The sequence below is a fragment of the Amborella trichopoda genome, chromosome 3 (assembly GCF_054954075.1).
Source record: "Amborella trichopoda isolate Santa Cruz 75 chromosome 3, AtrichopodaSantaCruz75HAP2 v2.0, whole genome shotgun sequence".
Lineage (NCBI taxonomy): Eukaryota > Viridiplantae > Streptophyta > Magnoliopsida > Amborellales > Amborellaceae > Amborella > Amborella trichopoda.
In genome coordinates this window covers 1,988,543-2,060,631 of record NC_142338.1, presented here as the reverse complement: position 1 = coordinate 2,060,631, position 72,089 = coordinate 1,988,543, and the positions used below count along the sequence as shown (strand labels likewise).

Sequence of the window (72,089 nt, the reverse complement as noted above, 5' to 3'; positions counted from 1 at the left end):
TCATGACTATGAATAAATAAATAAATTTTGAAAGCAATAAATAATAATTATATTAAGAAAATATTTGGACAGTAAGTTACAATTGTTTTTAGATGGACCACCTATTTGCATCTATCTTTGAGATGAATACTCTATTCCTCTGGATTGCATATTGTAGAAATATGATCCAGCCTGCATGAAACAATTGTTCATATATATATATATATATATATATATATATATATATATATATAAGATACTACTGTTAGCCCAAGGGCTAACAGGAAGATATGAGCCCAACGGCCCAGATTGAATCGAGGCCGATCTGACGGTCACTGCTTCATTTCGTGTTTGAATTTTAATTTTTTTTTACAAATCCAAATCACTTGAAATTTTAGGCATGTATTCTTCTCATCAAGCTGCACCTAATAAAAATATAAAAACAATAATCCGTAAACACAAAATTGATCAAAATACCCCCGAAACTTTATAGGGGCATTTTGATCTATTTTTTTCATGTAAAATATTTTTTTCATATTTTTTTAAGATTCACCTATTTTTTATGAACATACGCCTAAAACTTTAAGTGATTTGGATTTATAAAAAAACTATTAAAATTCAAATACTATTAGGCATCCGTGATCATCAGATCGGCCCAGATTCAATCTGGACCGTTGGGCTCATATCTTCCTGTTAGCCCTTAGGCTAATCGAAAGACTTTCCTATATATATATATATAAGGAGATAGAGGGTTTAATGAATAGGATGTGTTGGTGAAAGTTATGGGACTTACTCAGTTGTGTACTCAAAGTTAGGATAGCGCCTCTTAATTATCTCAGCCATTTCCCTGAATTTCAAAGAATATGCAACCCAAATGTATCTTCCAGCTGCTTTAGGGTTTTCATAAACCAGCAAAAGTGCCTCAGCTACATCCCGTACATCAACCAGAGCATGTATTTTCCCCTCGAGGCGGGGATAATCTCCTGTTTGAATATTGTCATTTTCCACATATCAATAATAACTTAAAGGGAATCATCATGTGTATTAAAGATTGTATAAAACTTTTGCTGCTCTTTCTTTTAAAAAAATTCCTCGTGTTTAGCGAAGAAAAGAACATATGAGCAAGCAAAATTAAATATCCATCGTAATTTAAATAAAATATCCATTAAAATTATAAACTCTAAATGATATTTTCCCTAGAAACTATTGGAAATGTTTTTTAGCTAATTGAATAAGAAAACAAAGCTTCTTTGAAGAGGACAATTAACCTAGAATTGGATAATTGAGCATTTGTTTTGAAACTTTGTGTCTATTGAATGACACTCTTATAATCATCCATTTTGAAATTTAAAGGATAAGAATGATTGTGACCTCCATATACAAAAGAATGATTGTGACATTCATGTACAAAAAATAAATGGTCGCTTTATAGACAATCCCTCCTTTTTAACTAGGGAATAATTGGCTTTGTCTTCCTATATACAAGTCTTCATCGGTTCATGGAAATATACCTTTCAAAAGACTAATGAGAAAATTACTACTGATGTTTACTGTAGTTTGTAGCATTGGCCCTGCTACTAAGGTTGAGAAAATTACTACTAATGTTTACTGTAGTTTGTAGCATTGGCCCTGCTACTAAGGTTGGACAAACTGATGTGAGGTTGACTCCCGTTTTGTTGGCGTACTCGTAAGCCTCTCTTTCCGACCTTATTTTAGATAAAAAATATCAATCCTGAAAATATATATATATATATATATATATATATATATATATATATATATATATATAATGAAAAATTCATTACAATAGCAACTAAGGAAATTTAAATAGATGTTTTTACTTAGTAGGGCTGCCAACAGGCTGGGCTAGATTTGGCCAGATATTTTATTGTTTGGGCCCAAGTTCAAGCCTAAATTGGGCTTGGTTGGACCCAAGCTCAAGCCAAGCCCAATTTAGCCTTGAGCTTGTCTTTGGTGTTATAAATGTATATCTTAAATAGCTGTTACATGTGTGTGTATTGTTTAAATTTTAGTCCAGTGAGCAAGCCCTAGCCCGACCCAAAATTAGGGTCCAACATTTCTTGTCCATGCAATAAGGCCAAATCCTGCCCAAAACCAGAGCTAGAGCCAGAGTGGAGGCCCATAGGCTGTGCTGACCCGGTTGGCAGCCGTAGTTCTTAGCGAAAACTAGAAAAAGCTAGGGACATGCCAACAAAATTATATGCTTCTGGTGAGTACTTAAAAAAATCATATGCTCCTAGAAAAATCTAACTATTCTCAAAATCCAGCTTTTTATTGAATCAAACTGGTTTAAGGTTAAGTTGGTAGTCTAACCTTTTGGACCAGTTTAACTTGGCTCTGATAACACTGGCCCATATACCTAACCATAGGTGAATCCTTTAATGTGACAGTTTTGTGATTTAAAACACAACCACTACGTGAAAATATTTCCATTTTTATTGTAAATATTCTGTTACAAAATAGTTTAACACCCCTGATTTCAAGTAGAAATAGATCCTTACTGAAAAGTTCAAACAGAACGCATTTTTTTCAAACGTTTCCACATCTTTTTCTCCCTTTTCACCATTTCTCCCCTTTCACTTTCTTCCTTTTTTTTAGGGCAAAACATAGTTTTTGCTCTATAGCAGCCAATGCCACTATAAAGCAAAAACAAATTCACTCCGTTACGTCCGTTATACCCATTTTTTGAACCTCAGTTCCGAAAGAGAAATATTTTTCTTTTCTCTAAATTAGTTCGTCACCTCGGCTGTTTTGCAAGATGGCATCTCGGACCAGCAAGTCTCATCCATATGTATATCCTTGGGCCACTTCGGATTGTTTACTACAGCGGCCATTGAAGACACAAGCACAACTCTTTTGATTCCTGCCTCATGAGATGCTTTTAGCACATTCAGTGCTCCCTTTACTGGTGGATCCACCAATTCTTTCTGCCATGGCCGAAACAAAGGTGTTTGAGATTCTATAAAAAATTTTATACTCATGTAAACACAAACACACCAGCACGCATGCGCATGCGCACAAACACGGAGAGAGAGAGAAAGAGAGAGAGATTTTCATCTAAAATTTGAATGATGTTGCACAATTGCCATATCGAAGGGCTGTAAATTTGTGAATTGTATTTCTCTTTATTATTGTTTAATAAAAACGGTAGGGACCTTCTTTCCCACTGACTCACCACAAAAAAAAAAAAAAAAATTTGATAGATCTTCTTTCAAATAAAGAGACCTAGGAGGCATGAATTTCAAATTTGTTACATGCTGTAAGAATCTACAGCTATTGAATCCTACCCAAGTTTGAGAAGCAAGTGTGCTTGTTTATTGGAAGGTACGGCTGCCAGAAGTCATGGCTTCCATCACAATTGCACTTCCTACATTAAGCTTGCAAATCAATATCAAAGAGACAGTGTTTGGAGAAGTCGCAGCTTCCAAAGTGCATAGGAGAGGAAGCTTTGGAATGCCTCTTTTCCATGAATCAGACGCCCCAAAAGGTACTTGCCGTTGTAGATACAGAATTATACGTCACTAGACTTTTTCCTTTTTTCAGGCAAGGTCACAACCACTCTTAACCCCATGACGTGAAATTAAGGGACAAGGGTAAATCACAAAGTTCAAAAAAAAATTATCGAACTCAGAAGAAATCAATAGCACACCTAACCACTAGATTTCACGAGTGCTCAGAATTTACCTTATTTGAATCTGAAATCCAAATTTCGAACCCTATGTGTATGTCATAATACTTTTTCTTTTTCACACCAGGTCACAACCATTCTTGCCCTAAATGTAAAATTAAGTGTCCAATGGTAAATCACAAAGTTCAAGAAAAATTTATTAAACTCAGAAGACATCAATAGGACACCCCTAACCATTAGATTTCACTAGAGGGTAGAATTTTCCTGATCTGAATCCGAAACCCAAAACCCAAATTTCACTCTTAACTGGATCCATGTATGGATCAAAGATTTGGATCCGACAGTTCAGATTCATATCCAAAATTTATGTCTGAATAGAAATTTGGATTGGATCCGAGTACAGGTGGATCCGATCTAAATCCGGCTAAGCTATTAAAATATTATATATATATATTATAGGATGCGGTTTGCATAGAGCCTAGGCTCTAAATAATCAAATGAGAGCCTACCATCAAATGGTGTCGAGAAATATGGTTTCATAGCGTTGAAACAAATTTTCATCATTATTTCAAAAGTTTAAAGCTTCAAAAATAGTGTAGATCGGCATATTTATGAAAACTTGAAAATTGACGGTCCAAAAATGCGTTACAAAATACACTATTTTCAAAACTTGAAATACATTTTTTTCTCATGTCCATATATCTTGATGTCGAGTTAAATTTGTGTGGTAGGCTCCAACTTCATTGTTTAGAGCCTCGGCTCTATATAAACTTTTCCCAATATAGTACTTTTGTTATACTTTATTTTATATTATTTATAAATATAAAGTAATACATAAGATTATTTTTTTATCCAATCGGGTTCAGATCCTGATTTGGATCCAGATCTCATGTATACTTTTAAGAGAATCTAGATCCCCATGGATCCAGACCCTATCCGACCCATTCTTAGCCCTAGATTTCACATCTAACCGTTGTACAAGAGGAAAACGGTCTTATTGCATAGGTTTCCTTAGTTACTCGTGCCACAATTTGAAGATGGGTAGTCATCGGACGGCCGTGAACGCTTATGATACCAAGACTCATGAAATATTTTTTGGAATTAATAGGAACTAATTACCTTAGTTTTATACCGTTTTTTTTTTTTTTTTTTTTTTTTTGGGTGACTATGTTCTTAAGGTAGTAGGCGTGCCTGGAAATCTGTAAGTTGACCAGATGGGACTGGACTTGCTGCATGAAATACTCCCTCACATCCTGAGATGGCTCTAGAGAGAGAATCATAGTCCATGACATCTGCATGGAAGAGCTGAAGATTTGATGAATTTTCCATTTTCTTTAAATGCCCATTCTTCTTTTCATCATCTATAAAGAAATCCATAACATGGACATAATAATGAATTAAACAAAAAATAACAAAAAAAAAATGTTGAGAAATGGAATGTAAAATTGGGTAAAATTAAGAAACAAATGATGTTACAATCTCTCTTATCCTAGACAAGATATATCATTTTTTCAAGACAATATTTACCCATTTTTTATAATAATTAAATATGTAGTCTTTCTTCATATAATCAGCGTGCATGGTTAAATAAACCTCATTTCCATTAGAAATTTAAGAAAATTTTAGAAGAATTTTGCAAATAAATAAAAAGGTTAGAAAGAAGAAGAAAAGAACCTTGCTAATTTCTACTTCTTTAGAGTATCTCTTTCAAAATGTTTGACCCTCTTACCGTATTTCTCTTTTCACTCTTCACTTAATAAAAAATAAAACAATATGCTCAAACTTAGCAAACACTCGAGTCTATAATATAAACAGGGAATCACAACAGTGAATTACCCGATTCATGTCAAATGAACACAATTCTCTAATCCTGGAGTAGCAAGAACCGGTACCCTCCGATTTCGGCCGCACTTAGTTAATTCCAAATTGGATCGGCAATTTTTTAATCACTAATGCATCAAGAACTAGAGATCCCCAGTTCTAATCTCACTCTGCTGATAAATTTTTTAAATCACTAGTTTATATATACCTGGATCTCGAACGGTTTCGTGTACGGTGTATCCCTTCGAGAGAAGAAGCTTCACCACCCAAGAAGCACAATACCCGCCTGCACCTGTAACACAGACTCTTCCCTTCTCACCCTTCTCTCTCTCTCTGTTCTATTTAGAGTGCAAATCCGAATGAACTCTCTACATAGGCTCCATGTACATTGTCCAAAACTTTCTCTATCAAAACTTGAGGAAGTTATACAGTATGATACATGTACAATAAATACTATGTAACAAGTACCCTCAATGACCATTGTGGACAAGGACGGTCAAGATGAACCCGTGAAATGAGAATACTAGTTTATCACAACTGTCCTATCCTCTGTTTTGAACGGATGGTTGAAAATGCATGTCGCATATGCTATATATATTTGCTGCACCTTCCAAAACTTTTTGATGGACTGAGGAATGGATGGTCCGGATTTTCCCAGACAACTTTGCATGTCCCTCACTGCCATTGGTTGAAAAGCTGAAAAATAAAATAAGAAAAGAAAAAACAAAAGCTAAAGCTGCATTTTGGTATGATACACTAGTAGTTTTGTAATGTAAACAGGCAGAATCTCAACCATTAGATTTCGGTATGATACACTTCTAGTTTTGTAATGTAAAACATCACCTTTTATAGAATTTTTAAAAAATTACATTGAAAATCATATATTAATCACCATTCTCTAAGAGCATATCTAAAACATATAACTTCTATTTTAAGACTAAAAGATTCCATAAATGCATGTACATCCATAAGCCGCATGCCTGCAAGAATATAAATATATGAGAACCAAAAGAACGTTAGACCATTGTTCTCTCTGTAGATGCCCCAGCGCTAAACCTTTTTCACACTACATGGCATCTTTATAGGATCATGACAAAAATATCATAAACCTTGGTTCCTCACACTAGATGGCATCACAATAGGATCAAAACAAAAATCTCATTGGAACTAACTCGCTCTCTCTCTCTCTCATCCACCTAGAATGAGTCGGATCAGATCTAGATCTGGATCTAAAAAGTATACATGGGATCTAGATTTGGATTCAGATCCGATCATATCCAGAATATTTGGATTTGGATCCACATCCAAAAAGTATACATGGGATCCAGATCCATATTCAATCAGATTCAAAAAATTATTTTCTATATTATTTTATATTTATAAAATAATATATAACAAAATTACTAAAAAAAATGTATAATATTTGAATAATTGGATCAGATATGAATCTGAATTAGATTCCAGATTGGATCCACCTATATTGGGATCCTATCTGAATTACTATCATATGCACTTTTTGGATGTAGATCCAATCCGTGGGATCCAAAAATTAAATCCATACCAGCTCATAATAAGATTCAAAATTTGAGTATAGGATCCAAACCAGGTAAATTCTCAACCCTACTCATCCATAAATAAGCATCTAAACATATCACCAAAAAAAGAACCACATAACTAAGCATATAAACAAATCACCAAGAAAAGAACCACAAGACATTATTCTCTCTCCATGGATGACATGGTCCTAAACCTTGATTTCTCACATTAGGTGATATCATTATAGGATCAAACTAGGTTTCTTAGCTGGCCCAAGAATTAGCAGCAAGAGGACATATATCTTGCATTCTTCCATCTGTAGGAGTAAGATGATACAAGGTACTTCACCTCCTTCCTTTCATTGTCAATGAAAAATGGGGAAATATTTAGTAGGGTTGCCTCCTTATTGAGTCGCACATCAAGGGTATTTTTGGATGTACCCATTACAAATCACTGTATCAATAAAGGGTGCAGTTGGCATACAGATGCATCCGTAGCTATAGAGGTAAGGTGCACCTTCAAATTTTATCATGGTATATAATTTTGATGTAAAATGTTCTTAGAACTATCTCAAAATCTATTTTTATATCCAATTATAAAATTTTAAATTTCAAAAATGGTTAAAAACAAGTAGATCTATAAACATATAAAAATCTTGAAAATGGACGGTGTAGATAATATGTTGTAAAATGCACTATTTCTGAGATTTAAAATACTTTTATTTTTCATGGTCATACATCTCGATATCAAGATAATCAATCAAAGGGTTTTTCAACATTAAAACTACCTTTTCGATGGATTTTTTAGGTGCACTCGTAGTTCTACATTATAAGGTTGCATCCTTATATAAACTTTTTCCATCAATAAAACTAATGGTGATAATGAATATCTCATATTCAGAAGTGTCCATTATAAAGTTATACAAGAGAAACTTACCTACAGTTTTACATATAAGTTTATCTTTTTGAAAAACTTATTATACTTTATTCAAAGTAATTTGTAGAAAATTATATGTTTTAGCAAAAAATAGTTGAAAATCTTTTAAAAAGTTATTAAACAGCTTACAAAATAATATTTCCTAAGTCATTAATTTCACATGAAGTAGAATATTTCAGATAAAATTAATTGACATCCAAACGGCCCCAAACTTACTCGAAAGTCCAACTTTGGCACTAGAAAAGTTGTAAATAGATCATTCCATCTTGGAATCCATGGATCTGAATAGAAAATTAAACCTCAAGCCTAAAGCGTTATGTGTTGAATCATATTTTCTGGACCATCTTCACAAATCCACAATATTTGCATCATTTTAGAGATTTTTGGAGATTCAAGCTAAACAATCAGGGGAGAAAATAGTTTTGTGCATTTAGTCTCATCACAGGGGTTTCTAGAATCAAAACATCATTTTCTATAGGGGTTTTGAGGAATGGCTTTTACTAAACACAAAATATCGTATGGGCCACCAATTTCTAAACTTATTTTACATTAACCCCTCTTAAATTTTCCCATTCCAACGGCATTAAATTTTCGCTAAAACTACCCTATCATCCCTCTATCCCTTATTTTCCTACTTTTTAACTTGAAATTTGGCATCAACAATTACTCTTATAGCACGTGAGGTAAAATTGAGATGGGAGGAAGATGTCCTTCCGTGGTATGAGATAAATTGTTGATGTCAATGCATGTAAAAAGGTGAGAAAATGGGGAGGGAGGGGATGCGGGTGTACATTGAAAGGTTTTAAATAAATATATTGTCTAAATTTGAAAAATGAGGGTCTATACAATATTTTCCCTTTGCTAAATTTTGTAAAACCACAGCACAACAAACACAGCCCTGAGTCACATTGCATCCGTGTTTCAATCCTCAAGCCCGGTTTACTTGGATGGTAGGTTTACTATTTATTTTTGGTGCGAGGAGGTCACAATTTTTTTTAACCATTGAATATAAAATTCAATAGATGAAAGTGTATCACAACATCTGAAAAATTTTGTTTTAACTTTGTGCCTAAACATTGATACATCCTCAACGACCGGATTTCAAATCTAACAGCCAATGATGATTGTAAGTGGTCTCATTGTATACATTTCCTTATCTATAACCGTCCAAGCCATTGATTGGGCGTTGATGGCCCTCATGACCACGTATCTCCTACATCAAGAGGATTAAGATATAATGTTTTCCTACTTTTCCTTAAATTAGAAATGTGATTTTCATGCATAAATGTAATTTTAGTGGTCATTACTTGAATTCTAATCAATAGGTTGAAGAGTAAGAAAGTAACAACATTTACATATGGCCCTAATGGTTGAATAGTCATGGAGAAAACTCATGCTGAGACACCTTTAAAAAAGCTAACTTCCTAATACACAAGAAAAAAATGGGTAGGGCAATGTCTTCCTCACCGAATTACCAAAAAAAAAAAAAACTCCCGGGTTCAACAATATCAAACGAGTGCGAACATTACTCGAACGAGTTCACCTCATAACATTTTTAGGATACCCCTAATAATCAACGAATGGCAAGTGCTTTTCTTTATGTAGATTCTATTTCAATGGGAATTTGTTCGATATGCCTATCCTTTGGTTGTTTGATCTATAGGAAATGATGACTTTGGGTTGTGCCAAGTCTAAAACTAAAGTTGTTTTTTTTTTTTTGACCCATAGAGATAGATAGGTATTTGCCCATAGCCAAGACCAAATAACTCAGGCGAGTCTTAGTCGCTAGACCAAGTCATGAAACACTGAAAGAAACTAAAATACAATCTAAAGGAAAAAGTTACTATAAGGGTGAAGCTCTATACAATCAAGTTAAGGCGCACCACAAAAAATACTACAAGAGGTTGTTTCGATGCTCAAAAATCATCAAATCAACCATCTCGACCTCAAAATGTATGGACATGAGAAAATAGTGCATCTAGTAATACGTTTTCCAGACCGTCAATTTTCAAATATCTATAAATCTGCTCTATCTGCACTATTTTTTAAGCTTTAAATTTTATAATTATAAATAAAATAAATTTTAAGGCCGTCACGAAGATTTCTAGTACTGAAACATCTTTCAATAGCATCTGAAGGTTCGCCTTAATTTCATTGTTTATGCCCTCATACTTTTGGTTACTGGAAAATGGCCCCACAGAGAGAGAGAGAGAGAGAGAGTATTGTTAGATAAGTTCTTAAAGGGTGCACAAGCACACCCTTCAATGGCCCAAACGATGCCCAGTGTGATCCAATTGATAAGCAACGGCAGTTTCATATTTTATTTTTTATTTAAAATAATATTTATATTAAATTATATTTTTATTTTGTGAATTAAATAAATAAATAAAAATATTTTAAACAAACACATTAACTTTGATGCCCCTAAAATAATCTAAAGATATTTTGATCAATTTATATGTTCAAAATATTTTTAAATTATTTTTATTTAGTGTACTATATAAAAATTCATCTATAAACTAAATTTCAAATAGATAATATTTTTAAATAAAATAAGGAGCTCTATTTTAGTGATTGGATGTGATTATATTTAATTTGAACCACTGTCATGATTTGGACGGGAGAGTTGCCCTTTTGCTTAATTGACTTGTTCTTTCTTGGCTTGCTACAAGAAATGGAAACAAATATTTTTTTTATTTTTATGGATTGTTGCAAAGATTCTAGTGTTTTTACTGGGTTTAAAACACAAAAAAAAAATACATATGATTGACCCCTTGGAAGGGGCATTTGGAAGAAGAATTTAAGATAATGGAAATGAAGTTTCCAGTTGGGGATTCATGTCATTTTCCTGACCTCATCATAAGTTCTGATGAAATTTGAAGAGTGCTTGTATTATGCTCCAATGGGAACATAGTGTACATTTATTCCCTCAGTCCGAAGACCTACTTGAGATTTTTTTCATTCTACACTTTTTTTAGCTACCTAAGAATGAATAGATTATTATTTTAAAAGAAACTTTTTAAAATTTTTTAGTTTTCTAACACTTAAATCTCGCCCCTGAAATTAATCTCTATTTAATCTTGAGACATTATTTTTTCAAGTATATAGAAGGTGCAACTAGGAAAATTATCTTTGTTTGAAGTTGATCAATGGTTTCTAGAGGTTATTTCCCCAAAATTTAGGGTCCTAAAATTGATTCTAGGCAGGATTTACCTATGGGACTAATTGCACAGTATAGTACTGTGGGAGTATAAAATCTTTTTGGCAAATTCGAATAGAAATGCACCGCCAAAAATATCCGATAACGACTACGATAACATTAACTACTTATTTTGACTACAAATTTTTGCACGCGTTGGATTTCAGGGGTGTGGATTGTATAAGGTTGCAATATTAAACAATTAAATTAAGGCGCACATTCAAACTTCATTATAAATATTATTTAGGTTTAAAAAATTCTTAGGATGGCTTCAGATTATGTTTTATCTCTAATTATGAAATCTTAAGTTCCAAAAATGGCTCAAATCAAGTAGATCTATAAACATTTGAAAATCTTAAAAATGAACGGTCCAAAAAATGTGTTACAAGATACATTATTTTTAGGACTCGAAATATTTTGTCTTTTTATATTCATACATCTCGATGTTGAGATGATCAATTAGAGGTTTTCCAACATCAAAATTGTGAAGAGTCTCAAATTTATCTGAAGAGACTCAATGTCTATTAATCGTATCAATGTATAAATTTGTCTTTTATAGATAAATTATAGATAACAAAATAGTAATAAATCACAAACACTTAAACTATACGCAGACTTATCATAAAACACAGGATATTGTACCTACCCTTCCCATATATAATGATTACAATATATAACTTCCATATTAGCCTGGTACACAATATATAATTTCTTTTCACAGTCCCCCTTAAACTCAAGATTTTATGAAAGAGAGCAATTGCGGTTTGAACACCAAGTTGCGGTAACGAGCAGTTGGATCTTCAGGTGCATATCTTGACCAGTAAAAGCAGTGGGGCAGGTGCATATCTTAACCCATTTTACATTTTCCAATGGCTATTTTTAAAATTTTTAAAATTTTAAAAAAGATGGAAAAATATAAAATTGAGTATTAATGACCAAAACAATGTTTAATCTTTACCATAATGTTAAGAATATTTAAAAATATATTACAAATTAAATTTCTTATTTTTGAAAAATTATATACATTTTTTAAAATTTTTATTTTTAAAAATACCGATTGATCACCCTAACCGCTCAAAACGGGAACCCGCCACGGGCCAGTTCCGATCTAACCGGGTGGTTAGCGGTTAGATCAGGCGATTTTGCGTACAATAATTTCATCACATGACCTCAATTTGAGTCAGTGTTTAAAAACCTAGATCGGTTGGGTGAACCGGCCATTCATACAATTATTTGGATATGTGAATTGCCCATCGACCGATTCTCCCATGTGAGAATCATTTGAAAAAATAAGAAAAAGAAAATATATAAGGTGTGAGAACCAATTCCGCCCTTTTAAGATCACCAGATACACTGACAAACTCACCCAATTCACTAACAAAACCGCGCGAATACATAATAGCCAAATCAATTTCCAATTCCAAAACTAGATCGTTCCGGACCGACTCCCAGTCCGATTAGCGATTCCCAATTCGACCTCCAGTTTTTTAAACATTAGCGATTACTTCCTGGAATGTGATTTTTCCATGCATAATACCATGTTCAGTTTGAATAGCTTTTGGTTATGTGGGCAGAAAAAATATGTTTAAGGGATTATTTTTACTTCAAATTTTTTGAAATCATCATTTATTTATGGATGATTTTAAATACAAATATTTTCAATTTTTTTAAAGCCTGAAATATCATCATCCTCCAAATGGATGGTTCACAGTTCATCAAGGAATTTGGCTTTGGAGCAGCTTTGAAGCACCAAATCTCACTTTTTGTCTATCTTTTCTAAGTTGATTTCTAGAAATAAATACAAACAAAATGGGAGTATTGGCATCAAATAAAATAAAAAAAAGTTAAAAGCGTCAACCTTTTATTATGAAAGTTAAGCACGGTCTCAAATTAATCGTCTCAAACTCAACATGTGCGGATTTGAAAACAAAATTCGTTTCAAATCACGAAAATAGTGCATTTGATAACGTATTATATAAACTATTTAATTTCAAGATTTCCAAGTATCTATAGATCTACTTAATCTACCACTTTTTAGAGCTTTAAATTTCAGGGTACAAATTTAGTTTGAGGGTCGAAGCCGCATCTTTTGATTGTGTAAAGTTGGCGCCTTATATACGCCGCACCTTCAGATAGATTCCCTTGTCTTTGTCTTTTTACCCGTAGCATGTACATTTTGGTACCGCTGGACCATAAAATTTTCCCCATCCATTCTTAAACACACTATCTCTAGATTGTTTCCATATTTTGATGGGTTTTTGTCCCTTGTTATGGCGTGTACGTATGTGTTTGAGTTATATTTATTTTTTTAAGTTGATTAATTTTCACAGAAAATTACTTTTTACTAATGCTCGAGAGTAAACCATATAGTAAACTCTAGATTTTGCTTTTAATACCCAAAATTCATGACTTGATCAAAGGAGGTGGCCTATGGTTTTAATTTGAATATCTAATTGACATATGTCACTTTCAGCTAGATATAAAATTATAGGGTGGCTAACGACGTCTCTTAAGAGTGTTGCTAATCTTTCCTTATTACGGAATTGTAAGATTATTATATCGAGCCAAAAGATCATAGGTTCATGCACATGTCCATGTTCCATTTCCTCAATCCACTCCCTCGATTGAAAAAAGTATAGTTTTCAATATGTGATTAAACCACCCATTCTATTTGGCTGGATTGTCAACAGGTGCCTCAGTCGATCTGATCCAATGAAAAAATAGAGTTCATCAAAAATTGGTCAAAACCAATGTTTCACTGCTTTGAGCTGTGTTCGACCAACATGTTTTGACTGGTCAAACCGGTTAAATAAAATTGGGCACTCTTTTTTATAGTAGTATTTCATGTTTTTAAACTATTATTCTGATTTTTTATTTATGTTTTAAAAACTGGGTCCGATGAATTTAACCAATGATCGAACCAACTTTAACTTGATTAGACCCCTCATGGATTCGATAGTCAGTCCATTCCTAATAACATTGATTAAGAGTATTTTTTACTTCAAATTTTGGGATGTATCCTCTTCAACGACCTAGCTCAAAAAGATTACATGGAGAATGAAGAATATGATCTACATTCTATATGTGTTTGAAAATCATAATGTCTAAGATTAAAGTGATTGCCTAATTTTTAGATGATCAAATCTAAGTGATTAGGAGTTCAATATCCAAACTTCTTTTCTTTTTTTTTTCTTTTAATATCGTGAGGACTATGAATGGTGTTTGGGATCAACCCAAAAGGTTCCTCCTAATAAGTGTCTTTGCCGGAAGGAGTATTGTACAATGTGTACTTGTGGGAGTACGATGTGTCCTTCGTTCTAGAGATTTATATTCTTGGACTTTTTATTTTGGAAAAGGTTTATATAGAGTCTCTCTAAACAATCAAATTAGAGCTTATCTCAAAATTTTCATTAGAAGAGATTGTTTTGATGCTCAAATATCTTCAAATTGATCATTTCGATATCAAGATGCATGGGCATGAGAAAAAAAGAGATTTCAAGTTTTGGAAATAGGGCATCTTGTAACTCATTTTTGGACCGTTTCATAGATCTGCTCGAACTACATTATTTGTTAAGCTTTAAATTTCATAATTAAAGATGAAAATATATTTTAAGGCCCTGACAAAGATTTCTAATATTAAAACCATATTTCTCGACACTATTTGAAGGCAGGCTGTACTTTGATTGGTTACAGCCTCGGCTCTATACAAACCGCGCCTTTTTATTTTTAGTACAACATGGTCTCTACTACCCAAAGACACCAAATGTAAAATTATGCTCATGTGGATGTCTTATATATATATATATATATATATATATATATATATATAAATAAAGGTTCTCAAACTTCATGCGTCCCAAACCGTCTTATTTCACATCTAAAAGTTCTTGAAAAACAAGTCATCATATCATATGATATACATCGCATAAAATAATGCTTAAAGCTTTATATGTGTCACCGTATTTTTAATAATAAAATAAGAGTTCAGTTTTCATAGGGCTGCGGCTTTATGATACTCGGTAAAGCCACACCTCAAAATATAACCTTCAATTTTATTTTTGTAGACTTTGAAGCCCTCAAATTTATTTAAATCTATCAAACCTAAAAATGATTGCAAGATGATTTTTAGAGTTAAATTTTATTTCCTTTCATACAGGTGTAATATTCTCGTTGATAGGAACTTAAAGAGAGCAAGTCTCTCTATGGTGGGCTCTCTCTTTACGTTGGCATGATGTATGACATGCGGTAGTCCTGGTGGACTATTTTATTATTAATGAAGGAACCTTTGGATATGTTCATTCTTGAGCTTACATATTATGCTCCTGCAAGAGCTTACATGCATAAGGATGGTCTATAAAGAGATTATTTATTTTTTATAAATGGATGTCATAATCATTTTTACTCGTTAAATGTTAAATTGGATAAGTTGAGATGAGTCACCAAGTTTGAGAATTTTTTTTTTGAAACTTTGTGTCGATTGAACACTCCTACAACCACCCATTTTGAAAATTAAGGGACAAAAATGATTGTGACCTCTATATACATAAGATAGATTGTCTTTTTGTAGACAGGCCCCACTGCATTTGTATAATGGGATTGTATACAATGAGACCCAAAATTATTTAAATCTGATAGCTTTGGTGCATTACAAAATTCAAGAAATTTTTTTTTGAAGTTTGAGCTCGGTCAATGGAATAAATGCAACCACTCAATTTCGCATCTAATAGTCAAGATTAATTGTGTCTACCTTATACTAAAGGTAAATGATCTTATTATATAGTTTCTATATGTAATCCATGTAGAAGACCTACTTGGTAGAGTTTTTTTCAATATGAAATTTTGATAACCCCTTAAGAATCACTAGATAATTATTCTATTAAAAAATATATATAATTTTTAATTTCTTAACACTTCAATCTCATTCCTTAAAAACTAGGCCATCGCTATTTAATCTTGGCACATTATCTTTTTCAAGTGCATAGAGGGTTAATTAGGAAATTTTGTCTTGATATTAATCTAGGGGTGGTCCAAGAGGTTACATCCCCATAAATTTAGGGCCCTAAAATTAATACTAGAAGGTTTTTACCATAAATAGATAGTATGCTCTCATGGGAGTATAATAGCTTTATAGACATGATTTCTATGCGGCCAGCCCGTATATTATCAAAATGTGGGCTTGATAATAAATATATATTTTAAATATATTTTAATCTTAATTTTTAGAGAATATATAATCTTTACCATGAAAATCATAAATATAGAGAAAAATAAAAATTAAAAACTAAAAATAATAATTATATTAAAAAAACATTTATACCGTTAATTACATTTATTTTTTGATGAATCATCTATTTACATACATCTGTAAGATGGATGCTTTATACCTTTGGACCGCATAGTATAGAAATGCGGTCCAACCCACATGAAACAATTGTCCCAACTTTATTTACTCTTTTGATAATATAATTATATAACTAATAAGATAGAGTTATCCACATAGTCAAAGAAGAATAGGAGTTTTTCATGTAGACTTAAGACTCATATCCATTAATGTATCAGACTTCCAAGCCCAGCTCTCTCTCTCTCTCATTCCTCTTGGCCTATCTTCAGTTTCTTTGCTCTCTCTCATACACACAGAGATTGTACTGTTACTGTGACAATCTCTCTCACACACATATCATACTCTAACCCCTCTCTCTCTCTCTCTCTCTCTCTCTCTCTCTCTCAAATGGATGGAGTTGTAAAGGCTGGCAAGACACGGCCTCGAAGATCATTCAAGTGCCTCTTCTGCGGCCGTAGATTCATCACAGCTCAGGCCTTAGGCGGCCACATGAACCTTCACCGTCGAGACCGAGCCCGACTCTGTAACTCTGTCGGCCGACAATTTTCCGGAGGCCCATCTACCTTCCTGCACCAAGTTCCTTCCATCAGTAGGAAATTCACATTCATGAATCCAATTTCTGGCCAAAATTCCTGCAACTCTATTCCATATCAAAAGCCGATAACGTTCACTTCTGATGTTGATATTGGATTGACGGATACAAGTTTGGGAATTGAAGCTGCAATCACAGAAGATTCGACCGTTGAAGAACTTGATCTCGAGCTCAGATTAGGGTGAAGGGCTTTTAATTTTAAGGGATTGTATACAAAGAAACCATTTACCTTTCATGCACGTAAGTCAGAATTATTTATAACCATCCGATATGAAATCTAATGGCTTTGGTACGTTATATAGTTTGAAAAAATTTCTTTTGAAATTTGAACTTTGTCAATAAAATAAATGCAGCCACTCAATTTCACGATTCAATGGTCAAGATTAATTGTGGCCACTGCATATCTAAAGTAAATGGTGCCATTGTATACATTTTCCGATTTTAAGTCTATCGAAATTGTTTTAGTGTTGATTTTGTGGTTGTGGTTGTATTTGTAAGTTTTTTTTTTGTATATATATAATATATCAGGTCAGATCATGTAGTTTCTTGTGGACATAAATCTGGATTGGTGTGGAACGTAGCGAGCACGTGGTTTGAAAATCGGAAGAGTTTTAAGTGCAGGGACCTGACCGTCAAGGTCATGAAGTTGAAAATAGGGCCGGCAACTGACCAAGCCTGGTCTGGCCTGGCTTACTCTCTTAAGGGTCAGTTCAGGCTTTGACCCTGCTTGGACTGGACGGCCAAGATTGGCCCAAGTTGAATAAAGTAAAAATAAATAACGAAATGCGGGCCGAGCCTTGCTTCGTGTCATATTTTGTGGCCCAGATCCTAGTCGCTCTGAGCAGGCCACCTGGCTCAATTCCACCCTTGCTTGATGCTTGACAAATAGATGCATTTGAAAGGGGAGATAGAGATAGAGATAGAGATAGAGAGAGATGCAACCTTGTGAACATCACCATTAAAATATAGCATTGCCCTAAAGAGCGAAGGGGTTAAAATGTTAATTAGTTAGGAGTAAACAAAATAACCACTATAGAATACATGCCAAAAACTTCCCAAATCAATTTCATAAAACACTTGATCCAGTGAACCATCGTAGCATGCTTGTATACAATGGAGGCACACGCATCTACCATTGATGGTGTGTTGGCCTCTAGTTGAGTTCAATTGTCATATAGGTGCATCTACCATTGATGGCGTGTTCGCCTCTAGTTGAGTTCAATAGTCATATAGGTGTACCATCCTGATATACACCACATCATTGTATATAGTCCATTATTTTAATTATGGGGAGGTCGCCATCAATTTTAGCCATTGGATGTGAAATATAACATATTGAAATGTGTCACAATTTTTATTAAAAAAAAAAAAGAAGTGTGTTACGGTATTATTGTCAAAAAAAAGTGATAATATTCGAAAATTTTTATTTTAGACATCGTGGCTTTGTACCAATCAATGATACATCTCCAACCATCCAATTCTATATGCAATAGTTAATACTAATTGTGACCTCCTCGTATCAAAAGTAAATGATCTCATTGTATACAGTTCCTCTGCGGCACATTTGGCACCTGTAAAAATATTTTTGCATAAGTATTTTCCAATAAAAGAACCCACCATGTAATTAGGTGTATAAGTTTTTTGACACCAATTCACTACCAATTGGTATAAAAAAAAATCATGGAACCAATTGATATGAAAAAACTCTCACACCTAATTACATAAAAGAGTTATTTCATGTAAACATACTTTCACAAAATAATTTTAAGTGTATCAAACCCTTAGTAATCGCCCAATTAGCTAATTTTCTTGTACCTCTGTGCTACAAGCCTTCCACCAATACTTGGGTGGTTACATCTACCAGGCACCCTTTGAATGTGATGCTCCAAATTATGATGGGTTTGTGACTTTTGTCAAGGTCACATCCAACTTAAGGTGACCTTCTCTATCTAGAGTGGCAGTCGGGTAAGTCGACCCGAACAAGGTCTTGTGCTACAAGTCTTTATTTTGGACCCTTCATGTTGGGGTTGGTTACATATGACGTGGACCTAACCCAGGTAAGGTTTGGGACCTAGAGTCGTACGCTTATTACTAGGTCGGGACAGATCGCGTCGCGTAGGGGTCAACCTTACCCCACTGACTCAATATAACGCTATACTAAATAATAGAGAAAATTATGTTTTATTTTTACAATTTACAAGTCATTTGGACCTAGGCCCGAGTCCGGGTCAAGTCCAAGTCCAACTCACTCGCACCCGACCCCGGGTTCGTGTCAGGTCCTAATCCGGGTGAAACCTAGTTGCTCAAGGTCAACCCGGACCCTGACCCAACCCGTTGCCACCCATATCTCTGTCTCTTAACGAGTGCAAAATAATATAGAAAATTAATTTTTTTTATTTTTAAAAGTTCCAAGTCGCTTGGACCCAGATCAAGTCCAGGTCCAAGTTACTCATACCAACCCAAGTCTGTATCGGCCCCTGGACTGGGTGAAACCTAGTCGATCAAGGTCGACCTGGACCTGGATCCACCCGTTGCCACCCCTCTCTCTCTCAAGAAAAATCTGCATAATACATATTCCATTATGTATTATTCTCCATCTTTTGAATCAGTTCCTTCGCGATGGACATCATGGCATGGCCATTTTTAGATATTTAGGTAATTTTAACCTATAGAGTTAACCTGTCACAATATTTTCACTTTTCACTACTTGTGCGTATTTTTCAAGGTTACCAAATGGCACTTCTTTACAGCAATCACGACAAAATTTGTATAATGTCATCATGCAACTCAATAAGCCCTTATTAATCATATTTTGTAAGCAACTTTCTAACTTTTTGGACAACCATATTACAATACTTTCAAGTGTAAAATATAAAATGGGGATGGTATACTATGAGATGTTACATGGTCGCTTCGCCATGAAATCTAACGCATTAAAATGTATTATAGAATTTGAGAATAAATTTGTTTCGAATTTTGTGCTCAATCAATGATACATCACACCCATCCAATTTCACATCCAACGGTTGACAATGATTGTAACCTTCTTGTATCAAAAATAAATAGTCTCATTATATACATCTCTTATAAAATAATATAACCACAAAGATGCCTCCAGTTTGATTCCGCTAAAGGGAAATAAGCAAGGAAGGAACTAAAGATACTAAATATAAACATTGAAAAAAAAATCAAGTTTTAAAATTAAATATCTTGTACCAAATTACCTAGAACATCTACTCTTAAGATTTTCAAGTGTTTATGGATCATCTTGATCCTTCAACATTTTTTTAATTTTATATTTCATAATTACAGGTGAACTCAGATTTTCAAGCCAACATAAGAGTTTCCGGCACCAAAATTGCATCATCGGGGAGAATTCAGAGGTGCGCCTTACTTCAATTGAAAGGTGGGCACCTTATATAAGCTGCACCAAATATACACACACATAGAGTCTAAATATTTATTGCCCTATACAGCAAAAGGATTAAAATGTTCATAACTTGGAGTAAAACAAAGTAACCACTATAGAATACATGCTAAGAAATCCCAAAATCAAATTCATTTTTTCATGATATTAGGGCCTGCCAACACCAAATACATGGAAATCACACTTCTCTAACTTTCAACAGTATTCTGCTATCATATTTTAACATTTCACACACTGAACATTACAAAAAAAATAAGCCTTCTGTGGATCAATTTTCAGGCCATGTAATTTTTTCCATACAAAAATATGATAACTCATATATGCCTAAAAAAAAAAAAAGCGAAAAAGGTAGAAATACAATAAATATGGAAAAAATAAGAAAATACTGATTAAATTTTTATTTAAATACACCAAGAATCTCAGTCATCCTTTAAGGATCTTAAATTGAGGTCTTCATCAGAGTCGACTACCTCCACATAGTCATAGTACGCATTAACCTGCAAAGTAATTGAAGAAAACAAAAAAGAAATAAGAAAAAATTTATTGCTCTATATGGACAATTTATTGTAACAAATAAAAATAAATCAGTTGGTAACAACAATAGAATTGAAAGCTAGAGTACCCAGAGTAAACCAATTATAGTACATTGCAAAGATAGATGAAGCGAAAGAAAGTCTTGGAGGCTTTGATGACAATCTATTAGATAGAAAAGAGTTTCGGGGAATATCAAAAAGGGAGATTATGGACAAGGGTTAAGATAAGTGAGATTCGTAAAACTAGAACATATGAGGGGTGTCCCTTGCACATGGATGGATTAAACCCAATTTTGATAAGAGACGATGGGGGAATCCCAAACAAGCAGGAATAGGACCTCTAATAAGCGATCAGTATGTGAATAATAATGATTTATTCAAGGAATGTAGGAGTGAGACAACAAACAAGGATGAAGTCCAGGTTTTGATACAGGGGCTTAAGCAAATTGATGAAGTGAATGAGGAAAGAAGGATGCATATTCTTATAAAAGGAGATTCATATAGTGATACAATATGGTGCAAACAAGAGAAGAGGATAATGCAAACAATAATGGCTTAAGCACATCGATGAAGTGAATGAGGAGAGAAGGACGCATATTGTTTCGAAAGGAGATTCATTGAGTAGTACAATATGGTGCAAACAAGAGAAAAGGATACCTTGTAAACTCATTCAAGTCTTTATGTGAAGGAAAAGTGGTTCAATCTAGATGTGTACAGAGAGAGTAATCAGGATGCTACCAATTGGCCAATGCAAGGGTTTTAGCTAAGGAAAATTGTTTCATGAGGGCTGGACCACATTTCTTCATATGCAGTCCAGAAAGTGTAAAGCATCCATTTTAAAGATAGATATAAGTAGGTGTTCCATCTAAAAACAATTGAAACTAACGATCTCAATGTTTTTTTACTATAATTATTATGTTTAGTTTTTAAAATTTACTTATTTTTTTATATTGATGATCTCCATGTTAGAGATTACAAGTCCTTAAAAATTAAGTCTTAAAATCTATCTCAAAAATAGATTTATTAAGAGTCCCGCATTTCTATACATGTGGGCTTGGCTGCATAGAAACCGGGTCCTTTTGCTAATTCACTGTAAATCAGTAGAGATAGATACTGTAATTCTTTCTTTGTTAATTTTCCTACTCCTTTTGTTTTCTATTTGTAATTCTTAGGCGTCCTGCATGTTAGGTAAGCAGGCAGAAGTTTCTGTAAATAAATAAATCCAAGGCACCAATTTAATTTAAAGGGCCAAACAAACTATTCTAATTGATTTAGTCTCTTGGTTTGGTGAAGGGGGAATGAAGGTGTGACCATAGTTGCTGGACCCCTGCAAGAAAGGTCACGGACCCGCTCCGGAACCTCGATCCCACAATTCCAGCTAGGGATCTAGGATGGAACACGGATCCATATATTGTGGTCATCGTTCCCAGCAGGTTTGAACCGCGGTTCTCAAGTGTATGATGAAGTGCGTATGATGCTTTCTCTATTTGGCATCTCTATTTGGCAGTGATTCATATGCACCGATTCAGGTTTGTGCCCAATGGTACTGTGAACCCATACATCATTCGCGATCCCTTAGAACTTATAGTGATTCCTTCCTCATGGAATCGCGCTTCGCTGAGACAAGGATCACCACAAGGAGCTTCCAACAATCCACGATTTTGTGGACCCGAGTCAGCTCCCACACCCGACAACTATGGGTGTGACATTATAGGCTTGTTTGGGTGTACTCGTTATGACTGATAATTAATTGTTTCAGTAAAACTTATATAATCCATTGATAATGAATTATATGTTGTTTGGCAATGTCCATTATAAAGTCATCAAAGATATACTTATAAGCAGTTTTACATACAAGTTTATTTTTAAAAAAGTTGTTTTTGCTTCATCGACGGTAATTTGAAATCACATGCTTCTCGCCAGAATAGCTAAAAATTGCTGAAACTCACTAAAAATGTAAAATTATTAATGTATATTTTACATAATACAAGGTATATGCCAAACAGCTAAAAAAATAATATCACGCAGGTTATATTAATTTTAGATATGATACGATAGTCCAAATAAAATCAATTGTCATCCAAACAGGCCTACCATATCATTTTGAAGTTTGCCATCATGAAGTTCGAGTGCATATAGCATACAAGAGCGCACTATGCACTTACTCCCTCAAGTAAATGACTTATCTTCTCAATTCAGAAGTCTGGAAAACACTTCAGAATCACCATACAAGTATAAAAGGTAATTGAAATGCTCCTAAGAGACAAATTATTAAGTATTTTACGATATTTTTGTTTTATTTTTATTTTATTTCAAAAAGTCCATTAAATTACACATGATCATGAGTGGGAATAGTTAAAAATGGATAAAATGTTAAATAGTTGATTGAATTTTGATAGATTTCCTATAAAAAAAAAAGAAGAAGATTGTTTATTCATAGACGCTTAGCTCTGATCATCCAATTTTGGAGTCTTTCTCCAATCCTAAACTTTTGGATAGGGTTCTTGAGAAGGGAGTGAATTTGGCATGACATCTTCGGAACTTCATAAGAGAATCTCATATGAAGAGAAACATACCATGGGTATTACATATAATGGGCTATCCACCATCCACTGACAATAATGGATGGTGGAGATGAACTGTATCTCTAGTTCCCCATCGCCGGGAAGCACTCAATGCCCACCACCATCATAAATGAACGATGGGTGCCTCCATGCCATATTTCACATACAATAAAAGCATGGCGTATGATATACTTCCACTATCTCCAAACTACTGGCTAGACTCATCTCGTTACAATTTGATAATGACCAAGCTACACAACCTTTTTTTTCACCACTTTGAAATACATGGCCTCCACGCCAAAACCCCAAACCCCAATGCCCCCCCCCACCCCCTAAACCCACCCCAAACAAAAAAAAAAGGATCACGCCATGTTATATGAGCTCACCAGGATCATGCCCAGGATGGCACATGCTGCCCATTAATACCATACATTACATAGGAAAGCATTCAATAAGCAACGTAAAGTTTCCTACTTAACCATCCGATGTCAACAAGAGATGACTGGGGGAAGGGTGTGTGGAGATACTATAAGAAAGTCATGTGAACCCTACTATATAAACATTCCATACCATAACCATAAAAATGTAAAAAACAGAAGAAGAAAAAAAATGTGTGCCATCCTTACCTTTGGCCTTGGCTTGACTGCTTCAAAACTGTGAAAAACTGGGGAAGCAAAATCAGGGGGTTCCAATACAATGTAAGCCCCCATGTTGTTATAGCGCTCATCTGTGGCCTGTTCAGATGTTCCAAGCATATGGTGAGTGGAAGAAAATGAAGCTGACAAGAAAATGGGAGAAATAAAGCGAATTTCTGGTTTTCGACATATAAATAATTACAATTGAGCCGTAGTTTTACATTTCACTAGGATTTTTGCATAAGGTTGTCCAACCCTGGTTAATCGAATGGTCCAAAATGGTGATGCCAAAACATAACCAATGGTGATGCCAAAAACATAACCAAAACTAGACGATCACAATTTTCAAGCTAAATGATCAGCCTGAAATCCTTAAAAAAAAAAAAAAAGTCAAAACATATTTCTTTTTTCACTTTTTAGTGTATTTCCACAAAAAATTTAACTTCTAAGCATATTCAATTCAGTTCAAGAAGGCGTAGTATCCATTTCATGAGTAATCTACCTAAGAAAGAAATGCGAAAGGATATCATCATCTAATGCACCATGGTTTTCATTGTCACAACCATCGTCCAATGAAGTGACGGACAGTGATAAAGAAATCGTCAGACCCGCAATTTGGGCTATGCCTTTCCTGAAGGATCCCATTTTTCGCTCCATCACTGTCCATTTCATTGGATGGTGATGACTCAATGGGTAATGATTTTCCACGGTCCATTGGATTAATAGCAAACTTTCCCAATAAGTAAAGTGCTGGAGGAAAACCTGAAACTGTGGATAATCCGGAGCACTGAAAAGGGTGATCAGCTTTCCTGATTCCACCTCATGATCGATTGTGTAACCCTTGTCCATCCCTGAAAACCCATGCCTTTTTTCTCTTGCATCTGGTCCTTCATGAGATCTGACAATTAACTGCACTTCAGCAACCACATAACTCTAAAATTAGCATTAATCATTTCGAAGCCTTGAATAATTTCACGCATGTACATCCACGCACGCACGAGATTGGAATAGGAACTTTTGTGATATGAATTCACTAACTAAGGCAATTTTATGCTGCAACAAAAGACCAAAAATTAAAAAGACAAGTCCATAATGAAAGAAAGAATCTAAATATGGTACCTTGTTGTATAAGAGTCAAACACCCTCAAGTGGATTATCTAGGCTAGGGTTGGGAATGGATCAGGTGGCCTGGTCAGCCTAGCACAAATGAACCAGGGCCTGGGCTACATTTTGTGGCCAGAGGGCCGAGTTGCCATGGCTCGATGGCCAGGCATGGCCTGGCCACGACAGTGCTGCCCCGACATGGCCTATGTTCCTTTTTTATTTTTTCCTTTATGTTCCTTTTTTATTTTTTCCTTTTCTTTTGAGACTTGGGCACATCCCAAACCAGGCCTAGGCCCAAAGAGCCTGGACTGGTCCAGGATGGCCATGCCATCCATATAGGGAATCAGACTGGACTCAAGCCAGGGCTGACACGGCTTGTTGCCAACCACTAAACCTTTGGCCATAAGCACAACATCATCATCATCGTGGAAGCCTTTTTCCCAACTAATTGGGATAGGCTATAGAAATCCTGGTTCGTCATTTTGCTCTATTAAGGGTCAAACCCTCAGTGAGGCTGTAAGTTCCCATATTTTTTCTCACTACTTCCAACCATATCATTTTGGGCCTACCCCTTGCTCTTTTTTAGCCTTCCACTTGAACTAACTCGTACCTCCTAATAGGTGTTGTACTAGATCTACGCCACACATGGCCAGCCCACCTAAGTCTACTCTCTCTCATCTTATCGCCTATTGGTGCCACGCCTAAATTTTCCCAAATTTATTCACTTCACTTTAAATTTTCCTAAATTTTCCCTTCTTGTCTTGCCACTCATCCATCTCAACATCCTCGTCTCCGCTAGACTCGTTCTATGGGTATATTTTTTTTTGACTGCGCAACATTATGTCTCGTAGAGCAAAGCTGGTCTCACACCTGTCCTATAGAACTTGCCTTTCAACTCCATTGGTATGCGGCAATCACATAAAATTCCGATTCAAATCTCCACTTTGCCCACCCAGCTCTAATTATATGTGTGACATCTTCCCAAATCTCTCCATTTTCTTGGATTATCGACCCAAGATATCGAAAGTGCGCTCTTTTTGGTATTTCCTGACCGTCAATCTTAACTACTTCCTCATCTCTACTCCTATTATTCTTAAACTCGCATTTCATATACTATGTCTTAGGCCATACGTACAAACTAGAACTATAAAACAAATAACCCCAGAAAGGAAATAATTTTAGGTATCCATCCAATGCAGAAAGAACGTTTAACAAGAAACCCAAGCTTTCGGATTCTTACCTTTAACTTATACTTCTTTAAGAATTGTTCAGTACAATCAGGACCCCATAGAAGACCAATTCCTCTCTCTGTATTTGGTGAGAGACCAGGGGTATTTGAAGGATCTGACCAAAGAACATCGCCTGGTATCAAGTTGGGTCCCTCCCAAGGAGGGTTAAGAACTGTGCGCCTTGCCTTGGCTAACTCCTCCAAAGAACCAAGAGCAAGAGATTTCGGTTCAGAAGAGAACAACCGTTTGTTCCTCTTCCTTCCCTTATGCTTCTTCAAAGGAGTAATAGTCATTTCTCGGAATAGACCCCCATGAGCTGTATAAACAGAGTTGGCAATGACAGAGGCCAAGGGAAGTCCCTCAAAGCACCCCAAGCATTTTCGGTACACATGTTTTCCTTGATTCCCATATTTGGTCATGACTTCTTGCTCGAAACCATATACGGATGTGCAATACTTGGATTCATGATTCCCACGTAGAAGAATGACTCGATGAGGAAGAAAAACCTGAAAAAATCAGCTCAAGGATGAGTTAGTTTGGCAGCTCATGTAAAATGAAAATCATCAATGGTAGATTGGAGCCTTAAGCAAAAATTAGCATAGTGGGGCTGTTTTTCAGCCATGAATGGCATAATGGAACATTCATAAAGGTACCATCCAAGAGCAATGAATGTATCTTTGTAACGTCCTAAGGCAATTTGTAACAATGATTGTGTCCTGCTCCGGTGGGTCATACCTCTGTTCATCACTGTCCTCTCTTCATCGAACGGTGATTACCCAAAGGACTGCCGTTTTTCTACAATCCATTGAATTATGTTTTACAATATCTTAAAAGGAATTGTGTTCCTGTTAATAGAGGCTTTGTAACTTACCAAAAGGAAGTGAATCTATATGTTTTTCTTAATCTTAAAAGGAATCATGTTCCTGTTAATAGATGCTTTGTAACATACAAAAGAAAGCGAAAATTTATATTTTTCTTGTTAGAGATTTGAGTTATAGTGCTCTGTGCAACTACAACCCTGGATCAGTTATATTAGAATGGAAAGAAATATTCTAGCTGCATAACTAACAGTTCATCAAATATCTTGCTAAAGCATTCCATAAAATGATCACTCCAACTGACACTAAAAGATGAAGCTTTTATTGTAACATAAATCCACACAAAAGCACAAGAAAACAAGAAGGAACAATGTCATGGAACAAAAGACATATAAACCATTAATTTCAGTATGGAAGAAATATTTTCAAGAAGGGAGAGGACATTGTTTTATTAAGAATCTGGCTTTCAAAAGTTCATTAAGTCGAATAAACCTAGTGAGGGAAATTTATCAAGATACCCTTAAGAGATAAACCATTCAATAATTAACCTTTTTGGAACTATTCCAACTCAAGACCATGTCTATTTTTATGGGTATTTTGAAATTAAATCAAAAGATATAGGTAAAGTGTTAAACTGTTAATCTCTTATGAATAATTTCATAAAATTCCCATTTGGTAACTCTCCATTTAGAAAATAAGTTTTGACACCCATTCGATAGGAGCTATGCAAGCAACAAAAGCACAAATATTAAATTAATCAAAGCCTTTCTTTTCCTTGGCAACCCAAACAACACTTAAATGCACCAATGAACCTATTGTGCAGGTTAAATGCACGTTTTGAAGATATGTTTAAAGAAAATACACCAAAAGGCTAAAACCAAAGAGACAAGCAATCAATCGTCAACTTCGAGTGTATATTTTCTTTTTCTTATTTTCTACTCTTATGCGTATGTTAGTCATTGTGTGGAACTATGGATTATGAAATGATATGGACTATGGAGCGTGGAGTATGGTTTATGGCGTATGGAGTATGGAGTATGGATTGTGCCTCTATTACTATTATATTTTATTTGTGTTTGTGCCAGTAGTCTATTACATTGGTTTGGAACTTTGGATTATGGGATTTTTAATATTTTATGATGTGTGAATGTGATATCATCATATACTCATATCTGTGTTAAAAGGCACAGTCTAATAGTCGTATACCCATATTCCCCTAGTCCTCTTCTTCGACCTAGGTCGCCTAGAAATTTGGGCATCTTCCTAGGCAATGGGTGGCCAGGACCACCTAGGCACCGCCAAGCATTTTTTGGAACAATGCCAAAATGTGTGAAAAGGTCCTTTGAGTCATATCTTGAAGACCTTCCAAGTTTCATCTCATTTTGAGACCATTCAGCAGGTCTACGAGGGATGCCCCCAAACCATGAGCGGTCCAGTCCAGCTTATAACAAGTATACTACCCAAGTGTTTGAATTCGATGAAATTTTGTGAGGTGGCTACCTAGACCCTAACTTGAATATTCCCTGAGCTTGGCTCCATTTAGGGTCAAATGGACATGGTTTTGCATAGACTAGAGGTTGGGCTTATGCAGCGTGCCGGTCGCCAACTATCCGAACTTCGCCGGATGTGGCATGTAAGCTGCAAAAGAACTGTGACGTTCAGCCCTACTGCTTTGTGCTAGGTTCAAAGGTGTGGATATGTTACCCCTCAGGGCTTCGTGCCAAGTTCGAGGGATTAGATGTGTTCACCCTTAGGCCTTGTGCCAAGTTGGAGGATGGATATGTGGCCACATGTGCTGATTCCAGGGCTTCGTGCCATGTCCGGGCTGACGCATCTTCGACCTTGAATTGAATGCCATGTTGGATCATGCTGATCTCTTAATGGATAAAAAACACACCCAAATACCTATCTGCTTTTAAATTCTTCTTGGAATCCATTTGCATCCAATGGTTTTTGAACCAAGACGTAAATCCATTTGTTTCCATGTTTCATTAGCAGTAATAGATTTTATATTATCACCAATAGCATCTCCCAAAAAGATGCATCTATGGATATTATAGCTTCACTATAAGTAGTTGGATCAAATCTTCGTCAGAAACGCATAGAATCCAGGTCCAAAATTAGTTTCTCTCCTGACCATTTTGCTCGTTTAATTTCTACAATTCCAGGATTAGCATGGAATTCATCATTATTAACAATACCATCATGTCTATGCTCTTCATTCCCCACTTTTAGGAAAAACATTTATAAAAGATTGTGCATAACACTTACATTTGAATCAAGGTCTAAGCATCTTAACCGACAAATGCACATTTTATAGTTTTAGGTCATAATTTGGTTCTTTGAAGGCAGATAACCTAACATAAGCTAGGTACCCCAATGCTCTAATTTATTCTTGCACCTCTCCAAGAAAAACATTAGTCTTAACATGGGAACTCTATTCAAAACACAGCATGCAGTCACAAGCATAGAATTAACCAGTTAATCGTTTCTACCAATTTACTATTTCTCTTTGCTTCCCTATCTTGTTATAAAGTGTAAGGTGCTATAACTTGATGAATAACTCTTATTTGACTCAGAAAAACCAGAGAGTGCATGTGACGTATATTCCTCACCTCTATCACTTCAAGAACTTCTATTTTCTTATTTTATTATTTCTTTACTGCTGCTTATATTTTAAAAATGTTTCTAATGCTTCAGATTTAATCTTTACCAATAAAGTAATAATCCAATGGATACTCGATGGATCATGATGTTCTTTAAGACACAAATATCACCATGAACTAAAACATAATAACTCCTAATTTTTTCATATTAAGGAAATGTTTTCTAGTGATCTTGGATTGCAAACACACTTTATGATTCTCATTATGGCCATCATCATCATCTTCTTCATCCAAGCCTTATCCCAATTATTTGGGGTCGGCTACATAAAGCATATCCCTCCATTCTTCTCTATCAAGGACCATGCCCTCAGTAAGATCAAAGTCGTCATATCTTCTCTCAGTACTTCTATCCATGTCCTTTTGGACCTTCCCCTTGCCCTTTTAGAGCCTTTCACTTAAACCAAATCGCACCCCCTAACCGGTGTTGTATTAGGCCTACGCTACACATGACCACCCACCTAAGCCTACTTTCCATCATCTAATCACCTATTAAGCCACGCCTAAGTTCCCTCGTATTTATTCATTTCTAAATTCTATCCTTTCTTGTCTTGCCACTCATCCATCTCAATATCCTCATCTCAGCTATGCTCATCCTATGGATATATTATTTCTTGACTGTCCAACATTCCATCCCATAATTATCACTATGGTCATCAACACATTTAGGTATGACACCTAAATTATAGTATCTAATCTAACATGCCATGCATTAAGAATGAACCAACCACATAAGAGGAGAATCTTCTATATTTACCACATATACAACTAAGTGGACACATTTTCCTTTCTCACTAAATTGCCATTCTTTAATAAGATTACCTTGCCATTATAAAGCCATGCTTCTTTTTAAGGATAACAGAAAAACAAGATATCAGAGCACAAGATTCCTATACACACATTGATCAAGGTCAAGATTGTTTCAAAAGTTTAAGTTCCACATTCTCAACTAAGTATTGGTTGTGGCATATTTTCCCAGGTCGAAAATTTGTTTTCCCCCTAAATTTCATCGGTCTTGATTCTTGAACATGTTCAGTTCAGTGGCTACTGAAGTGGTCCACCATCCATTGCCTCTTCCCACCACATTGGCCTCAGATACTACAACCACGCAAACAACCGGCGGAGGAGCTAGGATTTTCTATTTTGTTATTTTATTAGATGCTTCTCAGGAGCCTCGATTATTTGGTCCCTTAATTTTTTCATTTCTTGAGGGCATGGGCATTCATGTGTTTTTTGTTGCCGTAGAGAATTGAGGGCTAGAGTTGGATGTTTAATTTTGAAAAGATGAAAGTCTAGGGTTTAATAGTGAGTAGATTTTCGTATGCAAGTTAGGTTTTCAAGGTTTTTTTATATGACAAATATGTAAGTGTACTGTTGGACAAAGAAAGAGGAAGATAAAGATTTGATTTTCTTTTCTTTTCTTTTCTTTTCTTTTTTGTTAGTTCTTGTAAAAGTATCTTTTTGGGGTGGACTCCCTTGCTAGCCTGAAGATGGTCAAATCTCTCAAACTACGGAGTGGGATCTTTGCAAACCCAGAACCTTTCTTTTATTATTCAGGTTTGTTTATTTCCTTTCTCCCTCTTTCCTACAGCAACCGATAGGTGAGTATTATAAATGTGTCCTCTCAACAATGCAATTTTCCTCCTCCAATTATTAAACGACCAACTAACCTCTTTTAAGCGCATTACGCCAATTTCAATTGGTTGGTGAACTGAGAAATGGCAATTCTAAAGTTGCACATGAATCCAAATTTCGTTAGAAGAAAGCTTTTCATGGATCTCAAAATTTAAGCATCCATTCTTGCTGTAACATCCCTTCCCATCAGAGAGTAAAACAAAAACAAAAACTTTCACCTTTTATAAAAGACTCCTTCAATTTTAAATGCATTTTCATGGAGATTTTGGTTTTGGGATTTCTACGACAGGAAATTTATGTAACCTAAAGAAACCCAACCATGAAAATTGAGAGAGAGAGAGAGAGAGAGAGAGAGAGGTACCTTCCAGGCCAGCAATAGCAGGAAAGTCTCAAGCCCCCAAGCTCCTCTATCCACATAATCACCATTAAAAACAAAGTACCTCTCATTAGAAGGCGGCCCAGCATCTCTGAGCAGATAGAGGACATCATGCAATTGTCCATGAACATCACCCACAACCACAACTCTGCAATTCTCAGCATCACCCACCTCAATCTTCACACAATTGGGTTCTCCATGCAAGAGCTTGGAGGCCCCCAAAACCAAACTATCAAAGACGGAAACGGGAAGAAGAGAGGGAAGCTCATGAGGAGAGAGATTCCTAGAGGACCATTCAAAAGTGAAGGCCAAGTTCTCAATCCATCCTTGGGTCAATTCCCCATGTGCAGGCCATGAGATTGGCATTGGAACTGATGAGAGAGATTTGTTTTGTGCAGCAGGAGAAACTGAAGAAGAGGAGAGAAAATTTGAAGGTGGGTTTTGTGTAGAGAGAGAAGTCGGAGATGGGTTTTGTGCAGATAGAGGAACTGAAGGTGGGTTTTGTGCAGAGAGAGAAATTGGAGATGGGCTTTGTGCACAGAAAGAAAACGAAGGGTTTGAATCTGATGGAAGAGATGGATTTGTAGAGGGAGAAGCTGAAGGCGGGCTTTGTGAGAAGGGACAAACTGAAGGTGGGTTCCATGTAGAGAGAGAAACTGGAGATGGGTTTTGTGTAGAGAGAGAAAGGGGTGAAAGAGATGATGAAGATTCTGGTATTTCGGTGAGAGAAGGGGGTTTTTCAGTTGGGCACATCTTAATGGTGGGAGTTTTGTTTGTGCTGATAAAGTTGGCCTAAGAATTCAAACCACTCCCTCCATCGTACCTGTTGCCCTTGTGATACAGGGAAAATAGGTTTGATCATTGATGCATACATATATAGATTGGATTTTCAATTGATGAGAGAGAAAGATTTTAGCATGCGATACAGAGAGTTTCGTACTCATTGCGCAGAGAGAGAGAGAGATGAGAGGGAGGGGCTGTGAGGCAGGATTAAGGTAGAGGGCGAGAAGCGGTGTATTGAAGGAGGGAGAGAGAGAGAGGGGCGGGATTTGGGGTTCGTAAAGGAAATATCGCCTCCAGTGTTCAAGCGAGATATTAGGGTCGCAATGTGCCGAACCCGGACCCGACCTGCTGGGTTTGACGTGGACCCAGACCCATCCGGGTTTGGGTCGGGTCCACATCAATTGGGTGTTGAGAAATTTAGAAGTACTAGAGGAAAAAGTTCATATAAGGTTGGCAACCTAAAAATGTAGAATCAAGGATGCACCTCAAAAATCCGAAAATGTTGTTTTAATGTTGAAAATCTAATTGATCTTCCTGATATTGAGATGTATGAATATGAAAAAAGAAAAGATTTAAAGTCTCAAAAATAGTGCATCTTGAAACACATTATCTAGACCATGAAATTTTCAAGATTTTCATATATTGATAGATCTACTTGATTTTAATCATTTTTGGAGTTTAAAATTTTATAACTAGATATGAAAATCGATTTTGAGATGATCGTAGTAATTTTTAATACCCAAATCACATGTTATGATAAAATTTGGAGGTGCGCCTTAATTGGATTGTTTGAGGTTACAAGCTTATAAAAACCACACCCTATACAATAAGACCGTTTAACTTCGGTACAAGTAAGTTACAATTACTTATAACCAACTGATGTGAAATATGAGAGCTTGAGTGCGTCATAAAGTTCGAGAAAGTTTCATTTGAACTTTGACCTTGATCGATAGAATAAATGCAGTCAACCAATTTAACATCTAAAAGTCAACATTAATTGTGACCATTTTATATTAAAGGATTATATATAATGAGATCATTTACCTTTGGTACAAATAGGTCACAGTTATTTACAACCATTTAGGTTGGGTGTGTCACAAAGTTCGAGAAAATTTCATTAGAACTTTGAGCATGGTCAATAAAATAAATGCAGCCACCTAATTTCATATCTAATGGTCAATATCAATTGTGACCACCTTGTACCAAAGGTAAATTATCTCATTATATATTTTCCCTTACATTAAATGTAAATGATCTCATGGTATGTGTTTAAAAAAGATATAATATTTATTTTATATATTGTATCTTACATATTTTATACTAGGTTGGCTTGATTCCTATCTAGACTCAAGCCCCGACTTGGGTTGGGTCCAGGTCATTTGGATCCAAACCTAATCCAACACATGAACCCAGACGCAGACCCAAACATGGATACATAGCAATCGGGTTGACCTGACTCCCATCTACCCCTATGTAAACTCTAATGGTGTACAAAAGGGATAGGGCAGTTTTGTACAAGGGATGGAAAAGTTTTTGTTTTCAGGCAGTCCAAGTTGGGGAAGGAATTTAGTATGTACGGTAGGTATGAAACATAAGACATTATGTTGTGATTGTTCCAAAAAAAAAAAAAAGACATTATATTGTGGTGCACTTTATGGTGCCATGTTTGCCTGACTACCTAGCCTTGAGCACAATATTAAGCGATAAAAAAATCCTTCGATTATCGTGATCGTACAAATCAAGTAAATAATACTTAAAAGTCTTGAAGACTTGAAAACAAATGGTTCAGATAATATGTTACTAGATGTGTTATTTTTTTAATTTGAATTTCTTTTTTCTTTCTTATATATAAATCTTGAGTTCAAGTTGGTGGGAGGATTCATGCATCTTTGCATGTTTGCGGTTTGTGTTCCTATACTTGTGGTCATTGTTTCCATACGTTATTTCTCATACTCCTATTACGATTTGTATTAGCCTATTTTGTTTTAGGTGAGGTTATACGAGTCGATCATCCATCTCCAAATTCGTTCACTAAAGTTTGTGTGTGGGCACTCAGGTATGATACTCAAGTCCCAGTTATTTATTTTGCTTCCGCTTCAGCCATTGGATTAACCGTTGGATCGGTTATTCCAACAATATTGAAAAAACAAGCATAAGTGGTTGCATAGTTTTAACAAGGCCATTGCTTGTTTGGAAACCTCTTCATACTCAAATATATATAAGATTATTGCTCAAAAAAAAAATTATCATCTCATAGATAATCAATTCACAATCGTTTTTGTTGAAGTTTGAGCTGAAAAGACCCCAAATGAGAGAGATATGACCAAAATAAAGACTAAATATCGCGTTGTATGTTATTGACCTTGCAGGAAAGGAAGTGCATTTTATCAGTGTTTCGCTCAGTGGTGGTGAATTGCATTCCACTAAATGCGGCCATATTCACCCTCCTTTTGTACCTCCCCTCCAAATTTTAGGCCAAACGATGTCTGATTGACTTAAGATTTGGACGGTGGGTAAAAAAACCTATGGAGTAACATTCCAAGACCCCTAAGGGGTTTGTAGCAGACATGTTTGATCATGAGGCATTTGACGCATGGGGGGTTTGAATCTCATGGATTTTGGCATCGAGGTTTCCTTTGCCATACTTTGATAATCCCTGAGTTTGATCCCATTTTTATATCATTTGGTAGGGTACTCAATGGATGCATCATTATCAAGCGGTTTGGTGGATGCTACAATATCCACTCTTGAATTTACAGAATTCCTCTGAAAAAAAAAAATATCCACTCTTGAAGGTGGTCCTCAAATCACGGCTGGGGTTGAGTACTAGGCTGATGCCCGTGTTGAGTATTCGACCCAAGTCCCAGTAACTCAGCTCTTTGTAGGGCTGAGTACTGTAGCAGGAAAAAAAAAATGTTAAATATCTAAAATATTAAAAAATCAAAAAATATATGTATTGAAAAGTAAAATTAAGCAAAACACATCTAAATAAGGTTAAAAAAATAACAAAAAATGGTGTTTGAGAAAACAAATCAATATCTGAATGAGGGTGTTTTAGAAATAATCCAAAAAGAAGGAAATTTGTTAAAATAAGTATCGATAGCCAAAATATTTTCCAATCTTTTCCAACATAATAAACATATAAAAATATATATTGTAAATAAATTATTATTTTTTTAATATATATAATTTTTAAAATTTTCTCTTATATCTCCGAATGAGACACACAACTCGGAGAAACTAGAGCTTTCCAAGATAGTGAGCCAAGTACTCGGCCCGAGTATTCTTAGATCGGACCGAGTAGTCAACCCTGCCTGAAGGCTGCACGATTGTTGAGATGCCCATCGCTAGGTTTTGTGCCTCTGTTGTCAGGAGAATGTCACCATTTGTGATCGGTTCACATATGGGCCAATTTGATGCTAGTTTGGCATGTTTGTGAATCAAGTTATCCAAAATAGGCCCACACACCAATTCCTAAGCCACACCACACATAATTTACAAAGAGAATCCTCATGTGTTCCTTATTACAGAAACTCCAAAACAAAAGAAATAGATAAGACATATACTAAAGGGATGAATGTGACTTGTGCGAGATGTTCATTAATGCATTGCAAGAAAAGGTTAAGAGAGGTTGACACTTTTTGTATCAGGAGCTTAAGAAAAAAGATCTACTAGCTGATGGAGTAGTGTAAGTTCAATAGTCTAGATTGAATCTGGGTAGATTAAAAGGTCATAATTGTATTTTATATTTGAATTTTACATTTTTTTTATATAAATTAAAATCACTTGAAATTTGGAGAGTAGATTCTTCTCGTCAAGACGCACCTAATAAAAAAATTTTACAAATATTATTCATAAAAATAATTTGATCAAAATACCCCTGTAACTTTTAAGGGTATTTTGAGTAATTTATTTTTTGTAAATTATTTTTTAATATTTTATTAGGTTCGCCTATTTTTTAATAGTAGTTTCTCAAAATTTTAAATGAACTATATATATATATATATATATATATATATATATATATATTAAAATTTAAATACAAAATAAAATCGTGATCATTGAATCGGCTCAAATTCAATATGGACTGTTGGCCATTTACTATAGTTGTCAACTAGTGGGGTGACCTCGAACTCTCTCAGAAAGTATATAATAATAAAAGGGAAAAGTTTATATAAGGTTGCAACTTTAGAATGTAGAATCACAGATGCACCTAAAAAATCTAGCGGAAATGTTGTTTTAATGTTGAAAAAACCCTCTAATCAATCTTCTCGACATTGAAATGTATGAATATGAAAAAAAAAAAAAAAAAGTTTTTGGGTCCCGGATATAGTGCATCTTGCAACACATTATCTAGACCGTTCATTTTCAAGATTTTCATATATTTATAGATCTACTTGATTGTAACCATTTTTAAAAATTTTAAATTTTCTAATTAGGTATGAAAATAGATTTTAAGATAATACTAAGAATTTTTTATAACAAATTACATATTATGATAAAATTTTAAGGTGCATCTTAATTGGATTGTTCAAGATTGCAACCTTATAGAAACCGCACCCATAATAAACTTATCTACTTTTGGTACAAAATATTACAATCTCTCCTGACCGTCCAATATAAACTTCAGAGGTTGAAGAGGTAATGCCCACAGTATTTCCAATCTTTGTGTACCAAAACTAATGGTCTCATTGTATGCAACTCCTTTGGTACTTTCATAGATCACCAAGAAAGGCATTGAGTTTATTGAAGTACTATCCTTGGAGCCCAAGGACCTGCGCTATATAGTATGAGCCTGAGGGCCGGCCCACGTAATAGTATAGGCTTGATAGCATATATTAATTCTCATTGGGATGAACAAACAACATTTCATGTTAGGATAAATCTTTTTTTAAAATGTAGGACTCAAAATTTCGTAAAACTCTGGGCTTTGTCCAGGTGCTCCAAATAAAATAAAATGAATCCCATGAAAAATATGGGGTAAAAAGGTGTCTACCACTCTTGGCTATCCAAAACCACCCCTTCATGCAACATTAGGATGAACAAACAACGTTTCAGGTTAGGAAAAATCGTTTTTTAAATGTAGGACTCAATATTTCCTAAAACTCTAGGCTTTGTCTAGAGCGACACGATTTTCATGCGGCCAGCCCGCATATTGTAGAAATGCGGGCTTGGCAATAAATATATTTTTAAAATATAATTTGATCATAATTATTAAAAAATATATAATTTTTAACATTGAGATCATAAATATGAAAAATAAAATAAAATTTTGAAAACTGAAAATAATAATTATATCAGAAAAACATTTGAACCATTAGTTACAATGGCTTTCAAATGGGCCACCTATTTGCATCCATCTTTAAGATGGATGCTATATACCTCTGGATCGCACATTGTAGAAATGTGGTCCAGCCTGCATGAAACAATTTTCCTGGTCTAGGAGCTCCAAATAAAATAAACAAAATGAATCCCATGAAAAATATGGGGCAAAAAGGTTTTTACCATTCTTGGTTGTCCAAATCACCACCTTCTTACAATTGGAGTTGTGTAGCCTATAAAATTTTTGCTTTTTGTAGGCATATCATTTTAAATCTGGCAAAATTTATGATTTTCCTACTGTAAACAACCCTCATGACCATATTATTTCATAAGATCCCTTAACCATAGAATACCGTAATCTACGGTCCCCATCATGTGATCCAGTATCCTGATAAATCTAGTAATTTTCAGTAATTATCCATTATTTACCCTTTTTAGTCTATAAAAAACACATTTATGTGCCTCTTTTACGGTTTGATATGTATGCCAGGGAAATCTGAGATCTGAGAGATAGAGAGAGCCCAGAGATAAAAACTTTAGGCCATTCAAACCTAGCCTACAACTTAGGTCATTAAACCATAGCCTGCAACTTTCAAACTTAAGGTCCGAGATAACCATTCAACCAAGCTAGAGCTTGACCAACATTAAAGAGAGATACAGAGGATCCACATCGGAGATTACAACCGCGGTCTTAATACGAGCGAGGCCTCGAAGCCTCCGGTTTACCTGGCCAACTGGCCCAGCCAGGTATGTTGCCATCCCTTATTTAGTTCTTTATTCCATTTTTTATTAGACCTAAGATTATTTCGTCGCTTTTACTTAAATATTTCGTACTTGTGATCAATGCTGACTCTACCACTGATCAGAGAGCATATCTGCTCATTTTCTGAGTAGATCTGATCTTAAATCATAATTTGAATTATCCATACTCTCTATCATTTTTAAAAACAAGTTTGTAGTTTGGATCCGAGGGATCTTCCTCTGAAGATCTCTCCGATCTGCGTCGTGAGCACTTTCCATCTACATACATAGAATGGGGTTTTGTTATGTCAATTGATGTACCTATTTAAGTACAGAAAAACATATAATAAGATCATTTATCTTTGGCACGAATTGATTACAATTAAACTTAACCATTGGATGTAAAATTAGATGGTTGCATTTGTTCCAATATCTAAGCTCACACTTAAAAAGAAATATTCTCAAACTTTGTGACACATCCAAGTTATCAGATTTCACATTGGATGGTTGTAAGTAATTATTACCTCATTGTATCAAAGGTAAATAGTTTAATTGTATACAATACCTTTAAGTACAATCTCTATCCAAAAATCTATCTTAGAGATGGATTGGGATCTATCTTAGAGATGGAATGGCGCCATTCATTTTCATTCTTTTAAAATACTTTATTTTTTAGGTTTAAATTAATTTTTTGAAACTTATAATTGTAGTGGTCAAATATCAACATGAAAAACTTTAGAAACAAAATCCATCTCCAAAATAAAATTTCAAAGACGGGATGTATTTGTACATGGCCCATTTAAACTTTGGATGAGATCTATATAAGGTCTAGGCTTTAGGAAAACAAAAAAAAAATATCACCTCAAATCCTTGTCTGAAAAGCACTTTCGGCAATGAAAATTTCTATGATGGCTCTAAAATTAATTTCCAACATTGACAATAAAATTTGAAGCTAAAAAATGGTAAAGATCGTGTGGATCTATGAACGCTTATTTTTAAGGCGGATTAGAGGGTCTAGATAAATTGTCATAATATACATTATTTTTAGAGTTTGAAATCTTAATTTTTTTCCACAACCATAATAATCTTCAAGCCTAGATTATGTAAAGGTTTTCCAATGGTTAAATTGTAATTTTCCATGATTTATGAGATGAAGCTTTTCTTATTTTGATAAGGCTGCAGCCCTATTAAACCATTTTCCTTTAACTTTTTTCACATATGGGGGAGGTCATTGTGGAAGTCATTTCCTACCTGAATTTAGGGTTTCGTGGAAAGTGGTCCTCCCAAGGCACTTGATATGTGGGGCAAATCATTACTGTGTGGCAAATGCGTCACATAGTAGTCAATTAGAATGGCACTTACTTTCAAAGCTTTATTTACATAAACTAACATAAAGCTTTGACTAATCAACTCTCATAAAGCACTTTGGCCATCATCAATAATTTTTGTATTTTTATAATGTTCATTTGGCAATCTTTGAATATATATGGCCTTTTGTAAGACCCAAGTTCCAATGATGTTTTTACTCAAAAGGAGATGAAAGAATAATTGGAACCTACTCTCACATATTTCACAATCTTCTCCCCCTCTCTCTCTCTCATTGTGGACTTGGGACTACCCTGATCTTAATCAAAAGATAGAGAATTTGCACATGTAGTTGGGGACCACAATGTATTCTTGTTCCTTTGAGCAGAAAAGAGCTATTTAAGAGGATTTAATTTATTTTTTTTTTTAATGTTGGGTCCAGTTCAGAATCACCAGATCATGATTAGATTTTTCCATCCAAAACATAGATGGCCTTTTTTCAATCTTATAATATTATTGTTTATACATACTCAGGGAGTATGTTTGAAATGTTTTTTCTTTTTTTTTGCTTTTTTTTTTTAGATTTGCCACATCGCCAAATCTTTTATTTTTAGGACTCCAAACTTTTGTGATATAATGTTGTGATAAAAAAAAAAAAAGCAACAACAACGACGCATATGTGCTTACACATCTATCTTTCTAAAATGAATCCAAAATTTAATATGGGACAAATCCTCCTAACTATTTTGCCCGAGGGAGTAAAAGCACAACGTGACACCTCATGACTACCGCTATACGCGCTCCACTTAATTTGCGACTTTGCGGCAGGTCTCGGTTGGGTCCCATTTTCCCATTGTAATCAAAGCATTCTTTTGTCATCATCTTTTTAACTAATCCAACAAATATTATTATTTTTTATTTTCCTCTTTTCACCTAATCCATTGCATCATACAATCCACAAATGATTTTCATGCAATATGATATGAAGACAAAAAAGAAAAGAAAATGACACTACACCGTAATAGCAAAAGCACCATAACTTTCAATTTTAAATAATAAAATTAATAGAGAACAATAATAGCAATAGAAAAATTTATCAAAATCTATGAGAGGTAAGTTATTTAACATTTGAATCAATCTTCTGATTTAATTTGAAAATTCGATGAAAACATATGATTACAAATTGGAACATATATAAATATGTAAATATTAACAATACATCTCATAGGTATTCTATCGTTGATAAATTTCTCATATGTTAAAAAATAAAAATCATCATCCGAGCTTTATCCTAACTATTTAGGGTCAGCGACGATAATAATAATAATAATAATAATAATAATAATAATAATAATAATAATAATAATAATAATAATAATAGTAATAATAATAATAATAATAGTAATAATAGTAATAATAATAATAATAATAATAATAATAATAATAATAAGATAAATTATATACTTTAATTTTAAAAAAATCATAAAAAAACCAAAAACTTCCCAAAACCTCGTCCACACCCTTTTTTCCAATTTTCGGTATTTTCTGGACGAAAATATCATTTACGGTAGTCTTTCTACCGTAATGCATTGCGACCATTGCGGTAATTAAAATATTGTTCTAAATAGAGATAGAATTACGGTACTTCTAGTACAGTAATAACATAAACATCTATTACGGTACTTTAATTACCGTAATAACATAGAGTATTACGGTAATTACAATACCGTAATATTGTCCAACTCAACACGAAAAGATTTTTTACTCTCTCGAGCCTACTATTTAGTTACTCATTCGACAAAAATCCATGCTAGTTGTAATTTTTTAAATCTCAAATTTTTAGGATATAATATCTACTTAATTTTTATATGGTTCTTAAAATTTTAAAACGAAAAAAAGCTTAAATAGGTGTTTTTGATCAAGGGAGTAGATCCACATCGTGCTCTCATGCGAACATAGATTTTTTAAAAGGGTAGCCCTAATATTAGCTTTGGTTCGAAGCTTTTAAAGTATTACACTAATAGAAGTAACGTAATACTTTAAAAGTTTCAAACCAAAGCAGGGCTACTCTTTTCAAAAAATCTATGTTTCCATGAGAGCACTACTCCCTCACTCAAGAACACCTATTTAAGCATATATTTGTTCTAAAATTTTGAGAGCCATATAAAAATTAAGTAGAGATTATATCCTAAAAATTTGACATTTAAAAAATTATAGCTAGCATGGATTTTTGTCGAGGGATTAAATAAATAGTAGGCTTGATAGAGTAAAAAATCTTTCATGTTGAGTTGGGCAATATTACGGTACTTAAATTACCGTAATACTACTTTAAAGTATTACAATATTTGAATTACCGTAATACTCTATGTTAATACGGTAATTTAAAGTATCGTAATAGATGTTTATGTTATTACGGTACTAGAAGTACTGTAATTCTATCTCTATTTACAATGGTATTTTAATTACCGTAATGGTCGCAATGCATTACGGTAGAAAGACTACCATAGAGGGTAATTTTGTCCAGAAAATATCAAAAATTAAGAAAAAAGATATGGACGAGGTTTTGGGAAGTTAGAAGTTTTTTGCGACTTTTTTAAAATTAAAGTATATTAACGATAATTTTCCTAACAATAACAATAATAGAAAAATCAAGATATCTTAGGTTAAGGTTATAATGTTTTTTCTTAAACATGATAAAAATATTTATTTTTCTTCAATAATAATAATAATAATAATAGAAAAGCAACATATCTTATATACAGGTTATAATATATTTTTTCTTAAACGTGATAAAAATATTTATTTTTCTCAATAATAATAATAGAAAAACAAATATCTTATGTTCAGGTTATAATACTGTCTTTTCTTAACATAATAAAAATATTTAATTTATTCTCTTAACACATATTTATGTGTCCCCCCAACTTGACAAAAACGTACGAGAGCAGACCCAACTTTGGTATCAGCCTTCTATCTACTGACCAAATCAACAGTGATGAGATGCTAAACGTGTGTACAACTCAAAGTATACGTGGCATGTAATAATAAGATGATCACGGCCCTCCATCTACCAAAACCGATGGTTCGCGTAGACAATTCTAAACACGTGAAACATGGAGTGTAAGGCCGGGCTTCAACGTGTTCCACCCACCACAATTGGGTTGATGGACAACCTGACTTCTCTCTCTCTTTGATATTTGTGTTCTCTCTCTCTAAGGTCTCTCTTTTATTTTTGTGTCCTGTCTCTCTCTAAGAACTCTCTCTCTCTCTAATAATACTTCAATTTTTGTGTCCGGTCTCTCTCTAAGAACTCTCCCTCTCTAATAATCTTTAATTTTTGTGTCCTGTCTCTCTCTAAGATCTTGTGATTTTTATCCTCTCTCTCACCAAAAACTTTTTAAGTCCTCTTTCTCTTTATTTTATTTTTTTAAAAAAATTACAAAAAAAACCGTTAAGATCATATTTTCTATGAAACTTACCTCCAACTTTATTTTTTTTCTCATTTTTTTTTTCCAAAGCAAATTTTCTATGTAAATACCCCATAAGACAAAAAATTCATTTTTAGATAAAAATGCCTTTTCCGTAAAAAAATATTATTTTTTCCAGATTTAACTTTGACTTTTGGACCTCAAGAGCACGTTGCCGGAGTGCACAAGTACCGGACCGCCCTAAGACAACTATCGGATCGAACTGAGTACTGTCATACTCAGTATTGCCGGAGCTTTGGAATCCAGTAACATCTTCTGTCGGACTGCACTTTGCAACTGCAGCCCACATTTACACAATGCCGAAGTCTTACTGTCGTACTACACTTTACATAATGTCGGAGCCCTACTACCGGATAACACTTTACACAGTACCAGAGCTCTACTACCGGACCACACTTGCGCAGTGCCGAAGCCCTATTTTGGTAAGATAGACAAGAGAGTGTAAAAGTAAGAGAGGGTAGTTTAAACATTTTTTTATTTTTTATTTGGTTAGGGGTATTTGCACAAATAGTGTATTTTGGAGAAAAAAGTAAGAGAAAAAACTAGGTTGGAGCTAAGTTGCATAGAAAGTATATATATATATATATATATATATATTTTTTTTCCTCTATTTTGTTTTGGTGTTGTTTGTACATAGCCTAGGCTCTAAACAATCAAATTAGAGCCCACTTTCAAATAGTGTCAAGAAATGTAGTTTCAATATTGGAAATCTTTGTGATAGCCTTAAAATATATTTTCATCTTTATTTATAAAGTTTAAAGCTTTAAAAAATAGTGTCGATCGATAGATCTATGAAAACTTAAAAATCTTGAAAATTGACGTTACACAATGCACTATTTTCAAAACTTGAAACCCAATTTTTTTCTTATGTGCATATATCTTGATGTTGAGGTGATCAATTTGAGGACATTTGAACATTAGAAAAACCTCTTCTAATGAAATTTTAAACTCTCTTTGTTTTTCAAAGCACTCAAAACTACTCTCTTTTTCTGTCTACTTTGCAAAGCACTCAAATCCACTCATCCAAGTCCTAAAGAGAATCAGCCAAACACCAATTTTCAATTGAAGAAATGAAAAGCAATGTTTTTGTGATTTTTTAAAACATTAAATTGAAAGGATGACGGATATATTTAAAATGCTAATCAACTCCTTTTGTCCACAAGTGACGAAAATACCCCTGTGAACTTGTCCATGATCTTGCCTTCATCAAAAATTGTAGTAGACGGTTCTCCTTTTCTTTACCCTTGTCCAGTATTCCATTGAGAATATCCATGCATTTTTAAGTAAACTCCAACACATGTCAAATCAGGATTTTAAATATCACCGAGCTGACTTGAAACCATAAAAAATAATTTATAATCACTGGATAGAAATTCTAGTTTGAGGAACACATGTATTTTTTTTCTGCAATATGTACAATGATCAAGCTTGAAATTTGCTTTGGTAAAACTGATAAAACTCGAAGTTGGTCTTAGGCAATTCAAGGTCTGATTTCAATTTCAAATCCCCATTGTTGCCAATTCATAATGAACCTCCTAGCTTATGGCTAGCAATCTCGAGCCTGCTCAAGTGAATCCTAAGTGCTTAACTTTAGATCCATTTAGGCTTCGCTTCCACGAACTAGTCAACTTAGTGTTTTAAAGCCCAAACTGATAGTGTAGATAATTCACCATATATATATATATATATATATATATATATATATATATATATATATATATATATATATATATATATATATATATATATATATATATATGTGTGTGTGTGTGTGTGTGTGTGTGTGTGTGTATTGGTTCATTGGATTGGCAATTTGAATCTACCTTGGTAGGTTTGAATCAACGATCCAAAAAATGTTATAAAATTAAAATTTAAAAATTAAATTAAAAACTAAAATGGTAGGAGACGGAAGATGAGCTAAAAAAAAGGGGGCCAATTTTAGGGGAGAAACAGAAAAGAGGATCAATTTTAAGAGAGAAATAAATTGAGACGGATCATCATCATCATTTTATTCTTTTCCCAAATAAATTGGCTGAGATGGATACCATCTCAAACTTGTTTCAGTCCTAGTTGAATAAGCGATCAAGATAAAAAGTCGTTGGGTTTTAAAACACCAGGTCACAAAAATCATGAGTAATGAATTTGAAGGGTATTTCAGATGTGTCCTCCTAAAAAATTACAAGGGCAATCTTGGTCACTGACAAAGATTAGGATCATAATACATTCTCTAACCATCTGTCTTGTCGGGGAATAATCAGAAAAAGAGAAGTCTTTTTATTAAAAATTTTTAAAACTTTCTTCGAAGCCGTCTTCCCAAAATCGATTTCCACGCTCTTTCAAACTTCAAAACCCTAATTTTTGGTATATAAAACCCCAACTCTGGTCATTACCCGCGCCCTCCAAATTCGCAGCCATGGCTCAGATGGTTCATTGCCGGAATTTGAAAAGACGGCCAAAAATTCGGGTTTTCCGGCTAAACTCCGGCAGGTTTTACGTCCGCCGGTTGCTGAGGCTCCTTCGGAGAATCAGGTGCGCTTGCTCTTTGGCCCTAGGGTTTCTAAAAAAGGAAAAAGATAGCAGAGATTTGAGCGTGAAGCAGAGGCTTTTTAGCAGCTCAGATTGCAGGCCGAGGTCCTTCGGTCGATCAAACTCTTTCTACGCGGAAGCCATAGCCGATTGCCTAGAGTTCATCAAGAGGTCATCTTCGCCGGAATCTGATGTTTCCGGCTGTTTGGAGACGCCGGAAAAGCCACTTAGGTTATAGTGTTAGGGCTCTGGACTGTCTCTGTGTTCTTCCTCCGTCTCTGCAACTTCTTGCCGGAATCTTCCGCCGGATAAGTGAGCTTATGGAGTTCAAGCCTCGGTTTGCTATCTTTTATGTGCTTTAAAGCAGAAGCAATGACCGGAATACACGGCGAATTTCTCGCCGGAATCTGACACTTGTTGAAAGAAAGTTTCGTTAAAGCTTGCATCCGTGTTTCCGAAGCTTGTTAGAAAAGTAGCACATAACGGGTTACAAAACCGCAAATAACGGACTCAGCTTGGCTCCGTGTTCTCAAAGCCCCTTGTTACAGAAACGACAAATAACGGGTTTGTTGTAAAAAATGAGAATATGGGGCTAGGCTCTGTACCGTTTTTTCTCGTTATATGTGATGGACTTATTGCAGAGAATAGTGATGGGCGTTGGATTTTGCCCCGTTATTTTGCTTATTTTATATCAGGGAAGGCCGATATTTTATTTTATTTTATTTTGGTTATTATTTTTCTCTCTCTTGCGAGGAAGCGATTATTTGTTATGTAATATTTGTAAATACAAAATCTGCATGTCATTCTTCTGTTTTTTATTTTTGTTTTGACGACTTGGTTGATAAATGGTGGATTTTATATTAATTACTATATTTTCTGTAAAAATTTAAAGGGAAAGTGTAATGTATGGTTGTTGCTATCGTCAGAAGATGCAATTCTAATGCCAGGAAACTTGCATATTGATTGTATTGACTTCAATAATCATGAATATGGAAAAAAATAGATTTCAAGTCTTAAATATGATTTTTCTTATAACACATTTTTTGGACAGTTCATTGAAGTGAGCATGAAAAAATTGGAATTGTGGGTTGAATAGGTTAAAGGAGAATTCTTGTTAGATTTTCATTTTATTTCGAGTATAATGTGGAGCAAATAATTTAGAATCCATGTCTTATTGCCAACAAAAGGAGAGAATTAGAGATTTCATCCGAATGAATCTGATGATTCAATGTACTATTCATTAAATGCATGTATCTATAAATTGAATAATTTAATTTGTGAGGAGCTGGATGAGAAAAAACACTCATGTTCCGTTATGCAGTAGAGATGGGATTAAAGCATTACCATCAACTATAACCCTAAAAGAACTATATTCCATAAAAAAAGATAGAGGAAGAATGGATGGAGTATCTTCTCGAGGCAATCATATTTGTTTCGGTAGATATGTGCTTTAGGCACTTGAACTCGCTTGGATCACATCTAGAAAGATAGAAGCGGGTAGATGAACAATGACACGATGCGCTTCTCATAGCAGAAAAATATGGGTGTGCATATTACCCGACAAACCTATTACTTGCAATTGCTCTTCTAGAAAATGGCAAGTTCCCATGAATTCCCATAACTTTCCTCCAACTCAACAATGAGCTTTGAAAAATGGTTGCTGAGGGAGACTCGGCTGATGTTATCAGCTAATGCAAATATTCTCTCTCGATCCCTTAGCGTTTGACCTTCATTATGGATAATATTTATTTGACCATCGATGGCAAGGAGGTTCAATTTTGTCACACGAGACCGAAATGGCAATGCTGATTTTTTGGCCAAACTATGCTATTCTTAGCCCCTTCTCTTTCTTCTCTACCCCTTCATCAGCTCTTCTATTTCTTTTTCTTTCTTGCATTTATTTTCTCTCTTCTTTGTTTGTACCTTGTAACTTCCTTTAGCCCATGAAATTAGTGTTAACTATTAAAAAAAAATTAAAAAAGGGTTGCTCAGAATGGAATCTCAACCTCTTGGCATAAAGGTTGGAGTACTTATAAGGTCCCAATCACTTGATATTGAGGTCAATCCTAGTTTACCTACAAACCAAACACAGTTCCAAGCAGTCATTACAAAATTTCTGAGTCAAGTTCATACTCGCCCGAGTCAACCGGACCGCGGAAGGTGCCAGATTCCAATAACTAACCCAAAAAACAGTGGGTCTAACTTGAGCCGATGACAATTCATGTATGAGAGTTATCCGAGACTAAACATAATTTTGAAACAATGGTAAGAAAACTCCATCTCTGGCTTACACTCGCCTGCATATCCTTATATTTGAAATTCTGAGCTCAAGAGTGACCTATCATATCCTTATATCCGAAATTCTGCTCGCCCGAGACCTATCATATCCTTGTATCATAAATTCTGAACTCAAGAGTTCAGACTTTGAAATTTTGAACTCAGGAGTTGGATCGATTGAGTGAAAATTAATGTAATTCAACATAAAAGAATTCTCATTACAACAACCATAGCAGTCAGGTAGGTTTTTGAAGGTGTTAGTAGGATTTGACATTAGTAATGTAATGGAAATCGGTTAAATTTTTGAAGGTGTTTGTAGGATTTGACATCAGTAGTGGAAATGGAAACCGCAACTCAACTTGAAAGATGAGGTGCTGTGGTACCGCTCACGACCACCAACTCTTTTGTAGATGCATTATGAAGCAACGACTTTTTCGTTTAATTTCTCCCTCTACGCCACCGATCAAAAGTCCAAGGTTTGAATCCCAACAAACCTACCCAAACAGAAAAAGGAGAGCAATAAAAGAGAGAGTGGGCCAACAATGCCACGTGGACTCCATTAGCGTCCATCTTTCCTAATAAACTATGAGTTATTCGGGAGTGTGTGAGCTTTGTATGAGCATATTGTAGACTTACTCCCTCGGATGAAGATTTACGAGGGAAAAGTTTTTGATATAAAGCCTAGGATCCACCTGAGAATCGTTGATATTAAAAAAATGGTGCGTTTTTTTAGAGCCGAGGCTCTAAACAATCAAATTTGAGTTCACCTTCAAATATTGTCAAGAAATATGGTTTTAGTATTGGAAAGTTTTGTAATAGTCTTAAAATATATTTTTATCTATAATTTTAAAATTTAAAACTTTTAAAATAGTGTAAATCGAGTCCATCTATGAAAACTTGAAATTCTTGAAATCGACGATCTTAACGTTACAATATGCAATATTTTCAAAACTTGACATCCATTTTTTTCTCATGTCCATGCATCTTGATGTCGAGATGATCAATTTGATGATATTTGGGCATCAAAATAACATTTTTTATTGAAATTTTAGAGGTAGGTTCTAGTTCTATTGTTTAGAGCCTGAGCTCTATATAAACTTTTTCCTTAAAAAAAATAGGGATTGTATATAATGAGATCATTTATCTTTGATACAAGGTGGTCACATTTACTTCCAACCCATTAGATGTGAAATTTGTTAGATTGGATGTCTAACAAAGCTCGAATTAATGTGACCACCTTATACTAAAAGTAAATAGTATCATTTTATATTTTTCCAAAAAAAATATTTGAGTTCTTAAGCACTTAGATCTAACCATCTAAAAATTGGACTATCTCTATTCAATCTCAAGACTTATTTTTTGATATAAAAGTTTATTTTTTCTCATTTTTTTTAAATTGGTACCTAAATTGAATAGGTTGCATTCCCAAAATTTGAGGGTCTAAAAAATACTCCAAAATTGCGTTCTACTGAAATGAATGAATTGAAAAATGCTATTATACGAGAGTACAGTCTTTTGAGTTCTCCTTGATGTAAGGTAGGCTATAGTACCTGCAACTATGCCAAATCTACAATGATTAGTATGTTGGTTGAATCACCATCCAATCAATGGAAGAACCGGCAATGGGATGATGGGCCCCGTGGCATGGCCCTAAAAAACAAGCGTTCGGGGCATAAAATGTGGCTTGAGAGCCAAGCCACAATGGCTTGTGGCTTGAGGGCCAAGCCACTATGGCTCAAGGAACGGCCAGGTCTCAAACATGCCGAACAAATTCAACCCAACCAGGCTTTTTTTTTTTTATTGTATTTATCTTGCACAGCCCGACCATAATATGGTCAGGGGTGCCTTTGGACCAGGTTGGGGCCGGGCTAGGCCTAGCTCTTGAGGGACTAGGTCCGCACTAGGCTTAGAGGTAGCTTGGCCTAGCTCCGACCATTTGTCACCCCTAATCAATGGTTGAATGTTACTACAGATGGAAAGTCGGACCCACCCAACCCAACTTCAATAATGGTCCCATCGTCATCCCCATTCAACGACCTATTATCTCGTGGCAACGACCTTCTTCTTTTCTTTTTTTTTCTATTAATTTTTATATATGCGTTAAATAGGCTGTCTATTGGTCCATGAGATTATAGTATTTTTTTAAAGGGGTTGAAACCGTTTATAAGTCATTCAAGAGGGTCAAAAGATTAAAAATTGCACTTAAGCCTATCGTTTTAAAATTTCTATATCAATCAAGTTATTTCTCATAAAATATTCAAAAATTCAAATTTACTCCCTTTTTGGTGTTGGATAACTACAATAATTAGGGGTACCTTATAATTTTAGACCAAAGGGGTTCTTCTATCATTGATAATGGCCTTTCGGGGATAAAATTATCAAAGTACCTTTTAATATTCTAGCTTCCCAACACTTAACATAGGCAATTTTTGGAAAAAATTTAATCTTTTTATGAGGAAGTACCTAATTGAAATTATAATCTTTTGACACAATTGTTTATATTATAAGGGTTTCAACAATTTATTTGATATTTTTCCAATATGTTACGAAAATACCCAACTTTGTTTAATTTGCTTGATTAATAAAAATTGCTTGGTTCGACTACCCAAATCAATCGAATATTGATTTTGACCAATTTTCAACTCGATTTTTTCTTGGTACTAGATTAGCCAGGAGACCGATTGGTTGTCCGACTAGGTGGATCACATACTTTGGTTTGCTCTTAATAACTATAGTCATGATACATACATCGTATTAACTACCCTTGTTTCAATAATGGGGCTTTAATGTGTCAGCCAATTCACCTATTCAAACATACCTTTTTAAAAGTTCATATTTTTTTAGAGTGATTTTGTACTTAAAGTATAATATTAACCATCATAATCATGAATCTAAGAACTTATTCTTCACAAATAATCATTTACAATCGATGTTTTGAGCTATGAACTAAAGCAGAAATGCGTCTAGTATACGACCCTAAATGAAATTTCAAAGGGGGAAATAATACCTTATTAAAACTTTTCCCTAAACAATTCTAAAAGACGTCTATTTTTGTCTATTTTCAAAAGGATAAAGTTTATATAAGATGCCAACCTTATATCTTATAAGAAATGTGCACCTAAAAAACCAATGGGAAAAGATTGTTTGGAATTTGAACGCTAAAAACACCTCGAATTGATCACCTCGACCTTGAGATCCATAAATATGAAAAAAAAGAGATTTCAAGTCCTAAAAATAGTTCATCTTCTAACATATTATCTGGATAAGTGATCGAAAAGTTGGCTTGAGTCATTTTGACTTAGCCAAGTTACTCGTGCTCGGGCCCTTGCTGAGCCCAGGATGTCCTGAATTGGAGGTTCATCTCGAGGATCTTAGTTTTTTAAAAAACAATTATAAAGAATCTCAAAAAATAAGAAATATATTCGAAACTTTATTTAAAATTGGAAAGTATTTTGGCCATGAATACTTATTTTTAGAATCTGTAGTTTTTAAAATTATTTGAAAATACCTCCAAATATGATTTTTTTAAATCTATTTTTTGCTATTTTTTAATCACAATTCGTAGTGTTTTATAAAATTTTATTTTGAATATATTTTTTCTATTTTTTAAGATTTTTTTATTATAATCTATTTTTAATTGTTTTTAGGTCCTATAGGACTCGGCCCTCCTTGGGTCGAGTTACTCGAACCCGGGTGAGTACTTGGTTGGGGTATTGAGTAATTGGCCCCATAAATCGTTCATTTTCAAATTTCATAATCAGAGATGACTACAGACTTTAAGGATAAATATATAATGAGACTATTTATCTGTTGTATAAGGTGTTCATAATTAATCTAGATCATTGGATATCAAATTGGATAGCTGCATTTATTTCATTGACCAAAATCAAAGTTAAAAAAAATATTTATTGAATTTTGTGACACACCCAAGCTATCAGATTTCACATCAGATGATTATAAGTAATTGTGACCTCTATATACTCGTGGTAAATGGTCTCATTGTATATAATCCGATATTTTTAATAAAAAAAATATTTTTTATATCTCTTACTTTTAAATTTATTTTTTAATAACCTTAAGTTTTCAAAAAATATCTTCTAACACCATACCACTTTAAACCTATTTTTAAACTTAAACAAATATAAATCTAAACCCAATCCTTTCTCACTCTTCGTTTATATATCCAAAATTTCACTCTTACCCTTTCGTGTTATGTTTTTCACTCTCTCTCCTCTCTTGTTTATCCATTTTTTTTTTTTCTCATGTTTATCCAAACAATTATCTTTTCTTCCAATAACTTCTCCAAGCACTTATCTTTTCTTCCAATAACTTCTCACCGTTATCTCTCTCAAAAAATCGAGCGTCACCAATCTTCTCTCCTTACTCTCTCCTCACTCTTTGATCCACATTTCTATGTATTTTTAGGTTTTTTTGCTCTCTCTAAAATGCAGCATCTCAATCTCTGTCTCTATGCTTTTCATGGTTATTCCATTTACTACATGAAAACCTGCAGGGACAAGCGGGTAGTCCCAGGTCTACTCCCCCATCTCTCTCTCTGTAAATCCAAAACGAGAATTCCATCTCATCCCTCTCCACTATAAACAAAACCCATATCAGGAACAAAAATACCACCACTCTATCTCTCTAAATAAAACCCATATTTCCAATGCTCTCTCTAAACACAACCCATATGAGAACTAGAATTCCATCTCTCCGTTTTCCAATACTCTCTCTTTAGAAAACCCAAAATCAAATAAAAAACGTGAATTCCACCTCCCTTGAAAGCCCAAACGTGTTCAGGCTAAATACGCCAAAACCTCAGCAAAAAAATTCTCCGGTGAATTCCAGAGTGTTAGAACCCATGATCATCACGGACTACTGAAAATTCGAAAATAATAAGAATTGCCACTTTCAATGCTGCTCTGTTTTCACTGCTTTGCTCTCAATGACACAAGCAATTCCAAAGTCTCTCTCATAAGAGGAGAGCATTAGAGAGATGGACCTCAAGGGGAAGTCTTTGAATGATAGGCCAAAGAGCATCTTAAAGCAAAAATCAATTTCTCACTCTGGATTGAATGTTCTTAATGAATTCCCTCTCTAAGCCATACAAGAGAGAGAGAAAGAAAAACGGTGAAAGAAAGTAGAGAGAGAAAGAGAGAAAAAGTGAGAGAGAAAGATAGAGAGAAAAACCGTGAGGGAAGGTAGAGAACGGGAGGAGAGAGAGTGATAGGAAAGATAGAGAGAGAAATAGCGCTTGGAGAGAGAAAAAAGTTTCGGAAGATGGCTTTTAAAAAAAAATTGATGTTTTTTTTAATTTTATTTAGTAAAAAATAGATTTAAAGTAGTTCATGGGTTATAAGAAATAAAACCTATAATTTTTAAATTTCAAAATATCTTTTAAAACCAATTGAAATGAAACTTGTACGAAAAGGTTTTATTACTTTTAAACGGGATTTTGGCGTACTTTATGTGAAGAGTAAAAAATTGGGGTGGGAAAAGCAAAAATGAGGAATAATAAAGCTTTACTTAACCCCTTCCGCTCCCGCCTCTCCTCTAACATTCTCTTATAAATTTCATACTATGCGACGCTTCTTGGCCCTTTTCTTCGAAAGCTCACGCCCCATTTCCTCCGCCTCCGCTTCTGCCTGTGCCTCTGCCTCCGCCTCCGCCTCCGCCTCCGCCTCTGCCTCTGCCTCTGCCTCTGCCTCTCTTACATTTTCCAAAACTATCACCACCAACTCAGCCTCTGCCTCTGCCTCTCTTACATTTTCCAAAACTATCACCACCAACTCAGCCTCTTCTGGTGCCATGGCCGGGCTGGAGCCCCTACGCACGCGCGTCTGCATAGTAGGGAGCGGCCCGGCGGCCCACACGGCGGCGATATACTCTGCCCGAGCCGAGCTCAAGCCCCTCCTCTTCGAGGGGTGGATGGCCAACGGAATCGCCCCTGGCGGCCAGCTCACCACCACCTCAGAAGTCGAGAACTTCCCCGGTTTCCCAGAGGGCATCTCGGGCCTCGACTTGACTGACAAATTTAGGGCTCAGAGCGTTCGGTTCGGAACGACTATATTCACCGAGACGATCGAGAAGATGGACCTCGAGACCCACCCCTTCCGGCTCTACTCGGAGTCCAAGGTGGTCGAGGCTGATTCGGTGATTATTGCCACCGGAGCAGTGGCAAAGAGGCTGGATTTCCCTGGTTCGGGTGAGAATGGTGGGTTTTGGAATCGGGGGATATCCGCGTGTGCGGTTTGCGATGGGGCGGCTCCGATATTCCGGAACAAACCGTTGGTGGTCATCGGTGGTGGGGATTCGGCAATGGAGGAAGCCACATTTTTGACCAAGTATGGATCTACAGTTTATATCATCCATAGGAGGGATGAATTTAGGGCCTCTAAGATTATGCAGGCTAGGGCATTGGGGAACCCTAAAATTGAGGTGATTTGGAATTCAGAGGTTGTTGAGGCATATGGTGAAGAAAACAAAGGGGTTCTAGGGGGCGTCAAGGTGAAAAATATGAAGAGTGGAGAAGTTAAGGATTTGAAGGTCTCGGGGCTGTTTTTTGCAATAGGGCACGTGCCTGCGACTGCATTTTTGAGGGGTCAATTGGAGATGGATGGCGAGGGGTACGTATTGACAAAGCCGGGGACGACACAGACAAGCATAAGAGGAGTGTTTGCGGCTGGGGATGTGCAAGATAAGAAGTATAGACAGGCAATTACTGCTGCAGGGACTGGTATGCCATTTCTCACACATTCTCTCTCTCTATCTCTCTAGCTATCTATCGTTTTTTCTTTCTATCTACATGACTACATGTTATGTTTATATGTTTAGAGTTGACAAGTAATCTGGCATAAATTGAAAAATTTGTATTTCCTCAAAAAGATAAAATTGAAATGTTTACATGTAGTTGAACTTGGACTTTGCATATCAATTTATCATTATGTCTGGCTATTTGCATGATTGGAGTTAGCATGGTATGAATTGGAGAATGTTTACACCTTGTTGCATCTGAAGTTTGTGGATAGACTTCTCTAATTGTCTCTTTTGTAGGTTATCTTCCCCTTGTTTTTTTTTTTGGTTGGAAGTTTCAGAGCTAGTATTTGAGAACTATTACTTGAAATCTTGGAACTAGTGAGCAATTTGTGTGTGTATGTGCACGTGTGCGTGTCTGTGTCTGCATGTGTGCATGCAGGCAGGTGCTTGTTCTTGTCTATGCTTTTACTTATTTGGTAGTTGGTGCATTTTGTTTCAGAATGAGGAGGTGAGAATTGGGGCTAGACTTTGGTTTCAGAGCTAGTATTTAATAGTCAGGGATGTAATCTATTATATTTTGCAACGAACAACAAAGAGATGATGTGGATCAATTATGTTTGAAATATCGATTAGTAAATATTGACGCATCCACTTTATGATTGTCACTGATACTTTTTTTTTTCCTTTTTTTTTTTTTATTGCTTTGCTGTCAATAGAGTTCTTAAGGAAGTGGTATGGTTTTCTTGAAGCATTTGATAAAAGATCGAACTCTTTTATCATACAGAATTTGGATGAATCTTACTGGAACTTGCTAAGAAAAATGACATACTTTGGGTGGTGTAATAGATAAAAAATGAAATAATAATAATAATAATAATAATAATAATGTGATATCAAGGAGAATGTCGAAAATTATTGGAAGCAATGTTGAGGAAAAAAATAAAGAACTGCTTGTATTGGGGAGTGAGAGAATGCTTAAGGGACAGTGGGGTAACATGTCTACCTGTCTCAGAGAAAATAGGAAAATTACTGAAAGGTCAAAGAAGGATTATATCAAAACACATTTGGATGGAGATTCATTTGAAGTAAAGCCAACAAAGGAAAAAGGAAACAAAAAATTGAGTTAATCTGTTATTAGGTGATTTGCCCTGTTAATAGAAGATATACTACTGGAGGAAGAGAAAGGCATGTTCTTAATAAGATCGTAAAACTTTAATACTTCTAATGGCTCAAAAGTCAATATTAAATTCATAGAATAAGGAAGAGTACTGTCCAATAAGTTTCTGCTATCTATTGTTTACATACTACAAGTCCATTTTAATTTGGAACATGAGAACATGATTACCAATGAAGAACTACCATGAAAGATGAGCAATACCATGAAATTCATGAAAAATATATTTTTCCTCTTCATGTGAACATTACATTTTTTATGTCATTGTATTTGGTCGAGACTTTATTTTTAAATGAATAGAAGCATCAAACTTTTGATGCATCAAAAGTATTCATTTTTTTCGTTTTATGTTGAAAATTAAAGGGAACACTTTGTTCACAACTAGAACAGGATGAAATAGGTTTGAGGACATAAAATACTGAACAACTTAAAATAATGAACTAGCTTGGTTAGTTGATGAAGCAGATGTCATGGTTGCTATCTTTCTGGAGTTGTAAATTGTACTGGGAGATTCACTAAATTTTCTACTGACTTTTTCTTTTTTCCCCCGTTGTTAGTTATTTTTCTTATCGATATTGTTTACCGGGTTTTAATGGAAATGTTTTTCCAAAACTTAGCAGGACCAAGTCCATCATGGCAAACTTGTAACCAGTGTTTTAAAATGCGCCCGCATCATGCGGGATGCGCTCGCATCCGCATCGCGAACTGGCACACATGCGCTTTTGATAGATGCGGCCGCATCAGGCCACATCATGGCTGCATCCCGCATCACACAGCATCGCGCCGCATTTGTTTCCGTGGAAATTTTTTTCGATTTTGCCCCTCGTGGAGGGGCAAAATGGTCTTTTTGTAGTTCCAAAGTTTAGGGAAACTGTTTAGGGGGTTATTATACCCCCTAAGAGAAGATTTTCAGCCACTTTTTTGGCTTTTTTTGCATCAAATCAAAAGAAAAAAAAATTGGCGAAATTTTTTTTTTCATCCAAATCTTCGATTTGGCAGTTGTTTTATACTTGGATGTTCATTTGATGCCTTTGATTGTTGATTTGGAGATGTTAAGGTGAATTTTTGATAAGAAAGTGGGGATTTCAGAGGCCGTGAAGAAATTGAGCACTATTTCACAGAGTTGGTAACTTTTTATTCCTTCTTGTACAATAATACTGTTATACTTATGTTTGGGGCAATGTCTTCTTTCCAATCTTCTAGTAACAAGGATCCGGCTTGGAAATATGCTAAATTAAAAAATCCGAAAGATAGAAATTGTGTGATATGCTTTTCGACAAAAGTAGCATTTAGGCAGAATTTTTGGGAATGTAAGAGCATGCCCACAAGCTACAGATGATATAAAAAGGGAGATTAGAGTATAGTTGGATAGATTGAAAAAAGATAAAGAGAAAAAAGAAAAGAAAAGAAAGGAATTACTTGATGATATGCAATTATTTGATGATGTTGATGATGATGATGATGATGATGATGATGATGATATGTCTGAAGTTGCTATGAGGAAAGGGGTACTCATACTCCAACCTCAAGAAAGAGGGTTAATATTGGTGGTAGTGCTGAGAGAAGAACACCTCCCTCTAATGGGCCAATGGATTCTTTTTTCACCCCTAGCCCCGAAATTGTGGTTCAGGAGATTGAAAAAAATAAAACAAACCACAATTGACAATAAATATAAGAAAGAACAAAGGAAGTCGGTATGTAAGTGGATTGCAAAGTGGATTTACATGGCAGGCATTCTTTTTAATACTATAACTCTGGATGGTCCAGGCAATTGGGCAATATGGCCCAGGACTTATTCCTCCTTCACTAAGTGAGGTTAGGGAGCCCTTGTTGAAGGATGCTGTATTTGATGTGAATAAAATTTTGATTTCTCAGAGAGAATGGTGGGAGAAATATGGGGCTACTATTATGTGTGATGGTTGGTCCGATGGGAAATCAAAGGCATTCATTAATTTTTTGGTTAACTGCCCAACGGGTATTTTTTTTGTTAAGTCTATTGATGCATCAGACAAGTCATATGATGGTACATACTTATCTGGCTTGATGGATAAGATTGTCGATTTTTTTGGGGAGCAAAATGTGGTACAAATTATCACTGACAATGGTGCCAACTATGCTGCAGTTGGGCATTTCTTGACTTTGAAAAGGAAGCATATGTTTTGGACTCCTTGTGCAGCTCACTGTGTTAATCTTATGCTTAAGAAAATGGGTACAATATCTTTATTAAGTGGGGTGATTTCAAGAGCTATGTTTGTTGTTGGATTTATTTACAATCACACCATAGTCCTAAGCATGAGGTTACAAAGAAGAGAGAATTAGTGAGACCGGGTATCACTAGATTTGCCATGTCATTTCTCACTCTTTGAAACCTAGCCAAGCAAAAAAGTGCCTTGAGGACCATGTTTGCTTCAGAGCAATGGAGTCAAAGCAAATGGATGGAGTCAAAGCAAATGGTCAAAGCATAAGGATGAGAGAAAGGCTGAAAAAATTATTCTGAATACATCTTTTTGGAGTCAAATAATTATTGCATTGGAGGTGGCTCGCCCTTTAGTGAGAGTGCTTCGACTGGTTGATGGTGATGCGAAGCCCGCCATGGGCTACATACATGAGGCAATGACTAGGGTAAGAACTGAAATAAAAGATGTTTTAAAGATTGATGAAAATATGCGCAAGGCTATACTTGAAATTATTGGTAGGAGATGGGATACCCAACTTCACAGGCACCTCCATTCAGCCGGTTATTTTCTAAATCCATCTCTTCACGACAAGCACCCATCCATTGAGTCAGATCGTGTAATAAATGGTGGGTTCTTAGATGTGCTGGAGAGGTTGGTGCTAGACAAAGATATCAAGGATGAGATCCAGAGCCATGAATTGATTAAGTTCAAGTTAGCCTTGAAAAACTTTGGGAGAGATATTGCCACTCGAAATAGGGACACTACAGATCTAGGTAAGGGCCAAAAGCCCAAAAATAATCTTACTTGTCTCTTACTTTATGTATAGTTCCATTGTTTATTTTATACCTTTAATTTTTAACTATATTCTAAATTATAAAACTATATGGATGCGAGATACCAAATCTACAACGTCTCGCTATTCGAGTGTTGAATCTTACATATAGCTCATCTGGTTGTGAGCGCAATTGGAGTGCATTTAAGCATGTAAGTCCTTACTCCTTATTCCTTAATCCTTATTTCTTGAATTTCAATTTTCTAATAAAAAATCTAATTTATCTGATTTCAAATTTCTACCACAGCTCCATACAAAAAAAAGAAATAGGTTGGAGCAGAAAAAGTTGAATGATTTGGTTTATGTGCGGTATAACGAGCGGCTTAGGGAGAGGTATGAAAATCGCACGAAGCTCAACCCTATTCAATTATATGAAGCTAATGGTGATTCCATAAGTGAGTTGACCATGGATCCAAGGCAAGAGCGTGTGTTTGAGGGTAAGGATTTTACATGGCTTGATTTCGAGCTAGCAACAGGGGCTAATGAAGAAAATCGACCTAATACTAGAGCACAAAGGAGTAGAGGAGCTGCTGGGTCTAGTCGCACTCGCACATTAGCTTTAGAGGTCGAGGAGGAAGCTGACTCAGAGGAGACCGATGAAGAAGAATACATGGAGGCCGTCGAGGATGATATTGATGATACGCATGACGACTCTCAAGATGACTTGTCTGATTGACATTTGAAAAAATGAAGTTCAAATTTCAAAATTGACTCTCAAAATGGATGATTGTATTCAGTTATTATTTATTAACTATTAACTCTTCTTGAGCTTGACTTTTGATTTGTATTTTCTAATATCAGTATTTTGTGCTTATGGTTGTACTTATGGTTGTACTTATGGTTGTTGATAGTTGTGTTTAATTATAGTTGTGCTTATGGTGCAAATTTGTGCTGATGGTTGTTGATTGTTGAATGCTTTATGAAGCTGGTTTCAAGTTTCTAGTTTCTATCCGGGGATAGTGGATAACTGGATACCTGCATCATCGCGATGCACCCGCACCAGGACGCATCGGCCTCCCACCGCATCAGGGCGGTATCTTGCATTTTAAAACACTGGTTGTAACAAAGTAGTTGTTCAAGAATTTGCTGGAACAGGAGCAGCAAAATAAGACAAGAGAGATGGTGGAGGGCAATAATAAGATAGTTCAGTTGCTTGACTCTATACCCCTTCCCAATCTATCTGGGTGTCACTTGATCTTTAACTTTTCAATTAGAAGAGGTTAAAGGTAAAAAATTTACTATGTTTACATGCTAGGTTAATATAAAAACGATGCACAAAACAATCAGATTCTTTGACATGTTTCAATTGACTATGGACTTGTCAGCATAGTTCCCATACTTAGGCCTAGGCATCACATGCTAAATAAGGGCTTGAGTGAACCACACAAGATATGACTCCATTGGAGCACGATAGAAGGCATTGCTTCTGCCTTACAATGGGCTTTACCAATTTGAGAACTTTGTTTTTTGAAAAGAGCTAACCATACCAACTTGAGAGCTTGAGACCATTCAACTCGTGTTTAATTTCTGCACCATGAATGAGCCATTTTTTTGCCCTTTTGAAAGTGTTTGAATAGGTTATAGTCTAGAATTATAATCTGAAAAATCTGGAGAGAACGAGAAGTGGCGTATTTAAAGGATTTATGTTAAATTGTTAATAGTTAATGCATCCATGGTTGACATATACTAAAAAAATAGGGGACGAATTTCTCCAACTTGGAGGTATTGGACTGTTTTGTGCTTTGGACCACTTTATAATTCATGTTACATGTTTTTTGCTGAATAAAACAAGAAGGTGAGGCCTATTTTAAAATGTGGAATTTTTAAATTGTTATTGTTAGTTAAGTGGATGACTGAAATTTGGACTGAGGTTTACAGTCAGGTTTCTTAAAAACAAAAAAAGAAAAGAAAAAAAAGAAAAAGTGAACTAAGGTTGTGGCATACAAGTGAACAGGTTTCGATGCACTTGCTTGTAATTTTGCAAACAGATAATATTTTTTGAGATCAGTGATAGTTTCATACCATCACTTAAAAAGAGTATTACATTTCATTGAATCTCTTGATACCTTTAAATCTAATAAAGCCGAATATGAAGTACAGACATAAAGGTCTGACATGAGATCAAGAAGCCACAGTGTTTGGTACATTATGGATTGAAAAAATGCTGATAAGTTTCAATTACTAAAAACAGAAATGCTCTTAACTTTGAAAAAGTTCTCCAGTATGGCCTTGAATAGATTACTGGTTTAGTCCTTAATTAGCTAGAGAAGAAAAGGAAAGGGTGAGAAAGCTTTAACTTCATGGGGATGCAGAGGGGACTATCGGAATGGATGGGAGTACATGCTCATAACGAGCATTATCATTAACTTCAGGAACACAAACACATGCATATCCCAATCCTAAAATAGCCCTAGGACTCCTAAGTGAAACTATAAAACTGGTCATGTTGAAATCTCTGTAATTTACTTATTTGGAAATAGAGATGGATATAAGACCAAGCTATGTAACAAGGTGCACATTGATACAAGTGTGTGAAAGCTTTCTCCATCTCATTATTGAAGTGCCATAAGCCAAAAACAACTTTGCAAGTTTTCTCTTGCCTTTTTTTTATTCCTTTAATTGACATTTGCATGAGAATTTTCCTTGTGAAATATCCTTGAAGGTATTAATGCCTGTTACAAGGCGCAATTAGGGAGTTCTTGTTTTTTAAAAAGTATTACTGTGGATCTTGTTTGTTAAAAATTATAATTATGGGTCTTCTGGAGTCGTTTAAGACAAAGGGCAATAGGCCACGCCTTTATCACTATATGAGGAGTTTCTTACCTTTACAGTGGAAACTAGCCCTTGTATGTACTTTGGACGGCTTTGTTTCTAGCAGTTTACGCCAATATTGTTCGATTCACTTGGGAGCCTTTTTCGGTTTGGTTGGAAAAAACAAAGCAATTCGGTGCTTCAGCCGATTAGGAGGAAGACTTTGGAATTTAAAAAAAAAATTTAATGTAAAATTTTGTGCTTCTCCTGAAGCAGTACAACAGTTTTCTGTTAATGAGAAACATAATGGAATATGCTGCATATAACAGGAAATGTTTTGGTGACTTTCCCCCCATTTTTGTCTTACACTGAGTTGTATTCTTGCCAGCCTATGAATGTTTTTGTCATATGCAGCCTATGCATGTTAAGTCACCTATGACAACTATTCACTGTATACGGTTAATCTCCAGCATCTGTTGTTTAGGATGGATACTGAATGCCTCTGTTGTTTAGGATGGCTACTGAATGCCCCGATTGTGTACCATATGCCATACGGATGATATCTACGGTATACTCTTCCTTCTCACTTTTCTTTTTGTGCACTGAAATGTTTTCATGATTCAGGGTGCATGGCAGCCCTGGAAGCTGAACACTACTTGCAAGAGATAGGAGAGCTGGAGGGGAAGTATGATTGACTATCTCCAGATTCAAGAGAAGAACTAGAGAATGGTCCATTAATGAAACCAAAAGCTAGGTTGTGAAAGAAAATTAAGGAAAATGTTATGAGAATCACATCCTACCTACTGAAGTCTAAAATTATATGGAAATTTTCATGTTGGTTATGATATTTGGTTTCACCATATCTTATTGAATGTTGATCGATTGTTGAAGAAATAGTGTTTAGAGAATGATTTATATGGATTTAAGAGTTCATTTGAGCTGAGATAATTTGGGAAGTTCCTTTTTTTGGGGTTTGCCCTAAAATGTGGCCTATTCGTAAATGGGGTCGATGGGTTATGTGTGGTGGAGATCTTAACCTCATTGCCATCTGTTCGGTTTTTTCAGTGTGGGTTTCAAATTTCATGGAAGTTTTTTTTGAACCGGGATTGTATACAATGAGACCATTTACTTTTGGATGCAGTTTGCATATGGATGCATCCGCAGGTGTAGAGTTAAGATGCACCTTCAAATTTTATCATGATATATAATTTTGATGTAAAATGTTCTTAAGATTATCTCAAAATCTATTTTTATATCTAATTATAAAATTTTAAATTTAAAAAATTATTAAAATCAAGTAGATCTATAAACATATTAAAATCTTGAAAATGGACGGTGTAGATAATATATTGTAAAATGTACTATTTTTGAGATTTAAAAATCTTTTTATTTTTCATAGTCATACGTCTCGATGTCGAGATGATCAGTCAAAGGGTTTTTCAACATTAAAACTACTTTTTTCCGATGGATTTTTGAGGAGGCATATGTAGTTCTACATTATAAGGTTGTATCCTTATATAAACTTTTTCCTTTACTTTTTGCTACAAGGTGGTCACAATTATGTACCATAATATGATGTGAAATCTGAAAGCTTGGGTGTGTCACGAAGTTCGAAGAATTTTCTTTTGAAGTCTAAGTTTGATCAATGCAACCATTTAATTTCACATCCAATGATCAAGACTAATTGTGATCACTTTATACCAAAGATAAATGGTCTCATTGTATATTTATCTTTTAGATAATTTGTTAGTAGATATATTTTTTAGGATCGAAAATTATTTTTTTCTTCATATTGATTTATCTTGAGGTCAAAATGATCAAATTGAAAGGTTTTCCAACATCAAAAGATTCTCTTCTAGTGGGTTTTTGAGGTGTTGTTACTTCAATAGTATGTGGTTGATGCATTATATAAACTTTTTCTGATGTCTTAATTCATCGTATTGTATCCTATTTATAAAATGAAAATTTTAAAAAGGTTGTGCAATATAAGTCCAATTTATGGTACAAATAGGTCATAATCTTTCTTAACCAATAGAGGTAAAATAAGATTATCCACTTTTAATACAAAAAAGTCATAATTTGAATTCTTTGTAACCAAATCAATGATCTATCCCCCAACTATTTTATATAGGGTAATTGGTGGCAATTTGTGCCAATCTAATATTGCCGTTACTAGCCCTGTCCTTCGAGGTAATGATGGCTTTCCACATCAACATTTCAAGATATGAGTTGAGTTGTGACTTGGGCTACCGGCCATTGAGAGCTGTTGTATCTGTTGTTAACGCTCATGTCACTAGAACCGTGTGCACATTCTGTCTAGTCCAAACCTGGTGTGCAGATTGTTTATATTATTATTTTTTTGATAAAAGTCACAGCTTCTACTGAAATTTTTTAGCATGAACTTTTTTATTTATTAGGTCGTTCATTTTAATTATTCATCGATCGTTGGATCAACATTATTTTACGAGTTGCAGATTCATCAATTTGAATTTTAAATATATCTAAGAGACTAAGGTATACTTCACATCCTAAATCCATCTCTGAAAGAAAGACCTATATGATTTTTTACTGGGTAATACATTTTTTTTTTTCCACTCCTTTTTTTGACAAAAGATCACTTACAGGTGGTCTTTATTATAATAAGATAACTTTCAAAATAAAATCAACATAACAATAAAACCAAGATCTTAACAACTTGATGCCATTGAAATAACTATGTACTATGCTTGAGAATAAAAGATAAGATTGCACGTAACAAAAAGAAGAGTGCAAGAGATTACCTCAATCGGGTTTATTACACCAAGTCACCACTATGCGATGGGGCAGGATCAACGGTCTAACAAATTTCGGCTAAGCCACACCAATAAAACATAAAACCCCTTTTGATCACAAATTCAAACCCTAGATGAATTCTCTTAGCAACCTAGTCATGAAACTCCTTTTGATTACAAACTCAAACCTTAGGTGAATGCTCTTAGCAACCTAGTTTGAGAGAGATGAATTCTCTTTTTGCTGAATTCTAAAACCCTTAGCCATAAATCCATATTTGAGAGATAGAAGAAAAGAACTCCATAACCTAAACCCTTAGGTTCTTTCAGTGAGAGAGACCCCTTTTTGGGATATGAGAGAGAAATATATGAATTAGGTATAAGAGATAAAGTGTAGAGATTTTTGGTTAGAGATAATCCATTTTTATAGGCTTTGAATAAGATTATGGTTTTTTAGGGTTTTCTTTAGCTTGCCTCTTCTTGTGAGATTGAGCATAGACCGTCGATCAAGGGTGACTTATGGGGTGAGAGATCTGAGCCATCCATTCCATAGATAGGCCTTCAACATTATAGAAAGTGCATAAACCATTATCCCCATTTTTTAAACCATTTTTCCATCAATATATTTAAATAAAATAAATATCATGCATTCTATAAAATTGTGCGATTCATGTCACATATTCGATAAAGATATGTCAAATAATATCAAGTAAATAAATACTACCACATATAAATAAGATAATATCCATATCAATTCAAATTGACCATATCTCTTTAAAACAAACTTGCTACAAAATAGATAAAACTAATGGTCAATATATCCCTTACAAGATTTGACTATATGCCACAAATCAAACTAACCTTATCTTAAAAGCAAATAAGAGAATCCAAAGAGGAAGGGGGGGGGGGGCGCTCCACCCTTTTGTGGCACATGTGGGCCCCCACCCACATCTCACATGGTGGGCCTATGTGTATTATGGGCCCCCCATGGAATATTATAAAAAAATATTATTTTTAAAATTAAATAAAACAATTTAGAATATATATTTGATTTTTTATAACTTTGTAAGAACAATAACTGTATTTTTATAAGTCCAAAAATCACAAATAAAATATCGAGAGATTCATAAAAATTCAAATAATAAAACAAAAATCATTTCAATAATAAAATGAACACAATTAAATTAATATGATGGGAAAATGATCTATATGGTTTAGGAATCAACAATCATGGGGCACTCCACCTTCAACTGTAGACTACAGACCACACTCGCTTTATCAGACCGACTAAATGTTTCCCATGACTCACAGTCCAAGCAGGGGCTCATTAGAAGGTCACCAAAGTCCGGCCGATGAGTAAAGGGATAGCAATCCTAGTATGTGGATTTCAGGTCTTCCCCTAGAGACGAGTTAAGATCACCACGATCTGATGCCACCACAGCTCTATAGCGCATAGGGGTATCTCTCGCACATGTATACGCTTCATCCAAATGTGGATATCTGGCTTTTTCGAACGATTTATCAATATGCATGCCATGTGATGGAACATAGATGAGGTTTTGGCCCCTGTCTTAGTAGGCCACCATCACACATAAGGGTCACACAATCCCTCGGCTCACTCATCCGGGTATGTTATCCGACCTCATCAAGGGCTAACCCATAAACTCTCATCGGTTTGTTCTTCATGCCCAAGTAATATGGGTTTTTTTCAACCGACTGGCCTAGATCGTTAAGCACAGATCGGTATCAGCAGACCATCGTTTGCTTATTATAGTCCACGAGGGACCACACTCCTAGTGAGTTCATGTTCCAGTGTATCATTTCATTTTACAAACACTCGTAACGCCTTTAAAGGCCACATAAACCTAACAATCTCCTAATTGGATATTGCATTTGAATAAATAAGGTCCAATTCAAATGCACTCCCTTGGAGAATTTAAGATACAAATCACATTATAAGTCACTTTAGACACATTTTTGCTTTATATTCATAATCTTGCAACTGAAAACATATCTCAAAATTTGTCAATAATTAAAATAAACCGTCACGAATGACCTAAAAAAAGTTCAGATATTTTATTTTTAAGTTTCACGGTAGTCAAGATCATCAATCTGAATAATTTTAGCTCCAAAATCTTCACATGTTTTTAAAAGAGACAATATTTGAATTATTACATATACCTCTGGATTAGGAATAAGCTTATGACTAGATGGTCGTATTGGTAGGGAGCCATATCTTGACTTCTATCTCGAACTATAAAAAAAATAAATAAAAATAAAATAAAATAAATATATATATATATATGGTAAGTCGATGTATCGAAATTCCTCCAAAATATAGCAGCATAGAACGGATGTTTTGACCGCTATATCAAATAGAAACTTTGGTTCTGCGGGACTACTATATCTTTTTTTAAGTTATTAGATGGCGGTAGCGCGAGAGATATTTTTTTAGCTGAGGCGCTCTTTATCCCGTTTTCAGGCTTCCTGTCCGTCTCTCTCTAATCTGTCAATGGTCTTTCTCTCTCTCATTTGTTCAAGGTGCCTTTCTATCTCTGGCTCTGGACACTGAGAAAACCCACAAAAAAATCTCTGCAAAATTCAGTGAAAATGGGGAGCAATTGGAGGAGGAATCTTGGAAATGTGAGATCGTTCATTGGGAATTCGATGGGTGGTTTAAGAGGGGGAAGTAACCTGGCTTCTTGGGCAGTTGCTTGTACCTTGGCATACTTCCTTTGGGTCAAGCCTGCTCGAGAGCTCAGAAAAGAACAAGAGGTACCATCACATTATTTCTTCATTTTGTGGCCATTTTTTTGCTTGAATCAGTGATGAATTTTGATCCTTCTTTTTATTACCATTTTTTAGTTGAAATTATTTATGAGTTTTGACCAGCTTGGTAAGGATAACTATGCCTGTTATCGCTGATCACTTTGTTTCCTTTCTCATGTATCTTTCTTCTTGAATTTCTATTTTTTGCTTAGTTTTATTGAGACCCACTTATTTTTGAAGTCCATGATACCTTATTAAGTCACTGAGAGATGGAAGAAATTTGGAACTACGAGTAGGTTTCATTATTTGAACCCAGAACATGACTGATATGCGACTTGGGTTTTGCTGAAATTAGCTGAAAATTTACCGGGACCAAGAAACTTACTAGTTATTTTAATTTATTTATTAATTTTTATCATATATCTTTGGTACTGATTTGTTATAACAGTAGACATTGGTTTATGGCTCACCAAATTTCATATGTTTCCTTCAAATTATTTCAGGTTGATGGTTTTTTTCCAATTCATCTTATATAATTTTTGGGGATTCTTAATTTCTTATTTCATGTCCAACTATCATGAACTTTTGGACTTATGCGACGAAAGAAGTGAAAACCTATTTAGTTGTTTTACTTCAATATCTTTTACTTCTGATGTTTATGAAGTATTAATGAAGTTATGCATTGCCCACTTAGGTTTCATATTTTGAAGTGATTTGTGTCATTTGTTTTCTTTCAGTTGACTTGATGTAATGTCTGTGATGTTTCACTTATTGATTGTTATAGGAGAGAGCAGCGCTTGCTGCAAGTTCAGATCCTTATCGATATGTTGAGAAACGAAAACCAATTCCAGACCCTCAGGTATAGCAAAAATTAGAATTTATTTTGTGGTGATTTCATGTTCAATTTCTGCACTTTTGTTAAAAATTGTTGGCTGCTTTATGGGTTTTATTCAGAAAACTGGTTTGATCTATGGGAAAGGGCGCCAAACAGAAAGATCAGAGGGATAATTCACCTTGTGAACACGCTTCTTGGGAGTTGGGTGAAAGGTATTACATTGACCGATTATTCTTTCTGTACAAGTTTTTTTTGGTGGTAAGCTGGGATTCGAACCCGTGCTGATAGTGACTTGTTCTATTTGATCTTGTTAATCTATCTTATACCTTTATGTCTGCTGTATTCAATTGTTATATTGGTGCATCCTGTCTCTGACATTTAAAGGTGTAACTATTCTTGCTTTTATTTTGAATATTGGGATTCTTTATCCATTTATAGAGCTTCTCCATATTGCCTCCTCCTTAGTCATGACTATGTTGATGTGGATTCTTATCTGTATTAATTTCTTCCTTTGCATGAATGTAGCTCAACATTTACTCTACTGTTGTATGAATGTAGATAGTAAATTTCAACTCCAGATGGGTAACCACTTATATGAATGAATATTTTTGGGGTCATTATTTTGTTGTATTTTCCTCATTAACAACCTTGGATCAAGGACATCTCCTTTGAGTCAACCTCCCTAACATTCAAAAGCTAATAGTGAATAATCAAAAGCTCTTGGCCACTTGAAAAGAAAATGGATGACCATCTTGCTGCATCTACTTCCTGCTTCAGTCAACTTGTGTGCTACTTCAAGAAACTTAGCTTGGCTAGTATTCTGGATTTGTGAAATTCATTGAGTCCTTAAGTTCATCTTGCTTCTGCACCTCTTTGGGTTTTTTTTTTTTGTTACAGAATTATACTCCAACTCATGTTGATTTATGTGAGTTGTCACTGCACCACTTCTTTGATATGGGTGTTTCGCTTATCTCATCATCATCATCATCTGAGCTTTATCCCAACTATTTGGGATCGGCTATATGAATACTGTTTCGCTATTATACCCTATCAAGGGTCATACCCTTAATATGACCATAAGTCACCATCTCTTTTCTCATTACCTCCATCCATATTCTTTTGGGCCTTCTCCTTGACCTTTTAGAGCCTTCCACTTGAACCAAATTCCACTTCCTAACCAGTACTGTTCCTATCTTGCACATGGCCAACCCACCTAAGTCTACTTTCCCTTATCTTATCACCTATTGAAGCTACACTTAAATTCCCTCAAATATATTCATTTCGAATTTTATCCTTTATTGTCTTGCCTCTCATCTATCTCAGCATCCTCATCTCAGCTACACTTGATCGTCTAACATTCTGTCCTATAAAGCATGACTGGTCTTACAACTATTTTATATAACTTCTCCTTTAGTTTCATTATTACTCGGCGATCACATAAAACTCCAGATGCACATCTTGACTTCGTCCACCGAACTCTAATTCTATACATGACATCTTTCTCAATCTCTCCGTTCTCTTCGATTATTGACCTAAGATTAAAAATAATCCCTTTTAAGTAATTCTTGGCCATCAATCTTACCTGTTTCTACTTTTATTATTATTAAACTTGTATTCCATATATTTTGTCTTAGTCTGACAAATTTTAAAATCTACATATTCTAGAGCATCCCTCCAAAGTTCTAATTCTGCATTGACCCCACCTCTAGTCTCATCAATTAAAACTATGTCATCCACGAACATATACCACATTACCTCACCTTGTAGGTGCCTAGTTAACTCGTCTATAACCAAACCTAAGAGATAGGGGCTCAACGCTGACCCCTGATGTAGGGCTATTGTCACTGAAAGCTCACTCATCTTTCTACAGTTGTCCTCACACTAGTTGGCGCTCCCTCGTACATATTTCTCACCATGTCAATATAGCCTCTGGAGACTCATTTCGTTGTCCAACTCCCACCAAATTACGTCTCTAGGGACCTATCATATGCTTTCTAAAACAATGAAGGCCATGTCGAGGCCGTTTCCCTTCTCCCAAAACTTTTCATTCAGTTACATAAGTAGGAAAATGGAGAGTTGTTGACCTCCTTGGCATAAAACATAACTGATTTGTGATACACTCGTTTCATGTCGTAGTCGTTGCTAAATTGCTCTCTTCCACAACTTCATAGTGTGGTCGTGAGTTTCATCCCATGATAATTCGTATCTTTTGTTCTTGTCAATAGGTACCACAATGCTTTTTCTTCATTCGTTTAGCATATTCTTTGTTCTCAATACTGGCGGTTTTGCTTATCTATTTTTTTTAAAAAAAAGTAAAGAAAAAATAGAGTTGTTGTCTCTTGCAAGTCTTCTGAGTATGGTATTTGTTAGATTGTGTATGTTCATTATTCTAGTTGTAAGGGTTTGTATCTCCTTTATTTTTTATAGATACTTAATTATCATTTGCATGTCCTCTAGAGATTTATTCCATTTGGCTCAAAGTCATGTTTACCCTTGAGTGCTTCATTCTTAGGTTTGTTGAAACTTATTCTCTTTCATTTCTCTCCTGTTTACATGGTATTGGAGACTTGCTGAACTAAGGTGATAGCATAGTTGTTGGATGCGCCTGAGATTTTTAATTGTTTTAGGAATCGAAATTATGGAATTGCAGCTGGCTAGAATATTCATGTTTAAGGAATCAATGTCTATACAAGGGGAATCACATCGAATGCGATTCCTATTTTATAGGAATCGAGATTCGATCCACATAGAATCGAGATCCCTACATTTATGCAATTGAATTTTCAACCTCTTTGGAATCAAGTTTCTAACCTATTTAGTATCGATCTATATGGAAAGGAGCCTCACAATCTTGCACACTATGTTCTTCGCCTTGTTGTTTTTTTTTTTTTTTTCCTTTTTTCCTTTTTTTGTATTTTGCTTAAATTCACATTGTAACATAGTGTTAGGGTATTACAAGTCCAAACATCAAGCACACACATGGATAGAGAGTGACAGAGATTTTGGCATTAGAAGAGAGTAGATAGCATATTGCATGAATTAAAAAAACACACACATGGATAGAGAGTGATAGAGATTTTGACATTAAATGATAGTCAAAGATCACATATTGCATGTAATGAAAAAATAAAAGATACAATGCTTTTAACACATGTCTTTCATTACATGCTGCTGGGAACATTGTCCAAATAGAGAGAGAGAGAGAGAGAGAGAGAGAGAGAGAGAGACACAGAGAGAGAGACACACACAGATTATCATTCTAAGGCTCACTCTCTGGAATAACATAGGATCGTCGTATAGGGCAACCACAATTTCGTCCTGTATAGTATCCATATGCTCGTATCTGTCTCCCACGATATTCATCTTTATTCGTCTTTCAGAACTCATCATCTGTATCACGAACCAGCCCATGTTCCATATCTGCTGCACCACGTTAAGACCCTTCCACTCACTGCCCAACACTAGGGATGTCAAGGCAACCCTCACTTCCATCAACCTCCTCAAAATAATGCAGTGATAACCAAACCTGATCTTCTTAGTCTTAAGTT

At 35.1% G+C, this 72,089-nt stretch overlaps 4 protein-coding genes across 6 annotated transcripts in view; 2 read left to right on the top strand and 2 right to left on the bottom strand.

Annotated features, from left to right (window-relative positions):
• Nucleotides 1-5,930, bottom strand: part of LOC105421087 (cinnamoyl-CoA reductase 1-like) — a 7,497-nt gene extending 1,567 nt beyond the window's left edge. The window contains exons 1-6 of the mRNA XM_088862585.1: nt 5,904-5,930; nt 5,658-5,787; nt 4,840-4,989; nt 2,731-2,959; nt 2,536-2,636; nt 773-962 (exon numbers count right to left, since the gene is read on the bottom strand). Of these exons, the coding sequence (XP_088718711.1) occupies nt 773-962; nt 2,536-2,636; nt 2,731-2,959; nt 4,840-4,989; nt 5,658-5,787; nt 5,904-5,930 (827 nt within the window). The remainder of the gene's footprint in view (nt 1-772; nt 963-2,535; nt 2,637-2,730; nt 2,960-4,839; nt 4,990-5,657; nt 5,788-5,903) is intronic.
• A 14,667-nt stretch (nt 5,931-20,597) lies between these two features.
• On the bottom strand, nt 20,598-33,230 carry PP7 (serine/threonine phosphatase 7). 2 transcript variants are annotated; one of them, XM_006849888.4, is made up of 5 exons: nt 32,023-33,230; nt 26,557-27,051; nt 24,975-25,121; nt 24,204-24,311; nt 20,598-20,977 (listed from the first exon to the last, which is right to left on the bottom strand). In XM_006849888.4, the coding sequence occupies exons 1-5, from the start codon at nt 32,788-32,790 to the stop codon at nt 20,900-20,902; spliced, it is 1,596 nt and encodes a 531-aa protein (XP_006849951.1). In that variant the 5' UTR covers nt 32,791-33,230; the 3' UTR covers nt 20,598-20,899. The 2 variants fall into 2 exon arrangements, with proteins under 2 accessions (XP_006849951.1, XP_088718915.1); XM_088862789.1 differs by lacking the exon at nt 26,557-27,051 and having other exon boundaries at nt 32,023-33,112.
• A 20,797-nt stretch (nt 33,231-54,027) lies between these two features.
• Nucleotides 54,028-63,153, top strand: LOC18439728 (thioredoxin reductase 2). 2 transcript variants are annotated; one of them, XM_088862788.1, is made up of 2 exons: nt 54,028-55,215; nt 59,666-60,263. In XM_088862788.1, exons 1-2 carry the CDS (start codon nt 54,060-54,062, stop codon nt 59,686-59,688), a joined length of 1,179 nt encoding a protein of 392 aa, XP_088718914.1. In that variant the 5' UTR covers nt 54,028-54,059; the 3' UTR covers nt 59,689-60,263. The 2 variants fall into 2 exon arrangements, with proteins under 2 accessions (XP_088718914.1, XP_006849949.4); XM_006849886.4 differs by lacking the exon at nt 59,666-60,263 and adding an exon at nt 62,794-63,153 and having other exon boundaries at nt 54,074-55,215.
• Nucleotides 63,154-67,445: 4,292 nt separating this feature from the next.
• The window catches only part of LOC18439727 (subtilisin-like protease), a 7,989-nt gene continuing 3,345 nt past the window's right edge, over nt 67,446-72,089 (top strand). Inside the window, exons 1-3 of the mRNA XM_006849885.4 lie at nt 67,446-67,712; nt 68,491-68,565; nt 68,661-68,753. Of these exons, the coding sequence (XP_006849948.1) occupies nt 67,548-67,712; nt 68,491-68,565; nt 68,661-68,714 (294 nt within the window). The 5' untranslated portion in view covers nt 67,446-67,547 and the 3' untranslated portion in view covers nt 68,715-68,753. The remainder of the gene's footprint in view (nt 67,713-68,490; nt 68,566-68,660; nt 68,754-72,089) is intronic.

Excerpts from the sequence above, each read along its gene's own strand:
- PP7 (XM_006849888.4), bottom strand. The coding sequence starts at position 32,790 with ATGTGCCCAACTGAAAAACCCCCTTCTCTCACCGAAATACCAGAATCT. Across the intron at positions 27,052-32,022 it reads TGCTATTGCTGGCCTGGAAG|GTTTTTCTTCCTCATCGAGT; the intron begins GTACCTCTCTCT and ends TGATTTTTTCAG. Across the intron at positions 25,122-26,556 it reads TAAAGAAGTATAAGTTAAAG|TTAATTGTCAGATCTCATGA; the intron begins GTAAGAATCCGA and ends GCTGAAGTGCAG.
- LOC18439728 (XM_088862788.1), top strand. The coding sequence starts at position 54,060 with ATGCGACGCTTCTTGGCCCTTTTCTTCGAAAGCTCACGCCCCATTTCC. Across the intron at positions 55,216-59,665 it reads AATTACTGCTGCAGGGACTG|CTCCATACAAAAAAAAGAAA; the intron begins GTATGCCATTTC and ends TTTCTACCACAG.